Below are 63636 nucleotides of genomic sequence, written 5' to 3' on the forward strand. Positions count from 1 at the left end.
ATTATATAATAAATAATTATTATTTTGTGTTTGGTTTTATACCAAATACTTATCAAATAAAATTAATTAAATTTAATCTTTTATTAGATAGAATAATTATATTATTACTTTTTTCGTCTTACAAAGATAATTTATTTTCAATTTAGTTGATATAATAAAATTCTTATCATTAATTTTAATATATTTTTATTAGTTTTTCTATATGAGTTCTAATTTCAGAATTAAAAATATATACATTTAATTGATAGGATAGTATTTATGTTAATTAATGAAAATTATTTTTAACAATTATTTACTAAATTAATTGAAAAAGAAAGTGAATTATAATTTGAGATGGAACAAAAAGATAAAAATATATTCTCTTAAGACAGAAGGAGTAGCTAAATTTTAATTTCTAAAAAATTTAATAAAAAAACACAATTAAAATTAATTTTTTTTATTTTATTTTTATTCAACTTCGTCCATACATAAATATGAAGGGAAATGAAGAGTGAAGTGTGTGTTTGTGATCTCGACAATAACATGCAAAAGGAGATGCGTCTTCCTTCTATTATCAATATTCACTCTTTTTTTTTTATAGTTGATTGACTTGCAAATTAATGGCATTGTAGAAGTATGAATAATATTTAATTAAAACCCAATTCAGCCAATGAAATCATGACATGCTAATTCACGGTTAGTAGATTACATCAGATTTGCAATAAACTTTTTTATACTTTTTTTCTACACATTTTGCATGTATAGAATTCCTTCACTGCTTTTGTATATATATATAATAATTTCAGCAATGTACCAAAATTTCTACACTTGAGACAACTCATGGGTCATTTTCAACCTGCATGTGATCTTTCAGTTGGCACAAGCATAGGAATAGGAATAGGAATAGGAATAGGAATAGTCCAGTATCCCAAAAACACGCGTACCTGTCACACGCAAAGTGAAGTGACGAATGTAATGGCTTAAAATGGAAAACAGCCTCAAAATCCTGTCTGATTCTTTCCACTATCTCCTCCCTTTTACTACCCTCTGCCAACTGAATGAGTGCTCCGGATGCCAGCGGCAACAGAACCACTCGCACGCCCGTGTTAGCCTCCCTAGGCACGTCCTCCTTCCCATTCCACCTGAACAAATTTGAAGATTTTCTCTCCCCCTTTGAACCTCTGAGAGTTGAAGAGGATAGGGTAACTCATCCTACGCCATCATATATTCACCCATAGTTGAGCTCTGCAGGAAATAACTGATATCTTCTCGTTAACTACACACATTGGATATGGCAATTGAAGATCAGATTCTATCTAACAACCGCGTTTCTTTAACTTGACCGTCAATCTACTCTTTTACTCTCCAGGAGAAAGGGCACATTCCATGGTTATAGCTGCTATATCTGTTCCGGTAACAATCATATAATATATGCAGAACATAAAGAAATTCAAGATTACTCTGAGAAACATGTTTCTTTATTTACATAAACTTTAAAAGAATATCAAAGTTGCACAATTAAGCTTTGCATATTATCAAGTATACTTTGATAGGATTCTTTCAATTTGCAGCAAAATGTACTTAACATACTTCGTACTTACTTTCTGCTCTTTTTAGTGGGAAGATAGTCAAATATATCAGATCGTTACTGTTCCGAACCATATTAGTACTTCAACATTCTGCAGTTTACAGTAGTAAAAACTAAAACACCTCCACCAATATAAAATTGGGCAAACAAGGTACAAGTTTAAGTTTTAACTGCTGGTAAATTTATAGTACATATAAATTTATGTAGGAATTGAAACTCTGCAAATACACAAGGGTCCAAATTCTCATTCAGTAAGCATCATCTTTGTAACAATAAGAACATCGTAGTCTTCATAGTTTACAGTAGAATATCATAATCTTGGGACCTACAAGGAGAGAACCTTCAAATCCATAGCCAAAGGGTCTAAAGTTGGGAAAGGACTTCAACCATCTCTGGGCGTGGACAACATAGAACAACCAAAGGCTTAGCCTTGGAAAGAGACATTCCAAATCGTGGGTTCATGTCTACTTTCTCCAAACCATCCTTTTCCCATTCAAAGCTTTGAATAAGTGCACCCAGTGCCAAAGAAACCATGCGTGTGCCCATGCCAGCACCTGGACAAGCTCTCCTCCCCATTCCAAATGGCATAAACTTGAAGGCATGTTCTTCGCTTAAATCTCCTTCAAATCTTTCAGGCTTGAACTCAGTGGGCTCCTCCCAAACATTGGGATCCCTATGCATAGCCCAAAGATTCACCATCAATAGTGTACCCTTTTGTATCTCAAATCCTCCAACAGTGCAGATTTCAGATGACAAGTGAGGCAACATAAGTGGTCCTGGAGGATACAATCTAAGTGTCTCATTTACTACACACCTAAGATAGGGAAGCTTGACAAGATCCAAATCGTTCAGCAAGCGCCCATGTCCAACACAATTGTCAATCTCTGCTCTCAGTTTTTGCAATATTTCTGGATGAATCAAGAGGAGTGACATTGCCCACTCCAAAGCCACTGCTGAAGTTTCTACTCCCGCAATAAACATCATCTGAACCATAAATTCGGTTTTTCATTAATGTTAGGATAGAACAAAAACCTTGTCTACCGCTACTATTGCTAAATAGAACCCTTAAGTAAACATAATAAGATGTGGCAACATTACACCATGGACCTTTGCTGAAATTTAAATGTCGAAATATGGTAAGTAGAGGAAAAGAAAATACGTCGATACTTACTACCATAATACTCTTGATCACATCATCTGTGTAAATTGCAGGTTCTAATTCTTGCAGAGACAGGAGAGTTTCAGCCACCGACCTCTTCTCTTCATCATCTGATGTTTTAGAATGTTTTCTATTCAATCGAATTCCATCCAACAAATCTTGCAAGAACTCATCCCTTTTGTTCTGCATCTTTATCATGTTCTTCTCTATCCCCTTAAACCCAATCATCCTCAGAAAAGGGATAAAATCACAAACATTTAAGGTGAGGCTTGGAAAGAACTTATCCTTGAATCCTTGATACAACTGCTTCTCCACCTCTGTGCCCTCAATCTCCTCTTTTACACAAAGTTTTCCAACAGCTATTTTCATCATAACATTGCACATAAGAAGAGAAAGCAGAAACTTCAAATCTACCTTTTGCTTGCCACCAGCTGATACCTTAAACAGTCTACTAACTAGCCTATGAACTTCCTGCTTGCGGATGGCAGAATTGTTCTGGAGGCTCTTTGAAGAAAACAATTCAACAACTGTGAGACGGCGTAGGCTCCGCCAAAGTTCACCATATGGTGCCCATACGTATGTCGTATAGTTGTAGGTGAAATGATCCCCTGCCATGGACTTGGGTCGGTTTGCAAATATTATGTCATTCTTGGTGAAGCATTCTTCAACAGCAGATGGTGAAGAAACTACAAGAACGGACCTATAACCAAATTTGAGGGATAGGATTGGACCGTATTTTGATAAGAGTGTCTCTAATGCTAGGGGAAGTGGTTTCTTAAGCATGTGTAAGTGGCCAATAAGTGGAAGAGAAAATGGACCAGGAGGCAGATTTTGTTTCTGAGGGAACAGGATTTTGTAAACTAAGAAGAAGAATAACAAGAAAGCAAGATGAAAATACAAGCTTTCCATTGTAAAGTAGGGAATGCAAGAAAGAAACAAAAGATTCAAAGATGAAACAATAACTAATAACTGTTCTATCTAATTCTTACATTTCAGTTCCTGATACTCAAAATGATATTATGTGAATCCTTATCACAACATGTTCAATTATTCCACAGGTGGCCCACCAAGCATACCACTTGCTATTGTTTCTTGGCAACTTTGCTAGTTGACAACTGCAATCGAGAATGCAACTTTCAAGCATATTTTTCAAAGAACTTTCAACGGAGCCCACCCCAGGATAACCTTAGCGTTTAGAACAGGTCTTGTAGCAACTGTTTCTTTCCACACAAAAAAAGAGACTTGTAATTAATTTCCTATATTTATAAAAGCTCGAGGAGAAAACTCTATTAAGAAGATCTTGCCTTTTCAAATTAGATAAATGTAGCTTGAAACCATATAGAATCCACTATCCATAACTTTCAAAATTGTAAAAGAATTTGATAGCTAATCACTCTCTAACAAACTTGGTTACTGAATTAATTAAGAAATGTTGTTATGCTCTGCAGCTAAAATGCATAATCTGCTCCTGCATATTTGATTCGCCAATCTTATGATCGTAACATGCTGACACCTCGACAGCAATCAAAGTGGTAGTAATTGCGACAGCGATTCAAAGCTTTGAAAAATCAAAGTCTCCCATCGATTGCATTGATGACTTCACCGGAAATTCAAGACCCAGAACCAAATGGACATTCAGGTCAACCACTGATTGGTTGGCAGCTGATCTTTATGAGAACATCCCCACAAAGCAGTCTAGTAGGTGTTATAATAGCAAACAACCATGACCCGTTGTCTAGACAAAACATAGGGGAATTATTAAACACCGCAGGCTGCTAATTCCAGTGCATAGTAAGGAGAAAATTGCGTATTGTCTTCATTTATGAATGACGGACCAAGATTCGGGCGGTCTGCTTTCGATGTGGGATTTGGGTTTGTCTTATGGCTCAACTGGGCCTATCTAGTTTTCAACCCAGTAACTTTTCCAAAATCACGAGCAACTAAAGGGTTCAGAGCATTGTATATATTTTTGGGCCCTAAAAGAACTTCCCATAGCTAAAATAATGGGGTAAAAGGTCCCTCGCAGAAGCAGGAAAAAAGCGGCTTTTTGTAAAGCTGATTTCGTGTTCCACATTTTCGAACTGGCCTAGTAATGATAGCCTAAGAGCCAGCACCCACGTTTCCGAACGAGCCTATTAATAATGATACCATTACCTCTCTTTCTAGACTTAACTTTCTTAATAATCTAAAAGGAAAAGGAAAAAGAAAAGGAAAATATTAAGAATTCTAATTACTCGAGAATAATTTTGGGGGTACTACAGTTCATTATTATCAGCAAAACACATATTAGCTTTTCCTGGAGCTACTTATTAGTTAATTGGCGACAAAAGTTTCTTTATTGCTCTTTTTCTTCTTTTAACACAGCTAAGCTGTCGTTGCGTTTATGTCATGTAAACTTATTTTAGCCTCAGGATCCTTCCTTATTTTCCCCATGGAATTTTTCCAATGACATGTTCGTTAGTAACACAATTTTTATTTAGCAAGTTAATAAATATAGCTAATACAAATTGTATATTTTTCCTAATTGAACTCTTGCCTAGACCATAGTCGAGGGTGGCTCATTTCACAATTCATATGAGATGGGAGTCCAGGGCAGAATTTCCTCAAAAGTAGCATCCCCTGTCCTGACTTGTGAGACAAATGTATAAGTTAGAAGATTCACCTAAAAAAAAAGGCATGTAGCCTTAGCCATACAGATATTCTGGTACAATACACAAAAAGAAGCTGTTTTGAATCTGACATAAATTCAAGTGCGAGCTGAACAAATCTCATTATTTGCTACCAAATTATAGATTCTCTGCCACTACGAAATCCCTTGATTGTATATCTTGTTTGATTTATCAAATCCTTTTGGAATTAGGTTTCAAAAGAGACAATAAGTTAGCATACAGAACAAAAAGCGAAAACAAGGAGACAATTATATAAGCAAGCTTTTTGAAAAAGATGACCCAACAGAACATTCAACATGAAAAAGAAAGAAGCTTTTGCAATGGATTAAATTACTAAATATATATATCTGATAATTATGTTACATACAATTGGTATATAAAGAAATATACGGTTCTTATAAGTCTTAAAGAACCCGCAAAAGTTGAAAAACTTGGACGCATATTCGACCAAGCAGAAAATTGCAACCTCCATAAGATAACAAAACCATCACCATCATCATTTGACAAAATGCTGAACAACAGATCTGTTATAACCTTCATTATAAATTTGTTGATGAAATGAAAGTCTTCGTTTCGCACATGGAATCAGCTCTGAATCTTTTTCAAGAATCAGCAACAAAATTTATCATTGTCAAGTTACTAGCTACTGGTGGTATAGAAGAAAACTTAGCTTAACGGTTGTGGAGAGGGTCAGAAGCATTCGGGACTTTTCTTTTGCTTGAAAAGAAAACACCAAATGGGTGCTTTAGGAGTTGCTGTTTTTCTTGCTTTCTTGGTTGCTGGCTGTCTGTTTGATTAACGACCATATTCTCTTCTTTTTTCTCTCCTGAGACCAACAGCAAAAGAAATAGCATGAAAACTATCAGCTTCTGCAATATACCAACTTGCCTGAAGTGCATTTTACTTGGCTACAGAATAATATAGAGAAAGAAATTGAACTGTTTCAAAGTAGGGAGAGAAAAGAAAAGAATGATATATGGGACCGGGTAGCTACAAAGAGACACGAGCAAAGAAAGTTAAATGGCTTTGTATGGGCAAAGGGGAAGAGAAGAGAAGAGAAGAGAGGAAGAAAAAGGGGATTTAGTTGTAGAGTGGTGTTGTGTGTCATCTGAGTGCAGACCCTGCAAACAAGGGACACGACTTACGAAGAAATTTTAGGGTATTTTTAATTTACATATTTTCTTTGAATTTCACGAGAAACTTTTGCTTTTTATCTGCCCTTTCTTCTCGCTTTCAGTCTCTAAAATAAGGTTCACAAATCACACTTGCTCCAATCTATAGCAAAATAGCATACAGATCTTGGCGCTTGTGCTTTTCTTTCTTTATTTTATAGCTAACTTTTGTCGGCTTTGGAAGATAGTCAATCTACTCTTTATAGCACTACTTCCTCTTTAACCAGAAACGGTACTAGCTAGTTTTACACCTCAAAAAGAGAGACATTTCAGAAATGGCCAAATGGGTTTTTGATTATCTGAGCTCCTGAGCTACTAGCTTATTCTTTCAAGAACCTTTTTTCTTTTCTTCTCTTTCTTTCTTTTCTTTCTTTCTTCATGCAGAGTGATAGCCTAAGGAAAAAGAATATAAATATACACACACATGCCAGGCCAAGGGCCTTTTTTTTTTTTTTTTAAGGATGTAAAGTGGGTAGAATAATTTTTGCTTAAAGTACACGGTTTCAGTTGCTTGCTTGGTTAGGACAAAGAAATTAATAAAGATTAAAGGAACCGGATTTGAGTGGTCAAATCATTAGCAAACAAGGCTAAATTAAACCATTCACGGGTTCAGGCCAGTGACCATTGTGCATTTTGCATTACTATACAGAGAAGAACTAGTCTGCATTTGATTCCCTAATGTCATCCCTTGACTGGTGGCCTTTCTTGCTTTGCCATGAAGCTGACGAATGCTTGGACTGACTCAGAACGAAAGCTAGGTTGCTAACATGCAGCTTTATCTACTCGATGGATGGGCTTCCTGATTTAGGTTGTACACAATGGCTGAGAAGTTGAAAAAATAGGGTAGAATCTTTTGGAAAGAAAAAATATATATATATAATACCTTGTGTGTGTGTATATATACACATGCTTTAGAAAGGAAAAGAAAATTTTCAATTCACAAAAGAAAAGAAAATATTTTGCATGAATTTGAATGGATTGATTGCTTGGTGATGCTAAGCTGTGAATCTATGATGATCATCTTCTGAGAATATGTACCTTTTGACAGTTTGACATAGTCAAGCAATTACTTCACCTCAGAAGACTGAGGTTAAAATGAAAAGGACTGCAAGCAAAATTAGCATGCATTTAATCCTTAACCTACCTCTTAATATTTAAGCCATCGTTATAAGGTGATTCTATAATAGACTTAGATCAATTTCCATTATCGGAAAGAAGGAATTATTGGAAAGTATGTTTCTTTCTTTCCTTTTTTAAATTAAAATAAAAAGAATTTCTAATTCACTCCTAGTATTATTTTAGGATGAGAAAATTAAGTCCTCCTTCAAATAAAAGAGAACTAACCAGTTAAATGTATAGCATGAGGGAGAGGGAAGCAAACCTCTTCCCCATATTAGAGTTTCCCACTAGTCATCAATGTTTGAACTTAAGCCTAATAAGATTCAATTACTAATACATTCTGGCCATTTGCTGTTTTTAAAATTTAATAGTCCATTCTGCATCAACAAAGTCTGAACGCAGCAATTAAATTTTGTGCCAGCCCAAATCACTTGGCAGAATTCTCTATCCAATCTTAATCCCAATTCAATTACATTTCAAGTGCTGCTATGGGATATTGGATGTGTTGAGTCGTCAATGCTTAATGAAAGACACAACAGATTATTGACTGGCGATACGCCCTCCATTCTATTTTGCCAAAGCCCATCAAGGAGACCTGGTTTGTGCTCAATTACTCAACCTAAGCTCAATGTTGAAAACTTGGAATTGGGCTCATATTATTGTTTTCGGCCTCAAATAATTTAAGGATAGAAATACCCAGCAGGACAAAGCTCACGTGGATAAAAACTTGGGCAGCATGGCACTGCAGACAAAAAGATAATCCTCAATAATCTGTGCTACCTTGTTCATATTCTATAATATATGGGGGGATAACATTTCATTTCAGGATGGAAAAGTGAGTTAGAGAACCATCTCCCTTGTCTGAAAGTTGGTTCTCTTTTGGTGCATCACATCTAAGGAATATATGTATAATGCCGACCTCTGTCGACCCAATTCACCACTAAGTTAAAGATGCCCTTTTCGATTAGATTAAACAACTTTCTCTTTCAATCTACTGACTCATAAATCCACTAACGAGGTTATGCTGTCTCATACCATTATGAAAGCTTCAGTTGTCCGTATCTTACCAGCATTTAAGAACAGAAAGTTACTTGTGCCCATTACAGTTTCGGTCGTGAGGTGGAAAGTTCCGCATGATTACTTTTCAATGTCAAAATCGTATTAATCTAATCTGAAGATTGTCAAGCTAACTACGACATAACAAAAATGCTAGTAATTAAAGACATCCAATATCGTCATGTCAATCCTGTCTACCGCAAGTTCAACATTTGCTATTGAAGTGGTTTCAATAAGAAGCGCAAGAACTTCTAACTTGCTCAAATATCCTAATGATATAGGAATGTTTTTAATTGTTTGTTAAAAAAATAGATTAGTTTGTGCATACTGCGGATTGCCTCACAGATCCTGTAGCTTTCGCATCAAAGCTACTTTCGGAAACGACTGAAGTTCCAAGGTTATTAGCAAACATTTAGGGAAGTAACTGAAATCGTGGCAGGCAATTGGCATAATTTTGATTATGAAATGACAATGATGGCATGTTGCTGGGTTACAAAAATCTGAATCATAAGTTGCTTCAAATCAAATAAATGTGCCGAGAGGAATATGAACAACAGCAATTTGCAATGCTAAATAATAGTATTGGTAAATTGACATGGGAAGTGGGGCCACAAGGCAAGGATAAACATTGTTAAATCTTGAAATATCCATTACCATTTCAGTTTCCTTATAATACATCTCTGATTCCATTCCTCTTTTAATACAAATCTACTACTTAATCTTGCCTATGATCAACCATAAGCAAAACAGAGAAGCTCTAAAACCTGAAACTTCCTTGACAGCCTTAGGTGGGGAAGAATGATATTCGTTCATGAAAAAACAGATATCTCTTTCAATAACCAGAATACCAAGATATTTGAAGACAATTACTTTAGTAGCGGAGGAAGTTGTTCAAATGACTGGTTGAACTTGAGCATAGGGCGGAACAGCGAATTTATGGATACAGACCAGGCTGCTCTATCAAAATCCACTTCCAACAAGGTCTTCCCTTGCAACTTCTGCAAGAGAAAGTTCCATAGCTCTCAAGCACTCGGTGGCCACCAGAATGCCCACAAGAGGGAGAGAGGAGCGATCAAAAGGCATGAATATGAGAGGCAAATTGCAGCAAATGGTCTGTTTACCGGCAAAACAATGGCTCTGTTACTTGGTGTTCAGGCTCATTCACTTGTCCATAAACCAAACAGAGAACAAGATGCTATGATTGCAAGATTCAATAATAACATTGATCAGAGATTAGGGGCGCAAAGAGCAACAATTATGCCTGGAGATGCAATAATGGCAAAGTGGCCAGGAAGCTTTGGCATACCCTCAGACCAGCACAAACAGCCAACGGAATTGCTTAAAGTTGACTTGACACTGCGACTTTAGTACATCATGTTACATTAGTTTCTATATGATCAGCAAGTGATTTGTTTGGGACACTTCAAAGAAGCAGAACCCCTCAAGGAAAGGTTACTTAGCTGCTGAACGGTCTGTTTACTTGAAAGGTAACTTTGTAAAGTAGTTGCAAGTTCTCAAATGTAAATTAATCGAGTATCACATATGGCTTTTTAAGCAATCAATTTTGTCATAACATAAGTAATGATTTTGAAGCATTCTATTAGATTATCACCAAGCCATCTCATGGTGAAAATTCAGAGGGAACAGTCAAATTCATTGCTAGCAGGCGGGCGAACATCATCTTAAAGCACAAGGGCTTTATTACACGATTCATATGTTGAAATAAGAGAGGACATGTTGTCATTAAAAAATTTAGTGTTCAAGACCAGAAGCAACAGAGGAATAAAATCAAAATTTACGGCAAGAGATATTTACAATATTTCCCTGGTAAATTCAAAATTCGAACTGTAAAAGAAGATACCCAAAGCACAGTTAGCTGCTACTTGTATTACCAAACTCCATTCAAGCTGACAGCATCAAATCCCCAAGATTCAGATTGACAACCACCAGCATGAACAGAACCACAGAAGGTCACGGCAAAAAGTTAACTTCATGAATCTCCCTCCATTTCAATCAAAATCTTGTAAATCTAAAATGCTATGTCTCCAGTATTAGGATTCTTCCCTTATCAGGCACCTCCACATCGTGGTCAATTCTCATTCACTTGCAACCTCACCAAATCATAAAATGCCAAACTTTCATTCCACAACACCTTCAAAATAAGCAGCCGGTATCTCTGGAGGAGAAGGCATAGTTGCCACACATTTAAACTGTCCAAGACAGCAAATCAGTTTAAGCAAAAACCACGATTTTGGTTGCCACAATTCAAAGAATAAACTAAAATGACTGGATATGATGAGCTGAAACCATACCTTATGCTGCTTATATTTTTCTCTTACAGCCTGCAATCCACCTCCTCTTCTACTCAAATACAAGTCATGTATAATAAGAACACATTCCTTCAAGTCGGATGGCCTGTATCCAGAATGCTGCTGCAGGGTTGAACTCTATACAAAACAAAAATTAGTATATTTGCTTTCCACATGAATTGTAGCACAAACTAATGCCATCTGAAATTTGAACTTACCCAGGGATGCATCTTTGGTTTAATCATGAATCTTGCAAGAAATATGACAGATGAAGCCACCAATGAGGGCAAAAATTTAACACAATTATAATCCAATAAGCTTAATTCAGCAAGGTAGTATCCCAAGAATTCAAGCTGCAAATTCAAGTTCTGCACAAGGAAAGCACAAATTCTTAGTTAACGGCAGATAAATTAAAATGAAGTATAACCACAAAAAAAGGGATAAAAATGAAATCCCACCTTGTAACCCTCTTGTGCAATCCTGGTAAATCTCCTGTAACCCGACACAGCAGAAGGCACAAAAAAACAAAATTAAGTCCAACGAATTATTACAATTTAGAAATACAGGTGCTTTACATGTCAAAGATATAAACAGGTACCTTAGGAATGTCTTAATTGTAGGATTTCCCAGCTCAAAGTTCAATAGCTTCAGTATATCAGCCTCCATCTTAACCACCTTCACAAACACCAACAGATCACCATTAATTAAGACAACTAAAAAGAAAATAGGAAAACGAAATATATAAAAGATTAAGGATTAAAGAACATACATCATCCTTGGTGTATGTGTTATCGGTAATATAGCAAAAGTCTTCCACATTTGGGGGATTAATTTCTTCATATTTTCTATACATTACAATCGCACAAAAAGAGAAACATAAGTAAACTCTACAAAAACATCAATTCAACAAAATACCAAAAGAGAAAAAAGAACATCAAAGAAAAATTAAGATTCTTACGATGCAATTAGCATAGAAGAAACACCAAGTAACTGAAGTCTCTGCCGGTTAAGTGAGTTCTTAGACAAGTATCTATCAATGTAGTTGATTGTAAGATAGAGAGTATCAGAGACAAGCTTATACTCCTCTGCAACTTCCACTAACCAATCTACCAAAATCCCTCTCATATTGGGGCTAACATCCTTTTGAATTGTTTCAATGTAATCAGGTAACGGCCTTCTCTTTGGATTCACCTTTACAAAGTAAATAACAACATATATCAAAATTAACCCTAATCCGAATAACCTAAAATTGATTTTCTTAATGCAAGAAAGGAACGGAAAAGTACCTCCAATTGATGAAGATAATCATAAATATCAGAAGCATAAGGTCCACACATTTGAGGATCATCACATTCTGCATCAATCTCCACTTTTTTGGGAGCTTCGTCTTTCTTGACAATAAGAGCCTTCTTAGCCTTAGGTTGTTTAGCCTTGCTATTAAATTTCTGCTTCTGAGTGACATCCTTAACAGCACTTGCGTTTACCGAAATGACAACGTTTGAGAGATTATGCAACTCCCCCAAAACTACCCTTTTCTTGGACAATGGCTGGTCCTCGACGTTGGACAATGCTGCAGCAGCTCTCTTTCTGGCTGCGCGAGTGAGACGTACACAGTTCTCTCGATCTGCCATTTGAGTCGCACCCCTTCACTGAAATCTCTATACTCTTTGAACAGAGATTTCAGAGAAAGAAATAGAATGAGAGAGAGTGAGGGAGAGAGGAAATGGATGGGAAGAATAAGTAATGGTGTATTAGAGAGGGAAGGGGATTGTAAGAAATGAAAGTGAAAAAAGAGGGAGCGCCATCTTTTGGTTTTTAAAACCTGGTATTGGCGCTTTGTTTGGTTATTTTGTTTTATGGTTTTTTAAGTTTTGGTTACATTTTAATTTTAAAACCCAAATGTTTTTTGAGCTCGAGGCGGGGCCTTGTTAATTTGCCGATTCGGTTCGAGGCGGGTTCATGTTTTCTTCTCCTTTTTTTTGAGTTTGTGTTTGTGTGTGTCAGTCAGCTGTCATGTTCCTCTAAATTATGTGTCAGAGATCATCAAACTCGTTTACTTTGTTCAACACCGTTGGATGAAGACATAGGATTCAACTACGGGACCATTGATAGGTTATTCTTTTCCACAACCGTTGGATCATCAAACCTCCTTATAATTCAACCGCCAAAAATTTTTATTTCGCACGCCAAAATGCTCGAGCACATCTGCCTCAAGCACCCCGCCTTTCGCAGTTGGTTTTAGGGATTTCAAAATCTAAAATCCCTTCTCACTTTACATCATCTTTATTAAACAATAAATTTACAAACTTGTACATAAATAAACTTCTTTTTAGCTATTCTCTTGATAAGTCCGTAAATGAAGTTTTTTGTTTAGACTCCAAATTTATTACTCTGAATTTAATACCAATAAAACTATTTATTCTTTCAATTTTAGATTTTTCATTATATGGCCAAGTCATGGGTTAATATATTTATATTTGCTTAAATTTTTCAAACGCGTAAAAATTAATTAATTAAATAAGACACAATTAGTGTCATAATCATGATAGAGTAATGTAAAACATCGATTTATATAAAAATTTATTATTTTAAAATGAATAACCAACTAAAATAGATAGCTTACAATAATTATTTTTCAGTAATTTTACCTTTTATGCTATTTTTTTAAAAAAAATCGGTATAAATTACAAGAGATACCATTATGTTAAATTTATTGTAATGGTTTAATATTTTATAATAACTTATTAATTTTGGAATTGGTGAGGTAGATACGTGATAATTGATGTTTTTGTTTGCATTTTATTGCGGTTTTTTTTAGAGTTTTGATGATCCAATTATTGGTTAGTTTTGAAAAGTTTGAAAGTTTTTAGTAAATTACTATAGTATAATGGTTGAAAGTTTTGACTTTTTTTTTTTCAAATGATTATAATGGTAGTAAAAATTAAAGGTTTGTAGTAACTTTTATGGATGAAAATCAGATTCTTCCACATTAATTAGAATCTCTGGCTCTTAAGGATGCAACGCTTTGGGCACATTCCAACAATGCCAGAATGTGATTTTGGAAAAAAATAAAATTAAGATTCATTGGTTAGAAAAAGTAAAAGGAAAGTTGTGAGAAATACTTATGTTTTCTTTATTAAATTTATAGTATTTTATTATATTCATTGTGTTAAAATATTAAAATATAATTTTTAATTCTTTTAAATTATGAGTTTGATTAATTTTTTATTTTTATCTTTTATTATTTTAAAATAAAATAATTAGATTGTAAATTTTTAGAGGATAAAAATATAGTATCTTTACAATAAATTATACACTAAAAGTAATTCTTTTATAAGACATTTTTGAAAAGTTTCAGCAAAAAGTATATATCCATCGGACAAGTCCCTCCCTCCCATGAGGCTCCTGTGATTGATCGAGCACCTTCTCACAAAATTCTAGAGAATCGGCTTTCATCCTACAATAAAATTGATGTCTTTGCTTTTAATTTTCCATTTTAATTTTGGGATAATAAAAAACATAGAGTAATAAAATTAATAATTAAATTTTTAATAAAAATTATAGTTTTATATATAAAATTAAATTTTGTATACCTTTAAATGCGTAAAATCAATTATTATATAAAAAATCAAATAATTTTTTAAAATAATCTGTACATTTATTAAAATTTAATGATTAAGTTATGTATAAATAAAATCCAATGACAGTTAATCCACTAGGATTATTAGGTAGACTAAGATGAATAACATGAGGAAATTTTATTCAAAAGTATTTGCTTCCAATGGAGTCGTCATATACCACCAATATTATTTCTTTTTATCAAATTTCTAAAAGAAATTCACCTTTTATGAAGCAACATTGTATGTTTCACTACCAACTCCCACAAATATTTAAAACAAAAACAAAATCAATTCACTGTTGAGGATAATATCTTTTTTATAATTGTTACATATTTTTTGGTATGTATAATAGTTATTTATTTTTTATATATATTTTTATGCTATTTTGTATTTAGATGAAAAAACTATTTTTCTAAAACTATTTTCCAATGGGTTTTATTTGCTAAAATCAGTTTATTTTACACAGTGATATACATTTAAGTATTAATAATTTTTTATTTTATAAATTAGATTATAGCCTTTTAAGAGTTTATATACTTTATCATCAAATCAAAGATTATATATTCTTTTTTATAACTATTTTTAAGAAATTGATATAGACCACTTGTAATCTGCTATAAATATGTTATAACAATCATAAATATTTTAGTAAGTTTATATATTTAAATTATAATTTTTAATAAATTTAATAAATATAATCATCAAATTTTAATAAATTTATATACAATTCTTATAATTGTTCCTTATCTGCCTTGCTTATACAAATTTATAATTTTATGTCTACAATATATATATACAGAGACAGAATAAGACTTCTTTATAGTCATACATTTGAGACCAAATAAAATTTATGGCTATGAAGATGTTATAACTTAATGGAGATTTAAGTACTAAAATTTAGATTTAGATTTTGATAAATAAAATTGATAAGACAAGACAATATTACAATAAGATAAAACATAATATAACATATATCTTTTAAAATTATATATACAAATATTATTATATAGAAAAATATTTTCTTAAGGCGTAACACTTATTATAATAGATAATTTATTTCTATTTATAATTGGCCCAATTTAAAATCATAATTTTTTTTATAACTATGTAAAAATTATTCTATAGAGTATAACTATAAAGAAATTAGTTATTAAATAAATAATTTAAGAATTAAAAGTCTATCTTACAATATATACTAGATTTCTTTTATTTTATAAGTCAGAATAATTTAGAGTATGTTAGATAAAATTTTATAAATAATAAAATATATATCCAAAAATTTTAATGCAGCTATATATCAAAAATTTAAATAAAAAATATGAATCTTCACGTAATATGCCCACTTTGGTCTTCAATGTTTTTTGCGATGATTTGCAGTAATCATAATGCACATACAACAGAACACCGGAGATGAGAATTAAAGAATGCACTGCTAACTTAAAATAAAAGATGAATTCATAAGTGCTCGCTTAATAAAAATAGGTTATTTCACAATAATCAACTAGAAAGATAATTGAACCAAAACAATTTATATGCATCGGAGCTTTCCAAAATTTGCCAGGGATTGTAAAAAAAAAAAAAAAAGGTAAATTGAAAACTAAAGCATCAACTGGGTAGCTATATAAGGAGCATTGATTAATGGGTATCATATTAAATGGTTGATGAAGGTGTAATTTGAGACAAATACAGTTCAAGAAGAGCTCGTTCTCTGGGCTGCGAAGAAGAAATGGAGCTGTTACCTGCCAAAATATTCCCAATCATATAAAATTAAATGGCCACTCAGGATTCATAAATTTAACTGAAGATACATAAAGACAATCCCCGCACGCCTAATGAAAGAGAAAGAAGGAAAAGGAGACCAATAATTTGTATGCATTAGGGTTCAGCTTCAGTGTATAGTTATTGATATTTTTCTTTTGAGTGGTCGAATGTACATACATGACATGACATGATGAGTTATTTAAGTCTTCTTCCCTCATTCTTCAACACCCTTATTTCACTCCATATTACTTCCCTACTCTATATCCAGAAAAAGTCTCCATCGCGTATGCATTAATCTCTTTCTCACAGGGAGAATGAAGAAATTTCGCATTTTGTCATTGAACTTATTAGTACAGTAGATTTTTTTTAATGGATTATTAAATTAAATAATTTAATTTATCATATTTGTTTACGAATGAAATGATAAACTAAATGTATATAGAATTTTATATAAAATAACTATTAAATATTAGATTTGTTAAATTTATCAAGAATGAAAATTACAAAATAATGCCAAACTAATGTATCAAAATAAATTACTTACATAAATTTAAAATTAAATAATTGCTGTATCAAATAAAAAATTGTTATAAAAATTACAAGTTAAATACTTAACTTCAAACTAATATGTGATTATCATAAAAAGAAGTCATGCTTTAAAATAATCTAAAGATAATTATACTTTCTTTTAATAAAAATACCTTAGCTTGTTTAAGCTCTCTTATGTTCTCCCTCTCTCTTTATATCCATATTATGTATATATATTTTCACATATGTATAAAAGAATAATTCTATTGTTCTTAATAATTTTAAATTTTTTTCTGTTTGATGATTTTAAAAATGCAAACTTGTAATAAATTATAAGTATTAAAATAACAAATGCAAAGAAAATTGTGGACAAATAATATATTTTTAAAATTTTTCTTTTATGATTAATAATTACAAAAACTTGTATTAATTATTGAATAATGAAATTATTAATAATTCAATAAGATATAAATTTGATTTCTTAAAAATAAATAAATAAATTTACTTTATTACATATTAAATATAAAAAGGGAGAGTTTGCTACTGGTAGAAAATAAAAAGTCTTAATAAAAGGGATATATCATATGCCAAATTAATACCTGTAGGGTAAAATTCAGTCCAAGGAGACAAGTTCACATCAATAACTTGTCCAAACTCAGGACGCTGCACATTATTGTTGTCCTCCAAACCATTTCTTGGGCTTATGTGATGATCATCAAGATTCATGTTTTGTCCATGAACAAGATTTGAAGTTGACGGTAAGATTTCAACTGCACTCTGCACCTGATTTCTGGATATTGCAGAAAACATTTAGTACTCCTTTTAAGAGTAATAGAAAATTATATCTGATAAATATTGTTGAATTTTTTTTTTTTTTTTTGGCTAAAATGAAAAGTGGTGGTTAAGTGCCAATATTAATTAATTATCACCTCAGACGAAGAAGGCCATTGGAACCCAAGAAATTCAAGATCTCAACTTGCGGGTCTCTTTGACGAATCCAATCCAAGACATTGTTTGGACTTTCAGTGTCAAAACCATTTACATCTGCATTCTTTATGGGAATATGTGCCTCATCACACTGGCAAGCCAAATTACAGCATTACAAACAAATTACTTTGCATGTGTAATATGTGTCGAATGAACACGTCTTTTTGGCAGCGTATCCATTTTTAAATGAAATGAATATATACAACACACCTGTGAATTAGCTGCTGGTGGACGACCGGAAGTATTATTGCAGCTGTCCTCCAAAACTTGCTGTTGCATTGTGTATATACCACTTGTTATATACAAGTTCAACAGGTCTATTTAGCTGACCAAAGACGATACTGGCTAGCTAGTTACTTCAAAAATATTACCTTGCGTACTTGCACACGTTTCAGTGCCTCTTCAAGGATCTGCTCCTGGTATTCAGCTTCACATAATGTTGTAATATGGGAAAGATTTCCCTCCAATATCCTGAAAGAAAGTTTATTCGGATGGTTATACACTACTCATCTTCTTTAAAGAACTTGCAGACAATAGGGTTTTGTTTGTATATTTCAGATGAAAACAAAAGGATACATACCTTAGTTGTTTCTCCATTTCCTCTACCTGGGATTTAAATCTAGTAATTTCTTGCTGTAGCTCCTGAAATTTAAAGTAATACGATCCTTTCATTTGAATGGATCGAGACATTCGATCATGATTTTTCTCAATGAAAATTAAGCATTTACCTCGAGTTGACCATCGGCGATCGGAGGGCTGGTTGCTCGATGACTTTGGTCGCCTTCAGCTTTTAACTTACCGAGAGCCCTTTGTAAGAACTGCAAAATCATTTAAAATTACATAAGTGCTGAAGATGTTACCAGGGTAGTGTACTATAGCGGGCAGTAGAGACTAGAGAGCGCTTACTTCTTGATTATGCAGCCTTTTATATGGTGGCGAGGTAATAAAGATCCATTACCCATAAGAAAGAAGGGAACTGTCAACATCCATATATATATATATATATACAAGAATTGTTCAACTCCAAGAATTTATAAGGATCTGCTTACCGTCCTCGTTCATGCTCGGGAAGATTTACATATCGCATCAGAATTTCCTCAATGCTATTAAGGAACAAATACAAATCAAATTTCAGTAGTAACAATATAAATGGGTACGAATTTAGGGTTTTAATTGAGCAGACCTTTTGATTCCAGAGAAAAGACTAAGTCTGCCGGATGGAGAAAACATGATGAGAGCTACATCAACATCACAGAGAACAGAAAGTTCATAAGCTTTCTTGATAAGCCCATTTCTCCTTTTAGAGAAGGTGACTTGCCTGTTTGTTGTATTCTCAATTCTCTTGATCTGAAGCTTTACTCTTCCCATGATCCCTGTCTTCTCTTTATCTGTTTCCTCTCTTTTTTTTAAAAAAAAAAAAACCTTCCTTTAGTATGAAGCAAAGAACTCAAGTATATGTGAGAAGGAGAATCAAATATGTCGCTCTCGTATGCATTTAACAGATAACCCACATAAATATACGGTAGCTGTTGGAAGCTAAATATGTGAATGGGAAGAAAAAGGGAGATTTAGAAATAAGGACAATTAATTTTGTCACTGTTAGGCCATTCGCAAAGATGAGGGAAGAAAGAGAGAGCATAGCTGTGGATTATTGTTAGGTTTAAATCGGTCCTGTAATTTGCATATGATTATTTTGATTCATGTATTATATAGAATTATTTGTGGGCACTTACATTATGTATATCCTGCTAATGATATACACTTGCACATAAAAGAGAAACATATCTGATGTATGCTATATAGTCAGTCATAGAGTTTGTTGAATTAAAAATGAAAACCAGAATGGGTTATAAAATTGACAAAGACTTTGTTGGGATCGAGGTTAGAAGAGAGAGTGTGTGCTTGGGGGTCCCAGGTAGCACATGGTGTTGTATTTTCGGTTGTGGTTTTAGCCTTATATTCTGCCACCGAAACCTTCCTTCTTCGATACGTGTCCTTTTTCATATTGTTTTCTTCGAACCCGAACTTCATCTCTTCTAGCTCTCCTCACCCCCGCACGTGTGGCCCACCTCCGTCTTTTCCTCTGCTCCCTTTCTTTGTTACTGCTGCTCTTCACGTATGGCTATGGGCTCCACCATTTCCCCTTTCTGCCTTTGGAGCCTTTTGGATAATTGCAATTGAGACCTCCTCCCCGAGTATTTGAAGGGTTTGGATAGCTATTTATTGGGTTTGGGTTATCATTCGAATCCGAATTCAAATATCTGGATTGATTTAATTTGGGCTTTAAATATCTGGCGTATGCTGAAATGGAGAAAATAATGATCTAATTCGCAGTCCTCAGGTTTCTCATGCATGTAGGGAGGCTTTGAGTTGGATTAAGAGTTTAAACCTTAATTAGCAGTGTGGTGTAGGAGACCCACTGCTTAGTGTTACAAAGGAGAGATCTCATTTTGATTTAATTGTATTACCTTTTCTAAAGACTTTGTCAATTGCAATTTTAATTTTGTTACCTGCTCACTTCCTTGCAAGGATTGCTCGGTCGCAGACTGATTTTGGAGAGTGGGGTCTGTCCCACCTTCATTTATTTCTGATGTATTTCCTGTTGTTGATGCAATGAATTAATTTCTTTTCTTTTTGTCTTTAAAAAAAGAAATAAAAAATTATAGATATAGTGTCAAAATTTATTAAAATATGATAATTTAGTATTTAAAATTTTAAAAATAACTATTTGATATATAAACTTAATAAATATGTACGGTTTAGTGTATATAGAGGTGACAACAAATCATAGATTATTCACATCAATTTTTTTAAAAGAATTATAAAATAGTGTGTAAATTTGTTAAAATTTAATAATCAGGTATTTAAATTTTAAAAAATTATAATTTAATGTGTAAAATTAATAATTATTAATATTTGAGGTACGAAACTAGTCAGTATATAAAAAAGTTTTATTATAAATAAATCAAACTCTATTATAATTTCATCATAAAACATAATATTTACATATAGGAGGATAAATTTTTTATTTAAATAATAAAGATTGTAAAGATATATAAATAAATACTATACATATCATAAGCAGAAATATTAGTAATCAATATTATAGTCTACACTGTCATCATCAATAATGACTTATTTTGTTTTAGATTTTTGTAGCGATAAATTGAAAGATAATGTGTTACACAAATTGGATAAAGTCTTTTTAAAAAAATTGATGAAAATGTAATCAGAACAATATATTGATAGTGGTAGTAAAAATTGTGTATTATTCTATTAAAAACTAGATACTTTTTAAAAAATTTCTCAATATTTTTTTTTTTATAATATAGTAAACTGATAATATGTGTTTTAAGATTAGAAATTAATAATTATTATTGACCTACTATGCATATTTAATTATAAATATTTACTAGATTTACAGACTAAATTGTAGCATTTAAAAATTTAAGCACTTGATTATCAAATTTTAATAAATTTATATACCACTTTTGTAATTATTTTATTTTTTTATATAGATTAACAGTTTCATACACTTAAATGTTAATAATTTTCTATTTGAAACATTAAATTATAACCTTTACAAATTTTAATACTTACAAATCTATACGCTATTTTTATAATTATTTTCAAAAAAAAAAAAAAAACCATATTGCTGAGCACCATATATAAATATCTTGAGTTGGCCCAATTTTATATTTATATATTTTGTGATTTAGATTAAGATACTTTTTAATATTAGATAAACTATACTCGTATAATTTTGACTATTAGATTTTAATTAATAATTAAAATTTATCAATAAATAATTATGTATCTTTAATAAAAATTAGGATAAAGCTACAACATTCCAACATCAATAGTATCTTCATAATCCAGTTTAATTTCAAATATCATAAATTAAAATAAAAAGTCATAACAATGAACAAAAGAGAACCAAACAAATACATCAAAAGTAAAATAAAACATACCTAAAGCTAAAAAAACAAAAAATTCTTTCTATTACAAAATTAGGAATAAACTAGAGAACCACAAAAATCTGGGTAATAATTATTTATTTTATTAACTTTAAAGTTAAAAATAATGTTTTAGCCAATATTTAGATTTAATTTTTTTATGAGATATTAAAATTTAAATTAACTCAACTAATTCTTTTTTTATATAAATGGATCGATGGTTCAGATTGAGAACCGATTTAAGTTTAACAGATAATTGAACCTTAACAAGCAGCTCCCTCTTATAGTTATGGGGTCACTTCAGGAACCAGAAATATTACTGTTCAAGTTTACGGTTCAAACCGGGCCTTTAGCCAAGTTTAGTTCCAGAAGCTGCTTGGGCAAAAAAATAACTAATACCTAACATTCAAAAACCAAAGAGATTGCCATTCAATTACCCGCCCAAAGCAGTACAGCAGTTAGTTGAAACCAAGCCAAAGCCACTAACAAACACTCACCAGCCAGCCAATGCCACTAACACACACTCATCAACCTACTAGTCTCCACTTTCCAATCTTCTCCTGCACCAAAAAAACCAACTCAATACCTCAATTTCTTTCGGCTCTCTCTCCATTCAATCTGCTTAACTGGAACAGTAATGTACAGGCCGGTGATGCCCCCACCTCCAAGCCATTCTCTGCGGTGGCATGAATCTTGGGGCCGGTTACTTGCACCCTTGACTCTATGGATATGTGGCATGTAATCTACCATTTCTTTTTCCAAAATTTTCTTTTTTTATTTTACCCTTCAATCTGAATCGAGCTTTTCTTCTTTTTGGTTTGTTTTTCTTGCAGTTTCAGTTAGTCTACGATATGGTTATTTTAGCGATCGTCATATGGTACTTGGGCCTAGCTCATCGCGATTGATGAAGGCTAGTTCTGTATTTGTAGAGCAGGTTGAAGTTAGAGATGATGATAAGAAAGGGGTTCTTCTTTATGGATTCTCTGAGAAGCCTGAACTGAGTTTCGAAACGAATTGGAGTGTATCGGATTATATGATTGTCGCTCCTTATAGCAGAAAGGTCACATCAAGTTGTTTGAATTTTACAAGTACCGTTTTATTTAGCTAATATTTTCCAAATAATTGAATGGTGCTTTTTTTTTTTTTTTTTTCTTGTGGTTCTTTCAGGGATTTTCTTTATGGCTGAATAAGGATTCAAGGATTCGTATGAGCTGGGAAACTCAAACTAGTATTTTAAATCAACTTCAACTTGTTCTAATTAAAGGTAACATGCTGGACTGTTGAATATATCGAGCAGAATTTGACCTATCTAATAACCATCGCTACTTCGACACAACACATTCTATATGTTTGCTCCTGCAGGAGAAAGGAAGCATGATACATTGATACCAACACTGACTACTTCCCCTGATGCCCCTAATCTAAGTGCACCCTTCAACGGTAACATCTCTTTTATTTCACAATCCTTTCTGTTTGAAAGATTTTTCCTGTTGTTACAGTTTTGATGCAAGTTACAAAATGGGAACTCCCAATCTGCATATGTAAACTATTATTTGCTAAATTCTGTCAATTACTAGTCTCGCTTTAATTATGATTCGCTTTAATGGAGAGTGAGAACAAGCCTGAGATATTATCATGAACAGTTTTTCGGGAAGGCCTAAAATAATCTTTGTTTGTTCAGGTAAGGAAGCTGAGTACAAGATTGAGGAAGATGACAAGTACTATCTTAGTTTGGTAAACACAAATCCCAAAAGTATTCTGGTAAGAGTAGCTGTAAATGTTACATCTAAACTGTATGATCTATCGAAGGCAAGGAATATGTGCTCAGCCATAAAGGGGTCGTGTCGGCTCACGATTCTATTTCCAAAGACTCAATATGTCGTAGTGGCTACACCTGATACTGTAAGTCCACGTACATCTATGTGTCCCTTTCTCACATGTCTCAATTTCCCATCATATAACAATTCTCCCAAAAGCTAAACCTTGATCAATTAATTGACTGCAGGGTGACATACGCGGATGGTACATTGAGCTCTCTTTTGTGGCTCGTGTGATCACTTACATTGCAATTTTAGGTATGAAGTAAGCTGCAATCTCTAATTTTAGGCTCCAGCTGGATTTCAAACTTGTAATTTCACAAATCGACGAGGGAGTTTTATCTTTTTCTTTAGATTGTCCTTAAATATATCTAAAAGCTGGTCCTAACGTGATTTTTGGTCATCAGGATTTATTATTGTGATCATTTTCCTGATATTGAAATATCTTGGAGCTTGTTCTGAAAATACCGTAGTGGAGATGGCAGCAGGACCAATTCAGATTTCCGAAACACAACCCATTCTGCCGGAGAAGTCAATTCGTTACACATACGGAACCAATGACGAAGACAATGATGAAGATGGATCAAGTAGTTCCTCTGAGGATCTATATGATGCTAAATTGTGTGTGATCTGTTATGATGAGCAAAGAAACTGCTTTTTTGTTCCTTGTGGACACTGTGCCACCTGCTTTGACTGTGCTCAGAGGTACTATATGCAGTTCTATACATATTCCACAAAATTTTACATTTAAAGATTTAACGGTTTCTGATTAAGAATGGTGTTTTCTGCAGAATTATTGAAGGGGAAGGTAAGATGTGTCCGATATGTCGAAGGCTAATTCACAGAGTAAGAAAGTTGTTTACCCCGTAGAGACGACAACTTGAGCTTGAACATCTGTGTGATTGTACGTTTTTGGGGAAATTTCTGATTAGTGAGAGCATGTGTGTCCTTTTTCTTTCTACTTCAATACACTTTCTGGCTGCTTTATTTGCCAGTTGCCACATGAAAACCTTTTTGTTCTTGTATCAAGCAATGAGAATGTTTGAGTTTCAGGAATTCAAACTTATATAAGATGCGATTAAACCTCGTGCCAAAGCAATTGATATATTGTAATAATTAAAAGCTTATATAAGAGAAGGATAATTGTTACAAATAATTAGACATATTATTCATTAATTTTAATTTTAAATGATGAAGTCTGTAAAAATCATTCAATACTAAAGTGTAAAACACTTATACACATATATCATTTTACTATTAATTATAGTGTATATAACAAGTCCAGATAAAAAAATCTCATAATAGAAAGACTTATCTTGAACTTGAACAATCTCACCCTAATCAATTTCCTATTTCAAGATGGACTAATTCACGAAGTTTAAAACTATTGATTAAGAATATTTTTAATTGTGCTCTTTATTCTAGAAAATATAATTTATATTATAAATAGTATATTAATGAATATTTAAATATAGAGAGTAAAATATTTTATTTAAGTTCAATAAATTTTTTATATTTTATTTTATATCTTATTTTATTTTTGTAAATATTTATAGTTATAATTTCTTTTACATTTTCTTTTTAGTTTGAGTTGAATATTATTTTACCCCCGTGGTTTGGCCTAATAGATGGGTCAGTTCCTGCATTTTTTCTATTATATTATAATTCTTTTGAGTTATAATAAAATTAACTAGTACCCTTACAATGTTAGTCGAATGACTAAATTAATAATTTAATATTATAATTTGATTCTTAAGTTTATTATCAAATTTTAAACTCGTTCAAAATTAATTTATTATTAAATTAAAGTAAAATTTTATTTTTAGCACAAATTAATTTTATTTTCTAATTAAAATAATAATTTTTTTCTTACTCTAATTTTTATCTCTAATACAATTTAATTCAAGAAATTTAAATATTCTAAAAATATTTTTAATAATATTATTAAATTACTATATAATTTAATTTTAGTTATTAATATAAAATAAATATTTCTAGTAAAAAATATATCATTCTATTCTTATTTTTATTATATATTATAGTTAAACTATATAACAAGTAAAAATTAAATTGAACAATCATTTCTTAATCTAGTGAAATAATTTAGACACTAAGTTGACAAATTAACTATTAATGAAGAGATCATGTTAATCTTGTATGTTAAAAATGAAATTGTTTATCAACTATCTAAATGAGATTAATACAAGTAAATTTCTTTTAATATATTTTAATTTTAGTGCATAGTAAAAATAATAACTTGTAACTATTTATGTTATTTAAAATTTAAAATTAAACTACATAATAATTTAATAATATTGAATAAAAAATAAATATTTTTAATAAGTATAAATCTTCTTAGAATTAGATTATACTAAAAAAAATAAAAGATATAAACAAGTAAAATTTATTATTTTAAGTAGACATTAAAATTAACTTGTGTTAAAAATAAGATTTTACTCTAATTTGATAATAAAATTAATTTTGAACGATTTTGATACTTGATAATAAGTTTATTGATCAAATTATAAACTTAAATTATCAATTTAGTCCTTTGACTAACATGAAAATAGATAGTAGTTAGTTTTATTAAAACTCAAGGAGATTTTAATATAATAGAAAAAATACAGGTGTTGAATCATGTATTAAGCTAAATTACAGGGGGAAATAGTATTTAATCCTTTTAATTTTTACTAATGAAAAAATAAAAATTGTAAATATTAATTAAGTTAAATATGTAGAAATTTATAGTACATTTATTAAATATAAAATAGAAAATAAAGTTTTGACTTTTCAGACGTGAAGAGTTAAATTAATTTTTTATTTTATATTTAAAAAATAAAGAGTAAATTAAAATATTATTTTATAATAAGATTTTTGACATATATAAAAACAGTTATATGCAGAGCCACGAAAAAAGAAAAATAAGCCAATAAATTAGCAATTGTTGAAACATGTTTCTTAGTTGTTTTTATTTATCCTATATGTTTTTTGCCATAATGATACAAAAAGATTCCATTATGTTATCAATGACCCAGTCTTAGACGAAAGAGAGGAACATGGGTATGTCCATTTTTTTGGTTAGAATTTTCCTGCAAAATCCAAACCCCTATTTGGTCAAATTTGTGCTACAGAAGCAAAAAAAGAAAAATAGTGATAGAACTTCTCAAAAAAATAAATTTGTTGCCTTCAGTTATGAGAAAGGTAATGAGCACAAATCTAATAATTATCGCTAATTAAAACCCATCTAGTCAACGGTGGCTAATTCACAGGATATTGAACTTTACAAATACAAGCTAACAAATAGCGTTACATAGTTGATCACACATCTCTATCCATATATGAACGCAAGTTTATATCTATTCGGCTTGGCTATTACATATCTGACTTATATATTTGGGATAATTGTTTTTCCATCACAGATTTCTCTACATGGAAACGTCATTCTACTACTGCTTCTTGCTCTTCTTTTTCCTCTTTTTCCTCTCTAAACGTCTTCTTGGAATCAACAAGAACCTCCCACCAAGTCCTGGTGTATCCTTACCGATTATCGGTCATCTCCACCTTTTGAAGAAGCCCCTGCATAGAACCTTTGCTGATCTTTCTAAAAAGTATGGTCCAATCCTATACCTTAAATTTGGCTCTCGTCCTGCTGTTCTCGTGTCATCCCCTGCTGCTGTAGAGGAATGTTTCACCAAGAATGACATAATTCTCGCCAATCGTCCTAAGCTTCTTGCTGGAAAACACCTCGGTTATGACTACACTACCCTTGTCTGGGCCTCCTACGGTAACCACTGGCGCAACTTAAGACGCATAGCTTCTATTGAACTCTTGTCGTCCAATCGCATACAAACGTTTTCTAATGTCCGAGTGGAAGAGGTCAGATCTTTAGCTCGTAGGCTTTTTAGAGGCTCGATGGATGGTGAATTCATGACTGTTGATATGAAGTCGATGCTTTTCGAGCTTACGCTTAACGTCCTCATGAGGATGATTGCTGGAAAGCGATATTATGGGGAGAATACAGCAGAATTGGATGATGCAAAAAAGTTCAAAGAAATTGTAACAGAGACTTTTCAATTGAGCGGAGCTTCAAATATAGGAGATTTTGTGCCAGCTTTGAAGTGGGTTGGATTAACTAATATCGAGAAGAGGCTAGAAATATTGCAAAGAAAGAGAGATAGATTTATGCAAGAATTGGTTGAAGAGCACAAGAGAGCAAATTCGGATGATTCTGCTTCAGGAAAGAGGTGCAAGACTATGATTGATGTTCTGCTAGATCTGCAAAAAGATGAACCTGAATACTATACAGATGAAATCATCAGAGGCATGATGCTGGTAAGTTCTATTCTATCTTTTACAAAGTCAAAATCTTGAATTAGACAAACAAAATTTAATATTGCGATTTGCTTGTGAAAATGAGAACCTATTATTCAACCTCATCAGCCATCCTTATACAGTTGTACTAGACTTCTTAGTTGCGTAATTGATGATTTAATACTGAAAATTTGTTGGAGGACTAAATGGTGATCCATTCGACTGAAAATAAGACCTTTCGGAGACAGTTGCCTCATTGATGATGTAATTTGCTATGTCTTGTTTGACTACTAATTTAGCGATTGGCAGTCTATCTCACAGAGCATTCAATTCTAGATGAATCCTTTAAAATTTCCTGCTATGGTCAATTCAATTAGTGGGAGTGATCTCTTCATAATTTGACAATATTTCTTGATTTCGTGCACAGGTTATGTTAACAGCTGGGAGCGACACTTCTGCAGGTACGTTGGAGTGGGCACTCACACTTTTACTAAACAATCCAGAAGCCCTTTTAAAAGCAAGAGAAGAAATTGACACAAACGTAGGACAAAGCAAGCTGATTGAAGAATCAGACATAGCCAATCTTCCATATCTTCAGGGCATCATTAATGAGACCTTCAGAATGCAGCCTGCTGCCCCATTGCTACCTGCCCACGAGTCATCAGAAGAGTGCATTCTAGGAGGATTCAAAATCCCACGTGGCACTATGTTACTGGTAAACATGTTTGCCATACAAAATGATCCCAAGTTATGGGAAGAGCCAACAAAGTTTAAGCCAGAGAGGTTCCTTAGCACAGAGGGCAAAGGAGAGGGATTAGGATACATGTTGTTGCCATTTGGGGCAGGGAGAAGAAGGTGTCCCGGAGAAGGGTTGGCCATAAGGAATATTGGGTTGGGATTGGGGACTCTCATTCAGTGCTTTGAGTGGGAAAGAATTGGTGAAGAAATGGTTGATATGGTTGAAGGGAGTGGACTTTCAATGCCAAAGGCTCATCCTTTGGTTGCTAAATGTAGACCACGCCCGACAATGGTCCACCTCCTTTCTAACGCCTAACAACACTTGTATCTGGATTTGGTTGCTTTTCTTTATTTTTATTCTCTAAATGCCTCTCATTCTTGACTCTTCTGCCATTAGAACGTTCAAGTTATAATTAAATAAATCAAACTTGTCGTGCACAAAAATGTTTGAAATATCTTGAATATATGATAATTCTCTTTAATGTTGTTTTTCTGTAGTTCTTCTAGACTATATACCGAAGTGAATATTTATTTTTCGATTGTTTTTATTTAGAATATCAATTTTTTTATGATTTTAATATTTTTTTTTATATCTACTATCTTTTTAAATGATATGTAATTTACTATCTTATTTTTAGCATTAATTTAAATAAAATATATGAACATTTGTGCTAAGATTTTTATAAATTTAAAATAATAAATTAAATTCAAAAAATCAAAATAGATAGCTAAATTGAAATGTAATTTTTATTGTAAGATATCTCTATAATAGTGCTATATAAAAATAATTTTTATATAATTATAAAAGATTCTGATTTTAATTTAAGTTAGTTATAAATAATTATAATAAATTTTTTATTTTTTAATTTTCTCGTTTTTAATAAATAGAATTAAATATTAAGTCAAGAATAATTTAATATTTATATTTTTATTAAATTATAATATATATATATATATATATATATATATTTATAATATTATTATTTTATTTAGTTTTCAATTTGTACTTAAATTATTTCTTGGAAATTGAGATTCAATTTTAATGTTAGATTGATTTTAGTGAATAGGAAGAAGAAAATGTGAGAAGATCTCAATTAAGCGCTTAGTAATAAATGATGTAATAAATGACCTAGACAATCACTTTAGTAGATGTATGACTTATTTATGTCTAGTCCTGTAGAAAAATTTAACTAAATCACTTTTCTAAATATATTAATTTAAGAGGTTAAGCATTAAATTAAATACAAAAATAAAAATATGTATTAATTAATTAATTATTTATTTAATATATTTATTAAAATATTTATAAAATTATATATTTAAAATAAAAATAAAATTTAGAACTATAAAAATATTATATTTAATAAAATTTAAATACTAATTTAATATTTAGTTTTAATGATGAACCCATATTTATAAAATCTCACATTTTCAATATTTAAATTAAATATAATGATAAAAACTATAATAAATATTTAAAATTTTAATGTTCTATAATTAATTATATTAAATTTTTTAAATAAATATAATATATATATATATATATATATATATATATATATATATATATATATATATATATATATATAAACTGTTATTTTAGAAATTTTAGTACAGTATAATATATATTTTTTCAAAAATTAAATATAAGTATTATTATTATTTTTTATTTGCAGTTAGTCTAAACTGAAATTGTAATTTTTTTATAAGTATATAGGTTAGAAAAGTCTTACTATATTTAAGCCAATTAAAAAATATTTTAAATTTATAATAGCAACCTCAAAACCAAAACTCATCTAGCAATATCTTAGATGCGCACCCAACCTCAAATTTCCCATGTGCTCGGGCACCAAACCGGTCACGTGACGTGACAAACCATTTTGGATTTATTTATTTTCTTTTACCAATTGAACTTCACTTCTATTAAAATCAGCAGGAAAAAGGTGCAAAGTCTTCTGGTAGAACAGTAACCCGTGCCACTGGAAGCCTATTCGCAATAAGATTCTTTTCTGCTTGGCTGATAGAAAATAAATAAGAGAAATCAAAGACTCAGTAATTTTAATGAATGATAAGTTGATTTCCAATTATTACTGTTAATCTATAAATTTTATGCTCAATTTAAATGATAAATATTTTAAAATATATTATTAGATCTACAAGCTATAAATTCTAAAGCATATGTTTTACAATTATCCATCATTTTATAAACCTTTTAATTTATATAGATTTCCACGCGTTTACATTATGATTTTCTTTTGAAGCAGTGATTTATGGTGTTCAGTAGCTTTTTGTTTTTCCAATAGTACACACACAACGAAATTACCAGCAGTTGGACCTCACTTACTTTGTCAAATTGCCAACTACATCTTCTCCCAACCAATTCTTGATAACAAAAGGCGCTATATTATTTGCTCATCTTTCATTTCAAAACTCCCCTGCTGCCTGACCGAGCCACCAACATCCATTAACGATGATCTTACTGCACTTCCTTCTCTTCTTTGTTCTCTATATCCTCACCAATCATTTCTTCAACAAGATCAGAAATCACCCACCAAGCCCGTTTCCAACTCTCCCACTGCTAGGTCATCTCCACCTTCTTAAAAAACCTCTCCATCGCTCCCTTTCCACCTTATCCAACCGCTACGGCCCCGTCCTTCTCCTCCAATTCGGTTACCGCCGCGTTCTTGTAGTCTCCTCCCCGTCCGCCGCCGAAGAGTGTCTCACAAAATGCGACACGGTTTTCGCCAACCGTCCCCGCCTTCTTGCCGGAAAACACATAGGTTACAACTACACCAGTCTCGCTTGGGCACCCTATGGTGACCTCTGGCGTAACCTACGTAAAGTGTCGGCTCTTGAAATCCTATCATCTCATCGTCTACAGCTGTTGTCTAGCATTCGTCGTGATGAGGTTAAGTTGCTGATTCAGCGTTTGTTTAGAAATAATAAAGATTGTCGCGAGAAGGTTGATATGAAATCAGCTTTCTTCGAGCTTATGTTAAACGTGATGATGAGGATGATAGCTGGGAAGAGGTATTATGGTGAGAATGTGGAACAAGTGGAGGAGGCAAAAAGGTTTCGGGAGATTGTGAGAGAGACGTTCTTAGCGGCGGGGACATCTAATATGGGGGACTTTCTGCCGTTGGTTGCGGTGGTCGGAGGTCAAGAGAAGAGGCTTAAGGAATTGGGCAAAAGGAGAGATGGCTTTATTCAAGATCTGATCGATGAACACAGAAAAAGAATGGCTGCTTGTTCGTCTGAAGAGAGAAACAAGACAATGATTGAGGTGTTGCTGTCGCTTCAAGAATCGGAACCTGAGTACTACACGGATGAAACTATCAAAAGTCTTATGCTGGTAACGTACTCTTTTAACTTTCTTATTCCCTGATTATTGGTGCTATTGCCATGGAAATTAGGAAAACGACAAGACGGAACAAAGAATTTACCAATTTTCTTTGTTATTTCTTTATAAGAAAAAAAGGCAGAGAGACAATTTTCGACGCTCTAAGTCTAACCTGTGTTTCAATACGGGTGTGGAAAAATCTTAAAGCAGAGACAAAACTTTTGACTAATACATTTAGCTGTCGTGTAGAGTTTCATGTTTGACCGCTATAGAAAAAACAGACAAGATTAAAAAGTAGTCAACAAAGTGTTCATTAAAACATAAAATTCCTATGGTTTTGTAATCATCATTCTTTATTTGAAAGAATTAATAAGAAATTGTTAAATTATTTTAAATATTAAAATATTTTTATAAATAAATAGTCATTAAAACAAAGTAAATTAATAATACTACAACCACTTAAAAAGATATTATGCTAGTGAACAATCTCTTCTAAATCAGATGTAAGCCTTTTGGACTCTGTTTCGTTTTATTCATATGACTTTCTGCTTTGTTGTGATAATAAGCCATTGTTAATGAATCAAAACTTAACTTCGGAACAAAGCGTACACTAATGTTTACTTCATATCTACACAGGTCCTACTGGCAGCAGGAACTGATACTTCAGCAGCAACCATGGAATGGGCAATGTCACTTCTAGTAAACAATCCTGAAGCTTTAAAGAAAGCACAGACTGAAATCGATAGTGTCATTGGACATGATCGCCTAATCAACGAATCCGATACATCGAAGCTTCCCTATCTTAACTGCATCATAAATGAAGTAATGAGAATGTACCCAGCAGGTCCATTGCTGGTTCCTCACGAGTCATCGGAGGAGTGTTTTATAGGAGGCTATCGCGTACCTGCCGGAACAATGTTGCTAGTGAACCTGTGGAGCATACAGAATGATCCTCGAGTTTGGGAGGAACCAAGAAACTTTAAGCCGGAAAGGTTTGAAGGGTGTGAAGGAGTGAGAGATGGGTTCAGGTTGATGCCTTTTGGGTCAGGAAGGAGGAGCTGTCCTGGAGAAGGCTTGGCCTTGCGCATGGTTGGTTTGGGGATAGGTACATTACTTCAGTGCTTTGACTGGGAGAGGGTTGGCAAGGAAATGATAGACATGACTGAAGGTGTTGGACTCACCATGCCCAAGGCTCAACCCTTGGTTGTTCAGTGTAGCCCACGTCCATCTATGGTGAACCTGCTTTCTCAACTATGAATTAATTTGTTACACCAGTGCAGTATTATGGCCTACAAACATTCCTATATATATATATACATCTCTAATATCAATATGAAAAACAACAAAAAAATCTTCCCTAATGCACGCCCTTCTTATGTCATTTTCATTTTCCTCTTCAAAAGTACATAAAATATTTTAAAACAGCCGTGGCTTGTGAAGATCCACATTAGACCTTATTATTTATACATCCGAGTGTATATTAGCCAAATAGAAAAAAATTTAGATGGATTTAGTCCACTACGTCGTACTAGAATTAAGACATATTTTAATAAATTTTTAAAAGACATCGGATATATTAAGCATGGCTTATTTTAAAACATTTTCATACTATAATACATATTATAAATATAGCCATTTCTTAAATGTGAACAAAATATTTTTCCCTATTTGAATTTAGGAGGTACCTCCAAATATTGATTTGTTAATTTTCTCAAAATATCAAAATATCTTTAACAAGCTTTTAAATTATGTTTTTTCTTATTATTATAAAGAGTATAAAAGTAAGAGATTAGACTTTTAAAAGACTTTTTTGTTCATTCTCGTTTTCAAATTTAAGAGTCACTTTTTTCTTTTGTAATTTAAAGAGAAAAAAGTAGTTTTTAAAAATATTTAATTATTTTAATTATTTTAAGAGTTACATTTTCTTTTACTCATTTTTAAAATTTTATTAATAAAAAATTAACTAAAGAATAAAATAGAAAGCATTATTAGCATTCATAGCTCTTTCAAAAAAGTTAAAATAAATAAATAATTATTTATAATTTAACAGGATTTACCGTTCCAATATAATTGGGATGGTCATTGTTTGGAATGGGTACTTTCACTTTTGCTTAACTACCCAAAAGTTCTTAACAAGGCGCGAGAAGAAACTGACAACTTGTAGTACGGAATCGTTTGATCAATGAGTCTGATTTGGGCCATCTTCGTTATGTTCGTTGGATCATAAGCGAGACTTTGCGAGCGTACCTCCAGGACCATTGCTATTGCCTCGTGCATCATCGCGGACTGTAATGTAGGAGGTTATCATGTTCCAAGAGGCACTATAGGCTATTAGGGGACTTCTGGGCAATACAAAATGATTCCAAAATCTGAGCTGATCCTAGAGAATCCAAGCCAGAGAGATTGAAAGTTGTGGACAAATGAGAGATGCTAAATGCAGGCTACATCCAAGCATGGCTAAGGTCTCCTTCTCAAATTTGAAGAACTAGAAATAAAATAAAATCCATTAGTTGCCAAGAGAATTAATTTCTTGTACAGCCTAGAAAACGTAAATTGTAAATATCCTGTCTTCTGTAAACTTCAAATTAGCATATCAGTCCAGCCTTTATATTGTGTCGAAGTCAATACAAATTTTTGTTTCGAGTCCCATTAATTTACCTGAAATATTAGAGTTGTTAAAGTTTCTATAAAAGATGAAGCTAAGTTTGCACAGAGAGAGAGAGAGAGAGAGGTTGTTGCAAAAGCAAACAATAAGAGCTGTATTTGTTGCAATGAATTTTACAGGTGGTCTCTTGAGACTTGCATAAAAAACTTGGGATACTAGTAGCTACTAGCTATTTGGCTGTTACTTTCTCTCTCCCAATTCTGCTACAACCACTTTTACCAAACTAACAAACAAACAATACAATTTATCACTACTACCCACATGATTATTAGCTAATTCTAGCTTGATCCAAACTACTCGTCATGTATTACTAATGTTCTGCTGCTCCACTGTACTCAATTGCTGCTATTGCATTTTAACTCTTAATCAGCACCCTAATCCCATTGCAAGGCTAAGTCCAAGCATGCTCAAGGTCTTTCTCAAATTTGAACGAAATAACAATGAAAACACCATTTCAAAGATATCTTTTATCTTTTCGTGCATGTAATTTAGCCTAAAAGAAAAAGAAAAAAAACGCGTTCTAAATGATATTTGATTATGGGTTCATGCCAAGCCAATCCTCTTATGGGCCATGAGACATAGATTATGGCTGCAAAGTCATAATGCATAGTTGATACTAGCAGTCCAGCATTAGAGAACCATCGCTTGAAGTGCGGTGGTAAGGATAATCTGCATCATTGAGCTTATTGTACTTATCTGTGGAGTTTGGTTGGTGACCTGGAGTTTACTGTATTTCCTGTTCCATTGAACATTAAAAAGAAGAAAAAAAGAAAGTTGACTAGAAAAGCAACTTCCAACTTTTCATGATTTGTTGAAAAGAAGTATATGAACTGCTGCTACGCTATGTTCTTCCCTTGTTCGCATTTTCTTTTATCCAGTTTATAGGTATCTTCCAAGACTGAAAATTGTGGTTTGAAGCAAAAGTAAGCCTAAGCCATTGGAATCAGAAACCACTTTAGAATAAAAGCCAGAAAATTGAGACAAAAGTGAATGCATTGGCAAATGCCTTCCACCCATTTCATCTTTTACTTTGTTCTTTGGTCGTGGCGTACTTCAGATGCAGCCACTAATTGAATGGCATCTCTACAAATACTGCTGGTATACACATTATTTCTGTTCAATTGAAAAAAAAAAACAGAGATCGAGAATTTGAATCTGTTCTTTTCATCCTTAACCAAAAAAAGAAAAAAGAAAGAATGGTGCTGATAAAATTCTTGTCATCCAACTTTAATTCTTTGGATTTTTGTTGATGCACTTTAGCTTTTCTCCACCAACTACAGTTGTTATGCCACTAATTGACAATGCAGCATTGCTCCAAAAGAAAAGTGCATTGGTTATATCCATTAATCAAATTATAGCAGTAAATGCACTTGCTCATTCATTCACACATCAACTGACAAACAAATGTATTTTTGTGGGCCTTTTACAGGATAATTGTAAATCCTAATAGACAAATGTATTTATGAATTTATCATTTTATTAAAAGATGAAACCAAATCTATAGATTATTTGTAATTTTTTATCCATCTAAAACTCTCAAATGAGAGTTTCTGAGAACATACGTAATTTTTCCTCAACAAAAAAAAAAAAAAAAAAAATTCCTACATAACTGGTAACTTTGTAAGCAAATAATTTTGTTTCATAATTATCTTTAAAATCTATTATTTTCATGTGCATACCAAACAAAAGAATTTGAATAAATTCATAAAGTTTAAAATTTATAATATTTTTCCCTTAAAGAATTATAATTTTTAAATTTTACAATCATTGATTTTAATTAAATTAATAAATTTTAAAGATTTTATTTTTAAACGAGGTATTGAATTTATTCATTTTAAGGCTAAACTGTTTTTCATTTACGGACTTTCATCAATGAAATTAATTTTATTTTTTCTTTTAAGAAAAAACATAAATTTCAATCACTTTTGCTTTTAATCCTACATTGTATAAAGATAACCATTTATAAAAATATAAAATTTACAAAATTGTAAAAAGAATTAAAGGCAAGGAAACAATTAAAAAACATATCTTTGGCTTTCAAATTCCAAATCAACTAAAGTTTAAGATTATCCTGTTCAATCCCAATTCAATCTCCTGAATAGTCCCATTTAATGATAAATATAATTATTTGAAACCTATGCGTTTGAATGTTATTTTAGATTGAAATTGATTAACTAATTTATTTTATTTAAACATATGAAATAAAGTAAAATTAAAAACAAAATCATAAAATATTAATAAAAATTTATTATAAAATTATATATATTTTATTAAAATTTAATTTATTCACAATTAATTTCGCACAAATTTAATTATAAAAATCTAAAATAATTTTTATTTTATTTAAATCACATAGATTTTATAAATTTAAATAGAAATAGTATAAAGTATCAAATATCAAATAAATAATAAATATTTTAATTATTCAATAAATAGATATTATTTTAATTATTTGCTAATTGAGTCTATTAATAACACATTCTAAAATTCATAAGCATTCTTTTATTGTGAAGTAAGGTCAAACACGATAAATTAACAAAGAGCCGACGTGTCATTATTTTTCCTTTTCTTCCTTTTTTTTTTTCTTTCTTTTTTTTCTTTTCTATTCAGTTCTTCATCCTGCTATCTTTTGTTTGTTGTTTTCTGAATATTTTTCCTGACATGAACACTCAGCTGAGAACATAGAACTTGAAACAAAGGGAAGTTAATAATGAATTTATATTTATTTGAGATTTAAAATGTTACCAAAATATTTATTACAAGGATCACTTTTAAGTATAAAATTTTAATATTTTAAATAATATTCTTAGTATAACTAAATACAGAACTAATTTTATTAATAAATATGCTAAATAGATAAATAGAATGTTTATTGAATTAACTTATTCATTTAAAATTTATTAATTTAACTCATCAAACAATAAAATCCATCAACCAAAATCACTTTATTCACCAATATTAAAATTTTCATAAAAATCTAGAAAATTCTAATAATATTTGTTTTTTTTTCTGTAATTATACTTATATTTATGTATTAAATTTAAATTTTAAAACATCTATTTTATTTCTAAGAATATAAAGAGCCCGACCAGTTGGAGAAAAATCCACCGATTTTCTACGTGGCAAAATGTGAATGGCAGTAACACCTCCGGTTGCAACGAGATCAACTAGGAAAGAAATTTAATAACAAAATCCAAGAGTTAATAGAGAAAATATATAAGTCACCACCTGGCACCGGCGGACACTCTCAATAGCCCATCATCGTCTGGCCAGGCCAGCTATAGAAACCAAAGAGGCCCTGCCTTACCGCCGCCTCCTCCTCTTACGTCACCCACAAACAACCTTCTCCCGCCACAATTGACAAAGTCCGTCACCAAAAGTAACAACAATGAACTCCCAATCTGGAGAAGAAGGTCCCGGAGAAGGTGATAACAGAAAAGATGAATCAACCCGGCTATTATCGACATCAGCTGAATCTCCGATAAACCCGACATTAGACGACGAAGTAGCTTTCGAAGCGCGAGATAAAATCCTGATTGTGGATTTGGACAGCCAGGATGGTATTGACGCCGACGATTACACACCGCCATTCTCGTGGAAGAAACTGTGGTTGTTTACAGGACCAGGTTTTTTAATGAGCATAGCTTTTTTAGATCCAGGTAATTTAGAAGGAGATCTTCAAGCTGGAGCAATTGCTGGATATTCGTTATTGTGGTTGCTGATGTGGGCCACGGTTATGGGGTTGCTGATCCAGATGCTATCGGCGCGTGTAGGTGTGGCCACGGGAAGGCATTTAGCGGAGTTGTGTAGAGAGGAGTATCCCAATTGGGCTAGGTTAATTTTGTGGTTTATGGCCGAGGTGGCACTTATTGGTGCTGATATTCAAGAAGTTATTGGGAGTGCTATTGCTATTCATATTTTGAGCAATGGCTTTTTGCCTCTTTGGGCTGGTGTTGTTATTACAGCCTTGGATTGGTACGTGTACAGTAGACTTCTATCATTTTTCATTTTACTTGAAATCAAATGAATTATTGATAAATTCCTTTTTTAGTTTTATGTTTTTATTTCTAGAGAATTATGGAGTGAGGAAACTAGAAGCTGCTTTTGCAATTCTTATTGCAACTATGGCAATTTCATTTGCTTGGATGTTTGGTGACACTAAGCCAAGTGGAAAAGAACTTTTAATGGGTAAGAATAAGAAGTTTATTTTCCGCGCAATCGATAGTTGCTCTAAGGTTATGGTGATTAATTGCGATGCTTGTTGCAGGTATATTGATTCCAAGGCTTAGTTCAAAAACTATTCGTCAAGCTGTGGGGGTTGTAGGTTGCGTCATAATGCCTCACAATGTGTTCTTGCATTCAGCTTTGGTACAGTCAAGAAAGATTGAAACACAGAAGAAAGGTCGCGTCCAGGAGGCCCTAAATTACTACTTGATCGAGTCGTCTGTTGCTCTTTTGATATCATTCATGATTAATCTATTTGTGACGAGTGTTTTTGCCAAGGGATTCCATGGTAGTAACCAAGCAAATAGCATAGGACTAGTCAATGCTGGGCAGTACCTTCAGGAAAAATATGGAGGGGGGCTCTTTCCTATTCTTTATATCTGGGGCATTGGCTTGTTAGCAGCAGGGCAGAGTAGTACAATAACTGGTACATATGCTGGGCAGTTTATCATGGGAGGTTTTCTCAACCTTCGCTTGAAGAAATGGTTGAGGGCATTAATAACTCGAAGTTTTGCTATTGTGCCAACTATGATAGTAGCTCTTGTGTTTAACAAATCTGAAGCTTCTTTGGACATTTTGAATGAATGGCTAAATGTGCTTCAGTCCATACAGATCCCCTTTGCACTTATTCCCCTTCTTACCTTGGTGTCTAAGGAGCAAGTCATGGGGTCCTTTAGAATTGGGCCTATTCTTGAGGTAAACTGTTAACTTATAAAGCAATAATCCTTACATCGTGCGAGTAGTATGTAGTATTTCTGAATTTTATATTGTTGACAAACCGATTTAACAAACTCCTTCATGTGTAATCATTATCAATCTTCACTTCGTACTTGTTTGGACTGTTAAACTGTACCAGTAGCTGCAGCCACTTGATTAATTTCCTTGCGAGTTCCTTTTAGTTACTCTTACATAGTACTTCTTTTTTCTAGCTTGTTCTATCTAGATACACACTCAATACAAAAGACAAAAACAAACAGAAAGAAGAACAAATTGTAATAGAAAAGTTTGTTAACCAATTTAGTGTAGGTTACAAGAATTTCCTTCTCCTTGGGCACTTCACTTCCTTTGAATAGTTGTTGAAATCAGTGGGCTCTTGTGCTTTGGTCTTTTGATGACTGACTAGGCCTCTTATCCCACAAATGAATTTGTCTTATGATGACTAATTAAGGATTAATCAATGAATTTTTGTTCTTCATAATGATCTTGTGAAATTAAAATTTCAGATTGTCAGATGTGTAGGACGTAGGTATCCTTACCTTCTGAAATAGTTTGGACTGTTACTCAAAATATTTGTGCAACCTTAAATGACCTTTACATGCCTTCATTTAAGCAAATTTGTTAAGTAGTTGATTCTGTTGAGATTCATTATTTTGAAGTAGAATTAGGGTCAATTATGCAAAGCTAGAGATTGATAAAGAAGAAGGAAGCTATTGTTAGAAACAAAGGTTTGTATAAAGAGATAGACGTCCTCACTTTTTTGAAATAATTTTAGACTTTTCTTTGAAAAACTCGATCAACCTCAAATGATCTCTACAAACTTCACATTTTATGCAAATTTCTTGAGGAAGCAGTTGATTCTGTTGAGATTCCGTACTTTAAATAGAATTGAGGTCATTTATGCGTAGGTGAATTTCAGAGCAGTTTCAAATCTGTGAGGAAACAAGAATAGATCAGTGATTATAGGAAATGGCTTTCCTTCCCTGCCTCCCTTCTCTTTCCGTGGAAGGAGATTTCTCCAACTTATTCCCTGTAGTTTAAGAAGCTGAAGTAATATACAGTGACTGACAGAACGAACTCTCTGAACAATTGTGTTTATCAGCTCTTTGTTTAGCTAATAAGCTTTGAAATAAAAATTCAACTGCTTCTGAAGTTTTCTTTTTTGTTAAATTATGCACATTTCATGCTGCCCAATATGGTAATTCAAGGCACTTCATTTTGTTCTTCTTTTGGATAAGCAACATGTTGCATGCATACGGTGCTAGTGGATTGGAATTGGCTGTGGTTTCTACAGTAAATTTGAAGAATGGTGAAATAAATTTTTGCCCATTTTTCTGTCTCTGACCTTCTTGTCCATTTATTTTGTAGAGGTTGGCATGGACAGTAGCGATCCTGGTTATCCTGATAAATGGTTATCTGTTGCTTGATTTCTTCGTATCTGAAGTTAAAGGACTGCTGTTTGGTTTTCTTGCCTGCACTGGCACAGTTGCATATATAGCATTTATTATTTATCTGGTTTCACGAGGCAGCACTCTATCTTCGACTTGGCTAAGTTTAGAACTATCGAAGAGGAATGCTTATGCTGGAAATTGAGTTTGTTCAAGTTCAAAGAAATTTCAGAATATTGGAATAACAACAGTGTGTCGCCAAGCCTGCCATAGAGCGCAAAAGTGGTTGAGACGCTCTCAACATCACAACATTCTTTCATTGTCATAATCCCTAACCATGGCGCACACGAAAAGTGAGTATACAATCTTACTACTTTTGGCACAGAGGAGCTATATGGTCATGATGTTTTATTACTTGATCATTTGAGGACAATATCTCTTGTTGATTTGGTGAGAGGCTTTTTTAACGGAAGGGTGATGACAACTTCCTTGCAATAGTAGTTTTAGTTTATAAAAAGTAGGAAGAGTTTATTATTATTAAATATTATTATTCTTTGTGGCTATAGTTGATCTTGTACCATAGTCAAAATGTTATTGTAATTTACTTGAAGAGACTATACAACAGAATGAAATGACTTTTTTCTATCTTTCTTCTGCTGCTTGGTTGGTTTTATAAAGACTTTAAGGAGTGTTAGACAAAATGAAAATACGTGTAAAATAGTTTTCTTAATCATATGTTTAAACTGATTAATATTCGAAGACGTGAAGGGCACTCGTGTTCCAGTCAATTTTCTTCTGTTGACTTTCTCATGCGCTTTCCAATTATGAATAATTTTATAAACCTGATCCTGATGGAAAAGAAAAATGATTCGGTACATCAATCGCTCGAGAACTTAGCACAAAACAAGCCCAATTGCCTCAGATTTTTTTATTTTTCTTTTTTGCTGCTTTTGTAACCCACTCCTTCTCCTCAAAATGACTATACTGAATCTGGATTGCCAAAAATTTTACTGTTAAAAATAGTTGAATATTTGATTGGTTTTTCATGAGCCCATTGATTTTTTTTCTTTTTCATTCAATCTTTTTATTGTTCATAGCTATTATTATCATTATACCTTATATATTATTACTTTTCACCGTTAATTGTATATTAATAATGTTCAAAATCTTAATTATAAAGTTATAATGAATTATAACAACCTACAGAGAGTCAAACGAAATATTAATTTACTTAAATATTTTGGCTTTTCTATTAGTTGTTTAAGCACTAATTTCATGATAAAAATTATAATAGAATTGCCCAGTTTAATTAATTATATAGTTCAGTTTCATCAATTTATATATATATATATATTTCATCAATTAATTAATATTCTTAAGATATTTTTTATATTATTGTGCTAATAAAATCTTAAAAAATTAAAAAAAGTTAATTTATTAGTATTTTTTAAAATATTATAATTAATGTTAAATATTAAATTTTTTATCAAATTATATTTATTAATTTAAATTTATAATTAAAATAATAATAATAATAACTTTGCAATAGACGGATAAATAAATAATTTTAATTTAACTATAGATTTGATATCGAAACATATGTGTTGATGGCTTTCCTTGCACCTTCTCTAACGCATTATCTAAACCAAAATAGGAAGCTAAACATTTTACGTTTGACTTAGCTTTCCTATTTAAGAATGAATTAGCTTACTTTCTTTTTCTTGTTTTGTTTTGAGAATTTAGCATATTTTCTTATTCGTCGAAATTTACTTTGTGATTAAGGAATTAAGTTAACTTCTTTTTGCTGATTTATTAAAAAAGAAAAAACTTTTTGTTCGCTGATTGTAAACCGGAGTAACATTACAAAAGAACCAGAATTATATAATAAATGGACTAAATAATTTTAAGAAATACCAGAAAAAGGTTCAGAATCCAACGTTTACTTGCCAAATTTACATTGACTAACTCAATTAAATGCGATTGAATTAAATGAATGTGAGAAAATATATATCCAACTCAATGAAATTATACGTCCATCCCAATTTGTACATAAAACTGCAAAAATAGAAAACTAATACTACTCAAATGTTTGCTAACTTCATTGTCGTGTGAAACACTGGAAAATTATCAATAATTCATGGGACATGGAATATTCACAATAAAATGATGGAGAAAGAGCAATAAAACTTTGGTAATATTTGGTGAGAAATTTTATAAAAATTCATTATTTGTGTCAAAAGAAAAAGAAAAAAAAATCTGTGATTTGTTTTTTTATGGAAAATTGATTACTTTTTTTGATGCACAATTAAATTCATATTCTTTATTGAAAGTAATTCACAGATTTCATCTTTTTTTCTTCCTTTGTGATTTCACTTTACTTATTTTTATGACTTTCTAAATATGTTGTTTATGATTAGTTTTTAGTGTTCATATGGTTGTTGTTTTGTATGGATATCCTGAATCTTTTTTATATGAGTTTGAGATGAAAAATTATTGTTGACATTTAAAAAATCTCTTTTAAAAACTATAGAATCAATTTGTGGCACAATTTATTCACTGTATACTATAAATTCCCATTGCTTTCCTAACCCAATCTTTTGAATAGCCTCCATAATAAATCTTTTACCTCTGCACTTCCTCAATCAAATATTTATGTTTAGAGTTTTATATTTCTTCAAACATGGATGATTTGTTAAGAATGCAAACTAACTATTGAGAGATTTTATCTTGTAAATTAATCGTTTATCCATGTGTTGCACTACCGTTATTACTATTTTAATTATAAAATTAAGTTTATAAATATAATTTAATCAATTATTTAATATTTAATATTAATTTATAATAATTTTAAATATAATAGCAAACTAACTATTTCTAAATATTTTAATTTTTCAAAATTTTATTTATAATATTCATTAATAAAATATTTATTTATTAATATTATTTTTAAATTACTATTTTTAAAATTAAAGATTATTATATAATTAAAAAATAATTTATTATTAAATATAATATTTAAAAATATCATTTTTTATAATTAGAATCATTATCTAATTATAAAATTAATTTATAAATTATATGTTATCTCTTAGAATTATAACGAGTGTTTAATTAGGAATGTAACTTATCAATTAATAAATTAATAAAAAAATATAAAATTACGTATAAATTTAAATTCTATATTTCAAAAACAATACATATATCAAAATAAAAATTCTACATGTTAAAATTAAGCACACAGATCAAATAAAAAAATTTAGATATTAGAAATTATATATATATATATATATCACAATTTAAACTTTATTAAATGAAAAAACTTAAAATTCTAATATCTTTGGAACGTCATCTTCTTTTTAAAAAAGAAAAAAAAAATAGATATCTTGATAGTTTTAGTCAGACGGTCAAAGGAAAAAAAGAAAAAAAAAAAAAGAAAAAGGAAAAAAATGGAGGCCACGCTGTCGCTGAGTTGAAAGGATGAAGTCTAAGGGTCCACTGGATCAAAGTGGTCCCTATATTGACACGAGAGATAAAATAATTAGAAAAAGAATAAAATAAAAACATAATACAAAACAATGTAGTACCCTATTGGTCAATCATAAGGAAAGCACTTTCCTAGGTGACAGACATACGCCGCGTAAAACCACTCGCTCGCATGAAATCTTGCCAAAAATGCATGCAAAAGGTTTTATAGGCCATAGCCAGCAGCAGCAGCAAACCATCAAGTAGCCTCTATCTTCCTTCTCTTGTTTATTTGTTCTTCTTCATATTATGTAATCCAAGTCTATGATTCTCTCTCAGTCAATTCTGTTTCTATTTTTATCCAAATACAAATTACTTTTTATTCGTTGATTAAAATTATATCTCTTCCACCAGATCTTCCGTTTATTATCCCGATTTTTTCTCTTATAACTCTCTTCCTATCTTAATCTGCTTTTAAACCCCTTCGTATTTACACTACTAAAACCCCTTTGAAACTCTTTCTCTCCCCTTCTCGTTTTTCATTTTCCTTTTTGTTCTCATCTCTCTCTCTTTTCTTCTCCTAGTTTCTTCAGTTATGGCTCGAGAAAACGGAAACTTTTCTTTTCCATCACAGGCGCCGCCGCTCGATTCATATATTTATAATCCAAGAAACTCATCTTTCCTCCACCTTAATCAACGCCGTCTTTTGCCTCAAATTTCCACTCCGGACAGCCCTTACCATGACAGCGTTGAAACTTTATTTTCCCGCCTTAGTATATCTCGACAGAATTCCCAACATACTTTTCACGGCGATGGTGAGGCCTTTCTTGGCTCAGTTCTAGATCGTTCCTATGTGAGTAGTCAGGATTTAGCTTTCCTTGATCAAGATATGGGACAAAATCTCTATAACAACAATGGTGTAAATTCTTGTGCGTCCCTTGGGTTACAAGATTATGGCTCTACTACTACTAATATTTGGGATAATTTTATATCCGATTCTGTTCTATCATCAAACGTTAATGGACTCTTTAGAGCCGATTCGAGAAGGGGAGGATTCTCCAATGGTTTGATGTTAAAAACCACCCAAGATTCTCTTAGTCCTGGCTTGCATAGTAGGAGGCCTTATTGGCTACAACAAGAGCCTTCTAATAACAATTATTACTCATCTTTGAGGAGTGGCGGTGGCGGTTCTAATGTGGACGATATTATCCCTTTGCCTTTGGAGAATTTGATGGGTAGGATTGCGAGGTACGCTAAAGATCAATTTGGCTGTAAATTAGTACGAAAGGCTCTTGAGAATGTAACACATGAGAAAATCGATATGGTTCTCTTAGAAATAATTGATTCTGTAGCTGAATTGATGCCACACCCATTCGGGAATTATGTTGTACAAAAGCTTGTTGAGGTGTGTAGCGAGGAACAGAGGACTAGGATTCTGTTAGCAGTTACTAAAAATGAAGTACAACTGGTTAGCATCTGTCTTAACATGCACGGGTATGTTCCTGTTTTGTTTTAAATTATCTAGTTTGCTTGGAGATGTGCAAAATGAAAAATTTGGGTGTAATTTGATTTGTGATTTATATACTGTTTTATTGCTTTGTTTGTCGTTGTTTGGTAGAACTCGTGCTGTACAAAAGCTGTTGGAAGGTATTGCCTCTACGCAGCAAGTCTCTATTACTGCTAGACAGCAAGTCTCCTTAATTATGTCAGCTCTAAGCTCTGGTGCTGTTGAATTGGCTAAGGACATGAACGGACATCATGTCATCAAGTATTGCTTGGAACATTTTTTACCTGAAGACAATAAGGTGACGATCTTCAATTTCATACCCTTCAAAAAGTGACTTTATATGCTTAATCCAGTTCGTTTGGTGTTCTGTCCTCGTTCTTATGACATACTGCCATGTGAAGTAAGGTATATGTCATCACATGATGGGATCCGACTTTGTCACTTATAATCCTGATTGCACTTAAAATAATGATTAATTAAAAAAAATTAAAGGATTGAGATGAGAGATTTGTTTATTATGGTGAGTTTAGATATGAACATTTTATTATATTTCTATTAGTTAATGTTTACATATTACATGAAGTCAAGTTCTCTTTCTTTGCCACTGTTTTCTAACTTAACCACTTGTCTTGACTAATTGCAATTGCTTGACTGAATGGAGCAGAGCTTTGAATTTTGTTGCTTCGATTTTTAAGCACATGTCGTCAAGTCTTTTGACTGACTTATTGCTACATTTGCCAGAACTTTTGCTGCTTCTTATTCTAGCGAGCTATGCTCTCTAATAGTTTTGTTGTTGCAGGTGGTTCTTTCGGCAGTAGGGTAGTTATCCATCTGCAATATGCATGACTAATGAGGGAGATATATAAGACATTCTTCTTTTGTATGAAGGGGATGTGAAACAAGTATATGTACTGTTCTTGATCATTTTAAGATGGCTAACTTGTAAAATTTAGCTTCCATAAGAATTGACAAATTTTAGATGTTTGTGTAGCCCCGGATACCAGGTAGGGTCCACAGTGATACGCTAAAACTATAACATTTATAATAGGAAGGCAGTACGATAGGCTGAGGCACGACTGTGATTGTTGATATAGTATTTTAGGTGACTCTGCGCTTTGTGTCTATAATGTGAAGTACAATAAGCAAAAGAACTTACATCTAATCTGAGGCTGCTATATAAACTCGAGCATCACCTTCACAGCACCTCTTTTCCCCTTTTACTTTTTCCTGAAATTATGGAACCTTTATTGCCATCCAAGGGAGGGTAGCCTGGGTAGGTAAAGACATATTTTCTAGAATTTCATAGTAGCTTGGTTGTTGTTCTTAAAGGAAATACTTTCTTTCTAGTTTATATGATGAAATTTAAGCTAATATTTTCAATTGCCCTTTCATCTTGTCATGTGGTATCTATCTTATGTGGCATCAATATTACAAAAAATGGCATCTCTATAGGCATCTTAGCCAGCTAATTGTGGCAGCTTATCTTGATAAGAGCGCATAGAATACACTTCATAATTTTGATGTTTTTCTTTCTCTACATACTTTGCTCTCTTCTCTCTTCATCACTTACGATGTGGGGATTGCACATGTTATGATTCCCTGATTATGTAGTCAGTTAATTGGAAAACAAATAGTAAAAAGCATTGTAAGGGTTTTGGGATTGAAAACGTTAGATATATGGAATTCCAAGTTGTTTAGTCAGATCAACTCAACCTAAACCTTAGTCCCAAACAAGTCAAAGTGTCAGAAGTGGGATTTGAACCCACGCCCTCTCACGAGGACCAGAACTTGAGTCTGGCGCCTTAGACCACTCGGCCATCCTGACCTTGTTGAGAAAAGTGGGTTATGAAAATAATTGATAGCATACTTCCCTTTTAGACCTTCTGATCTGATTTTGATATAGAAAAATATCTTGAACCTGAGTCCTTGGTTGCAATTTGAAGTTTGACTTAAAAGATTACTACAGTTCCATTAAAACATAAATCTGTCTACTGCATTTCTGGTTTCTTTTATAACTACATTTTCTTTTCTATGGCATTGCTATAGAATGAACTTGAATATTATTTGATAAACAGAGGGATCACATACTCCCTTGCATTACAGTCGCAGAAGTTTTGCTGACCACACCATGCATTCAGCATTCATCCTCTTTCTTGATATCACAGTTGTTTTTACATGTTTTCAACTAGTTCTCACAGCTGGTTTTATAACGCACGTCCTGAAGTTGCTGATGGTGGATTGTCTTGGCAGTATCTTCTGAAAGTGGTGGCAGATAACTGCTTTGATATTGCAACAGATAAAAGTGGATGTTGTGTACTTCAGCAATGTGTTGATCACTCAATGGGAGAACCAAGAGATCGTCTGGTGGCTAGCATTACTAATATTGCTCTGCGTCTGGCACAAGATAGATATGGGTTTGTTTAACTATAACCTAATCCATTTTTTGCGTCATGGCTGATGGAATTTATAGTCAATAAAGGTTTCTGTGCATCTTCTTTTCCTTGTGTCCAGCAACTATGTGATACAGCATTTATTGGGGTTGAGGAACCCCCTGATAACAGCAAATCTTCTCAGACAACTTGAAGGTTACTTTGCAGTTCTTTCCTGCGATAAATTTGGCAGTAATGTTGTGGAGAAGTGCCTGCTCGAGTCAAGAGCCGAGCAATGTACTCAAATTATATCGGAGTTGCTTAGAAGTCCGTGTTCTTCAATGCTACTAGTGGATCCTTATGGAAACTTTGTTATACAGTCGGCCCTAAAAGTATCTAAGGTCAGATGACTGGAACTCTCATCGTATATTCCCTTCTAGGACTTGTGAAGACTTCGCTAATAAAAGTTCATCCTGATGTGTTGTGACATGTTTCCATTACCAGGGACTAGTCCAAGGAGCTATGCTAGAACTGATTCGGCAAAATATTCCAGCAATGCGCAGCAGCATTTATGGAAGGAAGCTCCTCGCTTGGCTCCACAAAGAGAGGCTGCTACCTATGTAGACTGTATATTCTTGAGGCAGTACATTCAATCCTCGAACTGTAATTGCTGGGCATATATAGTTTTGTTGTTTGCACTTGAAAAGGTTGTTGTTGTGACTTGTGGCTGCATGCTTTGGCATGGAGGCGTTCGGTGTATTTGTAGCCTTGTCGCTTAGTATGGAAAAGTGTGTACCATTGAAACCAAGGGGAGCAGTGGGGGGGTAGGAACTAACTTTTGAGTTTTTGTGTACTATTTTATTTTTTGTCGGGATTATACAAAATGGTTTGGAACTGTATATTGTGATATTAACCCATTGTTCATTGTGACACGTTGTTCACTTAACAATGATTATTTCATTTGCCAAAGGTCTTATTTTTTACTCTCTATTGAATCTTAATGGACTACTGGCTCGTTCATAACTGGGAATCTTCTCTTATATGAACCGATCCCTGGATTGCTGATAACCCAAGCATCTGTCCAGTGTTGGTGGCAGAGCTCATCAATGATAGCGGAAAGTTGGATGAGACCAACATCCCTGAGGCATTCAATGGACAGGGCTGCACTGCAATCTTGGCTATGCCTCTTGGTTCCTCAGTGGATGCTACTTTACCGGCTATATTGATGAATCGAACCGTTTTCATTGGATTATACACCCTCCCTTAATCTATTTGATTCTTTTTTAGATTGGCTGATCAATTTTGCTAAAGAGGAGGAGAAGGAGCTCTAAATCCCTGGCTTATTTATGCTGGTCCATATGGAACAGAAGGAATGCCATCATTTCTAGAGCGTATTAGGATGAACTTTTCTCTAGACGACTGTGACTGTTGGAACACGTACATAGAACAAGCAAAAGAAGCATGAAGACTGCGACTAAATATAGTTACATGAATGTGCAATAGAATTCAAGATTTATTCTTAATTCTAATCGGATATTTTCACTTCATTTAAAAAGCGTGAATGATTTTCAATATTTTTTTAATTTATTACTTCTATATCTACTGTTTAAATAATCTGCTTTTAATAATTATTTAACGTATAACTAGGTTTAATTGATTTTAACGTAAATCATAGATTAACATATTTTATGCCCAATCATGAGTACAATTGTTCCCTATCATCTTGAATCTGGGAAATAATAAACTAGGGATTATTTAATAAAAAATGTTCCTGAATGACTTTACATCATATAGGATTATTTAATTTTAATTGCATATTTATGTACAACGCGACGTCACATGGATTAAATAAATTTTGAACATATATTTTTATACATGAAATTTGATTATTTATAATAATGTATATAATATTACTTATTTAGACCGAATGTGTTTTAAAATAATAGGATAGATAAAGTTTATAAACAAATTTCTCAGAACGAGAAATTACAGTAGTATCTTTATTTAGAAAATTGAACAATTTATACTTATAATTGCTAATTTTATTTTTATTTTTTTGATAGAAAGCACCAAAATAACTTAGAAACAAGAAAGCACCAAAATAACTTAGAAACAATTAAATCATTCTTCTTAAAAAGATAAAATAACAAAATTAAGGCATAAAATTAGAATAATACGGTGGATTCATAGAAATGGATAATACAGTCTACTAGTCAGTGCATAAGTGCTATTATTATTTTGCATATAATTATAATATATAAAATTTAGAGATTTTTTAATATTTTATAATTACTTATCATATTTAAATATAAAAATGTTAAAATACTATTTTCATGAATTAGAATCTTTATTTAATTAAAAATAATATTCTAATTACTATTTATTTCATAGTATCTAAAATAATTTTATATTAAAAATAATATCTATACGTAAAAATAAATATATATAAAAACACATATTTAAAAATTATTATATTTATATCTATTATCTAGTCATTATTAATATTAAAGATAACCAATATTTTTTTTTTATCAAAATTCAGTACATTATTAACAAAGTTAATCTATCAATTAATATAATATTAAAATATAACTAAAATATTATTTTTCAAATAAAAATTATCATTTAAATAAAAAATTTATGTATTTTATTTATAAAAGTTTCAGATCAATATATATATTGCCCCATTTATAAAAGAAAAAGGAAATGGACTAATTTATTGGTTCAGCTATGACGCTATGTGGTCCTTTCCGATTAGTTAGTTAGTCTAACAAGCAATAGCTCCTTGCAGCAAAGTGACTTCTTTAGTGGAAAATTAACAATGGACTAATTTTATAGTTTACTTCTTTCCTCCTCTGTCCCATACTTCCCACCCTCATCCTCGGTTGACCGTCGTCATCTCCGCCATGTATCCGCCGTCGCGTTCTCTCATCGTTATTTATTATCCTTTAATCTTATTTTTCCTCGATACCGTCGTCGTTTTGTCTGCTACCGATATCCCTAATCATAACCATCGTCCTATGATAATTCCTCTCCATCTTTCTACCTCTAACATCTCTTCTCATCGTAAACCCTTCACCAGCAACTATCACCGCCGACAACTCCATAATTCCGACCTCCCTAACGCTCACATGCGCCTCTACGACGATCTCCTCTCCAACGGGTTAATTCTCTCTTCTGCTTCACCCTAAAAATATTTTATCATTTCTTATTTTTATTATTAGAGCTGTGCTTATAGTTTCTGATTTTTTTTTTTGTTAGAATTATGTTTTGTTACTTCTAATTATTATTTCTGATATTCTTTTTCAGATACTATACGACGCGGTTATTTATTGGCACTCCACCGCAGGAATTCGCTCTTATTGTGGACACTGGCAGTACAGTAACATATGTTCCGTGCTCTACATGTGAACAGTGCGGCAAGCATCAGGTCTAATTCGTTCTTTCAAATGTTACAATATCTAGTTCAATTGGTTTCGAATTGAATTAAACTAGGATTGTTTGTTGTTTACAGGATCCTAGGTTCCAACCGGAGTCATCTAGCACTTACAAACCGATGCAATGTAACCCTAGTTGTAACTGTGATGATGAAGGGAAGCAATGTACTTATGAGAGGCGGTATGCTGAGATGAGTTCTAGTAGTGGTTTGCTTGCTGAGGATGTTCTCTCTTTTGGAAATGAAAGTGAGCTTACACCTCAGCGTGCTATTTTCGGTTGTGAAACTGTTGAGACTGGTGAACTTTTCAGCCAACGTGCTGATGGAATTATGGGGTTGGGTCGTGGTCCGCTCAGTGTTGTGGATCAACTTGTTATAAAGGAGGTTGTTGGTAATTCTTTCTCTTTATGTTATGGTGGAATGGATGTGGTTGGGGGTGCTATGGTTCTCGGTAATATTCCTCCGCCCCCTGATATGGTTTTCGCTCATTCGGATCCTTACCGTAGGTATGATGCTTTCATAACATCATGGTCATTGATCAATTTCTTTCTTAGGCATCCATTTTAGTGCATCTCACACATGTACAGTAGTTTTTGGATTACACCAGTGCCTATTACAATATTGAGCTGAAGGAACTGCATGTGGCTGGAAAACGATTAAAGCTAAATCCAAGAGTCTTTGACGGAAAGCATGGAACAGTTTTGGACAGTGGAACTACATACGCATATCTTCCAGAAGAAGCTTTTGTTGCATTTAAGGATGCTGTAAGATGTTGTAGCTCTTTAGTTTAATCATTTTACTTTGGCTGGTTCAAGAGCCAAGTTTGCCCTCTTGTTAAGTTGTGCATTTGATTATTATGCTCGGATTTTGTCTAGTTTTATTTGTATCCTTATTTTGGAATCCCTTTTAATTATGAACTGATGTGACTACTAGAAAACTTCATGAATAGTCACTATGCTGGGGATTATTTTTGTTAATGCTGATGTTTATAAATTGCTGCAGATTTCAAAAGTAATTAGTTTTAGCATTAGATAAAGCTCGGGGCTTCTGTTCTGTTGTACTCTCTGCTGTATAAGTACTTATTTCAGTGTCCACGCCTTAGACCAGCTTTTATGGTTTCTATTACTAGAGATCTTGTTAGATGTTGTCTTTATGTTTTGTTATTGCACTCAATGCAGATTATTAAGGAAATCAAGTTTCTCAAACAGATCCATGGCCCTGATCCAAGTTACAATGATATTTGCTTTTCTGGTGCTGGAAGGTGTTGCCTGTGCCCTATGATAAGAATACATATCTTTAGCATTGCATATGTAACATTTTCCTTTGATACAGATTTGATGAATGTTTTCATTTTTTTTTTTTTCCTTCTTCACTAAATTGAACTCAGGGATGTTTCGCAACTATCAAAGATTTTTCCGGAGGTAAATATGGTATTTGGCAACGGTCAAAAATTGTCCCTATCTCCAGAGAACTACCTCTTCCGGGTAATATGACCAGTTATAATTATTATATTTATTTTTGACACCTCCTATTCCCCTCAAGAGGCAGGGCAGGGATCGTTTGTTCATTTTAACTTATAGTTCTTCATTTTCACTTTTAACATGTGTCCTTTTGCTGTTTGTTATTATCTCCTCTTCTGTTTACATGGCATGCTTTAAAGCATACAAAGGTTAGTGGTGCATATTGCTTGGGAATTTTCCAGAATGGAAAGGATCCAACTACTCTTTTAGGAGGTATAAGATCATTCATCATGCCTCTCTCTCTCTCTCTCTCTCTCTAAGTCCTACTTATCTGTGCCAATATTAAGGTCTATAATACTCCTAAGCTCTTCTCCTCCAGCAAAATGCAGGAGCTGACAAGGGACCTCTCTGACCTTTTTTCCTCTTGTTGTTGTTTGAGACAGGAATTGTAGTACGGAACACTCTTGTTACTTATGATCGGGATAATGATAAGATTGGGTTTTGGAAAACTAATTGCTCTGAACTATGGAAGAGACTGCAATCTCAATCTCCTGGTATTCCTGCTCCCCCACCTGTAGTTTTCTCTAGTGGTAATAAAAGTGAAAGCATTGCTCCTACACAAGCCCCAAGTGGATTGCCTCCAGATTTCATCCCAGGTAGAATGAGTTTAATCATGCCCATTGTGTTAGCGCTATGCTGCAAAATAATGTGACTAAATAAGTTCTTAGCCTATTTTGCCGATTATATCTCTTATAATGTTCAGTCAACTGATAATTTCATTTGGAAATTTCTCTTCCATTCCACTTCATCCAAGCATACTGGTTTTCTACTTGGACTGAAGGTAGGATCTCACATCCATGTTCACTCCATATGGCTAATGCAATAGGAGGTTTGCAGGATTTTAGCTAAAAACTCATAGTGCTATCTATCTTCTCTGAGATTTCAAGTTCTGAATGGGTGTTTAAATTTTTTTTCCCTCTCCAAGAGTTGGTAGTTGTACCTATATATAATGAATTCTGGCATCACTTGGTCATCTCTCATGATCCAAGCTTCCTTTCTTAGTTCTGAACTTTCTTTATGTCTGTTGATCTTGAATCTCTATATTTCAAAACCGTCAAGAGCAAAACTCATGTTGATTTTTCTCTTCCAGTCTTCTGCTTTCATCTGAGACTTCTTATTATTGCATGTTATGATGCTGCCATTGTAATTTATCAAGTTAGGTAGTTTTGTCAATTATTATCTTGTAATGTCACTTAAAATACTTAAAACTCTCTGGCGTAGGATTGATGCTTAGTTGATACAAGTGAGTAGAGTCTATTATTAGCATGCCTTGATATATATATAATTTTTCAGGGCTTATATTATTGAATTTCTAATGATGTTGCCTCCCTGCATGTATTATCAGGTGAATTTCGAATTGGAGTTATAACATTTGATATGTTGATGAACATCAACAACTCTGCCGCGAAGCCTAACTTAACAGAAGTAGCAGAGTTCATTGCCCATGAGTTGCAAGTTGATAATTTACAGGTACATTGAGTTGTTCTGCCATGTGCTTTGTTGTTTTAAGCCCTCCAGATCAAGAGGTCGCTAATCTTATTACTAGCTGGTAACTTGGCCTCTTGTAATAACCAGTTGATAACCATAATAGTTTCTCAATCTAAACCAGCAAAATCAACACAGTGCCTTTTGGTGTCTCTAATTTTGTAGGTGTTGTGTAACCATATAATGTGCCAGAAATTGGCTGATTCTGAATAAACATTATTTGATCTGATAGTGCGTGATTACATAATTTTCAGGTTCATATGTTGAATTTTACTTCACAAGGAAATAATTACCTTGTTAAATGGGGCATCTTCCCTGCTGAGTCTGCTGACTACATCTCTAATACCACAGCAATGGTAATCATGCCATATTAAAACCACAGTAACAGTTCATGCAGCTACCTTCCCCATTAGTAGACTTTAGGGTTGAAACTAACTCTTGTGTATTTGTTCTATACAGAACATAATTCTGCAGTTGAGAGATCATCGTTTGCAATTTCCTGAGAGATTTGGTAGCTATCAATTGGTTGAATGGAGGATTCAGCCTCAAAGAAGGCCGTATGTTTGTGTTCCTTTTTAACTATTATTATTTTTTGTTAACTTACAACTCTGGAGGCAAAGTTCTGTTGGGAAAATTTTTAATGTCTAGGCATATTGCGTGGGAGTTAAATTGACAATCTTAACAAGTGACTTGTGTTTTTTTTTTCTTGGTTGTGATAACTGTTCCGCACATTTATGCAGCATACGAGTATGATGGTCTGCTATACACGATTTTAAGATAGTGATTTGTCTTGGAGCCTTTTCCAAATACTGCAATACTTTTGCTAATTTCACATTTTTCGCATTGGTGTGTTGCAGGACATGGTGGCATGAACATTTTTTGGCAGTGGTTGCTGGAGTAGTGACTATTTTGCTTGTTAGTTTATTAAGTATTGGGATATGGACGGTTTGGAGGCATAGACAACGAGCACTTGGTACATATGAACCTGTCGGTGGCATTGTTCCTGAGCAAGAGCTCCAGCCATTATGATCGTAACATTCTCCTTCTGGGTGTAGATGACAATAGCATGGACTTAAAAATACCGATTAAATTGATGACATGATTTCTGAGACTGATCAATCTGTTGTAAAATGAATAGAATTGAGAAAGGAACATAGAAAGAAAAATAGAGTGATTAGATGCATATTATTTTGGATATTCTGTATGAGGAATAGTGCTATGTATCATTATTTGTTGGCACAATAATGAAACTCTTACTGTAACTAAAGAAATACAAAAATGAATCTCTTTTTCATCGATTTTTTGAGACTTGAGTCATTCAGCCTGTTTATCACTAAAATTCAGCGGCGTTAATATTTCTTAGTTTGCAAGGGATCATTAGTGTTTGTCCCCTTTAAATTAAAGGGCATCTGGCATTTGTGGTGGTGAAAAAGTATTTATTTAATTTTTAAAAAAAATATTATGTCTTTTATTTATATTTTTTCAGAAAAATAAAAAAAAGAACAATTAGTTAATTAATTTTTTAATAAAAAAAACGCTAACTCTACAGGCTTTAAATGTTGGTTGAGTAAGCAGGAAATAGTACCAAAATCTTTGGATCTGGAGGTGCAAGTGCGTGGGAAATTCATGGTGCTTGCCCTTTCCATGTCGTTGGTTGCTGCCTCTTTCCAAATGATGTACAGGAAGGGTGCGTTATTATATCTCTGACAACTCGATTGTGCCTTTACGGAAGAACCCTCCTTGAAGAAGTGATCCCACTCACAACCCAAATCATGATCTTCTGGGGCCCAAACATATTACCAATCTTGAACCGTCCGCCATACTCAACATATATGCACATATTGATAAAAATAAATTAAAACAACTCGAGAAATATATAATTTCTAAAAGCTATGAATTTATATGTACTAGTAAATTTATAAATAAAATTAAACAAAAATATTTAATATTTATTTATTAATATTATAAAAAATAGCAATAAATTTAAATATTCTTATTTTAATGTTTTATAATTTTATTAGTATAATAATATAAAAATTATATACTAATTTATTTTAATATTAGAGAAATTTAAAAATAATATAAATATCGGTTAGAATAAAAATTATTATTTATCTAAAAATTACTAATATTATTTAATATATTATTTTTTTAAATCAGAAATAATTATCTTTAAAAGTTAATTTATTAATTACTATAATATTTAAATACATTTAATATTTTTATAATAAAATTAGAATTATTATTTAATTAAAAAATTAATTTTTATAATTAGAATTTTTATAATAGAGTTAAAATCATTATTTCCTTACTAATTTTCCAATAAAATATTTTTCAACAACTAAATACAATTCTAAGATTTTATTGCTAAAACTGCTAACATATAATGAAATTTGCTAGTAATTTGAAATAAAACTATTATCCGTTCTTTTTGAAATAAAACTTAGAATTAAAAAGGAAAAAAAAAAGAACAGAAGAGAGACCCGTGCATATTTTTGTATTTTTCTCAAATAAATAGATAAAGGGTGGTACTTTCTACAGTGACTTTATTTAAGATAAAGTTATTTTTATTTATTCTTCAACATTGTTGATATTTAATTTAATTAAATCTTATTTATCAAATTTTATAAATAAATATGACTAATAACCTATTGAGCTGTTATATTCTATTTTCAGTGTATCAAGTATTACTAGTTGTGAATAAATAAATAATATTATAAAAAATTATTTTTTTGAAATTTAATATTTTATAAAAAATTGAAAAATATACAAAAAGTACTAAGTTTTTTTGTAATTACAAATATATTACTAAACTACAAAAAATAATAATTCTTTTTATTTTTTTATAAAATTTTATTAATTTGTTTGTAAATTTTACTAGTTGTAAAATAATATTATAAAAAAATAATTATTTCTAAAATACTTAATGACTTGTGAAAAGACTAACAAATTTATGAAAGATACTAAATTTTTTATAATTATTAAATTATGAAAAATGAAAATTATCTTCATATTTTTCATAAATTATATTAATTCTCATAAATATTACTAATTGTAAAAAAATAATTACTTTTTATGAAATTCAATGATTTACGAAAGAATTGATAAATTTATAAAAATATTAATTTTTTCGTAAGAGTAAAATTATATTACTAAATTATAAAAAAGACAATCATCATTATATTTTTTTATAAATCGTACTAATTTTTTTAAGTGAAAATAATTGTATAAGATATTACAAAAAATGATAATTTTTTTTATTTATAAATAATTAAAAAATCATAAATAATATTAAATTTTTTCATAATTACAATACTTATTATTATATTATAAGAAATAACAATCATTTTTATATTTTTTATAAATTAAATTAATTTTTATACATATTAAAAATAAATAAGATTTTTTATCTTATATTATTCTAGCAAATCTTATATTAATTAATAATATTTATTAAATTTTAAAAAAAATAATACAAATAGAGATTAGTTATTATTATTTTGATGGATTAAAACAAAAATAAGCATAGCATTTACCATAAAGAGATTATAAGTTGGGCAATTCTCATCGCATGGTCCTAGTTATTTAAAAATAAAGTGAGATATTCTATTGATTTCTGATACAGTGGGCCAGTACCCAATTGTAGGAAATAGTGGTTGGAAGTCACGTGGCACGAATCAGATGGATATCATAAAGGAAGTTGGGACACAAAATTGCAAAAGAAGGCTGTTTTGGATGGTACACTTCACATGAATTTGCCTCAGAAAATGCGTCCACCTAAGTCCTCACAAAATCTACCACTTCAAAAACGCGTCAAGTCTTCTTCTTCCTTTTTTTTCTTTTTTCTTTCTTTTCAATTATCAGCTATTTTTTTAATATCTTAATAAATTTTAGAATGTTGTAATTGTAATAATTTTTTAATATTTTTATATATTTATCTTAAATTATATATAATTTAAATTAAATATATATAAAATATTTTAATATGTAATCTTTGCATAAAATTACATAATAAAATGTTTTTATATAAATTTCTTAAATTAATCTAAAATTTATATAAAAAATTTATAAAATCACTGTAACTATAACACTCTAAAATTAAATTTTTTAAAATAGTATTTTACTGTTGGCATGAGTAACCAACACATTTTAAATTACTGCATAAAAAAATTAAGTTGTAAAGAGTTCTCTCGTAAAATTAATTTTTGTTATTTTGTTTATATATATATATATATATATTTGGAGATATAATCGTGTTGTTTTGCTAATTATATATGTCCCTAATATGAAGACCAACATAAGCTGAAAATTTGATTTAATTAAACGAACTGAATTGGCAATTTTGTAATGATGCAGTTAGCCCTTGAATTTATCATATTTATTTATTAAGTGATGATCTCTGAGCATGTACTTGAAAGTGACAGAATAAGGGTAGAAATGAATTTCCCCAATTTTATAACAAAAGGATCTCATGCAAACCCAGGAGGAGGCAGTCATTTTATACTTGGCTGCCGGCAAAACCATTTTCTAGTTTGTCAAGCTTTGTACAGGATCCTTCAACATATATGACATTCACATTAAAGACAGATCTTTTAAAATAGTCCAATTTATTATTGTTTTCTATATAATATAGGCATTACAGTAGTACACTATAGTAGATAGAATCCAATAACCATTACAAACCAAGTGACAAACTGTCCACTGCCGTAAACAAAAGGAAGTTCACCCCTGATTCTTATTCCACCTTCTATGGCCTAATAAACCATGTAATTACCTATATAATTAAAGATTTTTATGTATTCTTTACAGGTCAATTATTCCACATAATCGACCATGCAAACATCATGATTATTTATTAATTTTAAGGGCACTTGGGCTTGCCCTTGGAGTTCTTCATGTCTCTGTAACAAGGGCACTCATGCTTGTTACCATAAGTACCAGAAGGCACGCACTTGCACTTTTCACAGCAAATTCCACAGTACTTCAAGCACCTATCTTTCACTCCTGCTTTTTCACACCTCTTCTCACACTTTGAATCGCAGAATCCTGCACGCAAAACAAACAAATTAAGTTAAACTAATCAATACAAAAGAACCCATAAAAAGAAAAAAAAGAAAAAAAAAAACAGAAAAGCTTTCTTTCTTTTTTTTAATGATTTTGTACCTGAGCCAGCCACTGTAACTTCAAACAAAGAGGAAGTGAGAACAAAGCACACCAGGAAAAGAGCTACAAAACTTGGCTTCATCTTTTCTTTTCCTCCTCAGTCTTCTTTATTATACGACACTCTACTTGAGCTGATTTGATTTGATGATATTTCTTGAAAGAACTGTAATGTGAGAGTATGGTGGAGATAGAAGGAAGGGGGGGAATTTATAGTGCGAAAAAGGGTAGGTGAAAGGTTAGGAATGTGCACTCTCTGAAGCCTACGAAATAAATAAATAAATAAATATCAAACAAAAGATTACAGACTGTCATGTGGTTTTAATTAGTTGAGAAAAGGTTCATGTTTTCTAGTCTGTGAGCTTATCAAAAGTAACAATGACCCTCCCATCGATTTCCAATAAGGACTTGGAGTAATTACATAAATTGTGCTCTAACTCTTTTAGATTTTTTTGCTAGTTGAATGTATTTTTAAACTACTACTCCGCTTCGACGAATACATAACCAGCTAAGCTACTAGTCTATTGATAACTCACATACACTAATAGGAGAAAGGGTTCTTTCTTCTAACAATCTCAATTCGTGGGTCTTTCTTATTCGAAATCATCAATTATGGTTTGCCTATTCCCAAGGCCATTACGTTGTCTTTCTATTACACCAAATGCTACTGGTTACGTGAAGCTTCCTGCCATCTCTTATGCTTTTTCCCTACGACTGATCTTCGTTTCCCCTGTACTTCTTTTAAGCACGCAGATCAACGCCGCTGTCTTTTGTTTAAAACGCAGATCTCTTTTAACATTGGATTGTTATCTAAATTACAGACACGATTTGAAATTAATTACATTATTAATTTAATCCTCATATGATTATGTATATGTGTACAGTTCAGTTGAGTACTTTGGTAAATTTGGAGGGTACTTGTACTGTATCAATTGAGTTTTTGTTGTTAAAAGCTTAAGAAGTCTCTCGAAGGTAAGAAAGATAAAGCTTCGGATCTTTGCTAACTTGAAAAGGATGTTGCAAGAATGGGAATGGTCGGCCAGATCTCTTGCCACCTAAAGCATGACGTGTCACGTGACCTGTTGGCTGCAATATATATATATATAATTCCACACCGTCCTCTAATCACTACTCAGTACCGGCCAGTGGCCACCACCAGGAATTATTACGATTCCATTACCATCTTTCCCCATAAGAAAAGATTTCAACATATTATTAAAACCAGTGTTCTTTTTTCACTACACTTAGACCTCTTACTGTCGTTTTGTAGTATTTATACTTAAATGCGCATGTGATCCTGACAATAGAAATTTAATCCAATTCAAGTCCTTCCATTAAATTTATCATCCACTTTGTGACCAAGAAACAGGATAAAAGAATTGCATCAGCCAATAAGCATATTGATGCATAGTTTTATTGACTGCTCATTTACACAGATCTTGCAAAATTACAGCGATGGTGAAGTGGTGATTGTAACCATTGTTAATGATCGACCACATACCATATATATATAAGTGCAAACCCAATAATTGATACTTATATTTATATTTATATACTAGACTCATATATAAAGTGATTTGTAATTATTAATATTAAATATGATAATCACTTGATATTAAAATTTAAAACATTGAGACTACCAATTCCTCACATATCTATTCATGCATGTACAAGGGAAATAGTTAAATTTCTTTAATCACTCTTCTTCCCTTTTCCAAGGATTTTAAATCGAAATGCTAGCACACTAAGAGACCATTCCATTGCACTATCCGAATCCACAGCAGGCTTAACCTCGGTGCAGCATATGTATTAATTATTCGTGAAAAATGTTTTTTTTTTTTTTTTCTGTTTGACAAGAAAAAAAAGAGTGATTAGTGGCAGTAATTTCTACTGAATATGTTATTATAGATTTCCTTTCCGCTGTAAAATGTTCGTAGAGTTACAAATAGTTTGAATTAAATTTAAATTTTTTATTATAATACTACTTTCGAAATTATACAAGAAGCTCAAACCGAAATAAAAAGGAAGAAGAGGAGAAGATGTTCACCTAATCCAACCTAAAACGAATTGCAGTGCAGCTGTAAAGCTTAAAAGGTGTGATATTGTGTGTTTGTCATTCTATCTTATAGTTTGTCATTTGCCATTTCCCATGTTAAGTGAATGGTTTACCCAATCCTTAAAACCAAATCACTGCTGCTGATGCTTCAAATTGAAAGATCAGCAAATCTTGAAACGGTCCCATCGAATCCTTGAGGTTGAATGAACTACACTGCACACTATACTATCAGTTAGATACTAATCATATGTAAAAGCCCATCATTTCAGTTTATTGCCAAGTCATGGAACATTATGATTAAGGAGAACATTCTTGAATTTTAGTTATTGTTCAGTCTTGATTTTTCTTCCTTTTACTTGGATTTTTCTTTTTTCTGCTCAAATTAAAGAGGTTGATCTAAATGGTATATTTGCAACTATTTTCTTTAGTCCATTTATTTTTCAGGAAATTCTCCGGTAAGTTACTTATTTATAAGGTAAACTTGACTCTGTAAAGTTATTAATACCCACCATAAGTTGATAGAAACAAAGTGAGAATTATGAAAAGAAAAATTCACCATGAAATCACTTCATTTTTCTTCATCTTGTGGACATCCTAACTGTGAAAAAATCAGTTTTTTTATTCTCCTCTGAAAAATCAATTTGTTATTTATTCATTTATTTTTATCCTCTGGGGTAATATTTGAAGAAAGCCCCGTGGCAAAGCTCGCGATATTTCACTTATGTTCAAGACGAGTCGAGACTATATATCTTATGGGCCACCACACAAGCTGAAACAGCCCAAAACTGATAGAATAAGCTGGACCAAGCTGGCCCAATTAAAGATAGATTATGGCCCATATTTCTTCTTGAGCCTTGAAAATGTATATGGAGGTGAGGTCAATCAAGCTTTGCGTGGTCATCATATAAATATAAAATTTCAAGGAATTTGCAAAATAATCTTAAACTTCTTACTATGTATCTTTCCTTATTTAATTTAGATATAAAAGTGTTCATTAACATCATATTATTATAAGCATTTTTAACTAGTTGATTATTGATTATATATTCTTTTCTTATTTGTAATTTTACATGTTAAGAATTTCAATTTCAGCTTTAGTTTTAATGAAGGTCTTTTATAATTCGTAAGCTGATTTAAACTCAAATTTAATTATGGTATAACTAAAACTAGAATTATAATTATAGTTTTTCTATCTAAACTAACCCTAAAATTAAGAAAATATTCCAATGACTTATATTTATATGATAACAAGCTGAGAAAATTGTAGCCAATCATAGAAAAGGAAAAAAAAAGAAGCTGGGTGTAAGATAAGGAGGAAGGAAAGACATGGCAAGACACCTAAATTGGGTTTGATAAGTCTAAAGTTAACAAAAGTGAGATGTAAAGTTATCAAAAGTCAGATTGTAAGGGTAATGTTGTTACATGAGTTAAGTCAATCTTAGAATCGTAGAGTTTGAGCTGGTTTAGTCCAAAGTCACTCGACAATGATGGTTCGGACTAGCAATTGTTTTTTATTATGTCTAATGTAATGGCTCCAT

At 32.0% G+C, this 63636-nt stretch overlaps 11 protein-coding genes and 1 non-coding gene across 16 annotated transcripts; 7 read left to right on the forward strand and 5 right to left on the reverse strand.

Moving 5' to 3' along the window:
- Nucleotides 1-1705: 1705 nt before the first annotated feature.
- LOC8288531 (cytochrome P450 81C13) lies at nucleotides 1706-3761 on the reverse strand. The gene is made up of 2 exons (XM_002510090.4): nucleotides 2739-3761; nucleotides 1706-2551 (listed from the first exon to the last, which is right to left on the reverse strand). The coding sequence occupies exons 1-2, from the start codon at nucleotides 3633-3635 to the stop codon at nucleotides 1931-1933; spliced, it is 1518 nt and encodes a 505-aa protein (XP_002510136.2). The 5' UTR covers nucleotides 3636-3761; the 3' UTR covers nucleotides 1706-1930.
- Nucleotides 3762-9347: 5586 nt separating this feature from the next.
- On the forward strand, nucleotides 9348-10478 carry LOC8288530 (zinc finger protein 1). 2 transcript variants are annotated; one of them, XR_007214612.1, is made up of 2 exons: nucleotides 9348-10229; nucleotides 10347-10478. XR_007214612.1 is itself a non-coding variant. In XM_048370535.1 (1 exon), exon 1 carries the CDS (start codon nucleotides 9541-9543, stop codon nucleotides 10108-10110), a length of 570 nt encoding a protein of 189 aa, XP_048226492.1. In that variant the 5' UTR covers nucleotides 9348-9540; the 3' UTR covers nucleotides 10111-10296. The 2 variants fall into 2 exon arrangements, 1 of the variants encoding a protein (XP_048226492.1); XM_048370535.1 differs by lacking the exon at nucleotides 10347-10478 and having other exon boundaries at nucleotides 9348-10296.
- Nucleotides 10479-10521: 43 nt separating this feature from the next.
- On the reverse strand, nucleotides 10522-13138 carry LOC8288529 (putative cyclin-A3-1). Its single transcript, XM_002510088.4, has 8 exons — nucleotides 12338-13138; nucleotides 12010-12242; nucleotides 11821-11896; nucleotides 11650-11726; nucleotides 11510-11543; nucleotides 11270-11419; nucleotides 11055-11189; nucleotides 10522-10952 (listed from the first exon to the last, which is right to left on the reverse strand). The coding sequence occupies exons 1-8, from the start codon at nucleotides 12680-12682 to the stop codon at nucleotides 10881-10883; spliced, it is 1122 nt and encodes a 373-aa protein (XP_002510134.1). The 5' UTR covers nucleotides 12683-13138; the 3' UTR covers nucleotides 10522-10880.
- Nucleotides 13139-16108: 2970 nt separating this feature from the next.
- Nucleotides 16109-19617, reverse strand: LOC8288528 (agamous-like MADS-box protein AGL66). Of its 2 annotated transcripts, XM_015717021.2 has the most exons (11): nucleotides 19266-19617; nucleotides 19131-19185; nucleotides 18997-19050; nucleotides 18854-18869; nucleotides 18676-18765; nucleotides 18528-18589; nucleotides 18319-18418; nucleotides 18158-18217; nucleotides 17890-18038; nucleotides 17560-17750; nucleotides 16109-16410 (listed from the first exon to the last, which is right to left on the reverse strand). In XM_015717021.2, the coding sequence occupies exons 2-11, from the start codon at nucleotides 19175-19177 to the stop codon at nucleotides 16322-16324; spliced, it is 858 nt and encodes a 285-aa protein (XP_015572507.2). In that variant the 5' UTR covers nucleotides 19178-19185; nucleotides 19266-19617; the 3' UTR covers nucleotides 16109-16321. The 2 variants fall into 2 exon arrangements, with proteins under 2 accessions (XP_015572507.2, XP_015572503.2); XM_015717017.2 differs by having other exon boundaries at nucleotides 19131-19617.
- Nucleotides 19618-22352: 2735 nt separating this feature from the next.
- On the forward strand, nucleotides 22353-24806 carry LOC8288527 (E3 ubiquitin-protein ligase APD2). 3 transcript variants are annotated; one of them, XM_048370557.1, is made up of 9 exons: nucleotides 22353-22637; nucleotides 22737-22963; nucleotides 23071-23167; nucleotides 23266-23343; nucleotides 23585-23637; nucleotides 23713-23805; nucleotides 23909-23978; nucleotides 24128-24425; nucleotides 24512-24806. In XM_048370557.1, the coding sequence occupies exons 1-9, from the start codon at nucleotides 22541-22543 to the stop codon at nucleotides 24588-24590; spliced, it is 1092 nt and encodes a 363-aa protein (XP_048226514.1). In that variant the 5' UTR covers nucleotides 22353-22540; the 3' UTR covers nucleotides 24591-24806. The 3 variants fall into 3 exon arrangements, with proteins under 3 accessions (XP_048226514.1, XP_048226515.1, XP_048226513.1); XM_048370558.1 differs by having other exon boundaries at nucleotides 22357-22641; nucleotides 23585-23805; XM_048370556.1 differs by having other exon boundaries at nucleotides 22358-22637; nucleotides 23585-23805.
- A 2247-nt stretch (nucleotides 24807-27053) lies between these two features.
- On the forward strand, nucleotides 27054-29251 carry LOC8288526 (cytochrome P450 81Q32). The gene is made up of 2 exons (XM_002510085.4): nucleotides 27054-28052; nucleotides 28459-29251. The coding sequence occupies exons 1-2, from the start codon at nucleotides 27150-27152 to the stop codon at nucleotides 29083-29085; spliced, it is 1530 nt and encodes a 509-aa protein (XP_002510131.1). The 5' UTR covers nucleotides 27054-27149; the 3' UTR covers nucleotides 29086-29251.
- Nucleotides 29252-31003: 1752 nt separating this feature from the next.
- Nucleotides 31004-33490, forward strand: LOC8288525 (cytochrome P450 81Q32). The gene is made up of 2 exons (XM_025157851.2): nucleotides 31004-32121; nucleotides 32746-33490. The coding sequence occupies exons 1-2, from the start codon at nucleotides 31240-31242 to the stop codon at nucleotides 33364-33366; spliced, it is 1503 nt and encodes a 500-aa protein (XP_025013619.1). The 5' UTR covers nucleotides 31004-31239; the 3' UTR covers nucleotides 33367-33490.
- Nucleotides 33491-37897: 4407 nt separating this feature from the next.
- On the forward strand, nucleotides 37898-41748 carry LOC8270000 (metal transporter Nramp2). Its single transcript, XM_002510083.4, has 4 exons — nucleotides 37898-38749; nucleotides 38826-38962; nucleotides 39042-39694; nucleotides 41084-41748. The coding sequence occupies exons 1-4, from the start codon at nucleotides 38163-38165 to the stop codon at nucleotides 41306-41308; spliced, it is 1602 nt and encodes a 533-aa protein (XP_002510129.3). The 5' UTR covers nucleotides 37898-38162; the 3' UTR covers nucleotides 41309-41748.
- A 2612-nt stretch (nucleotides 41749-44360) lies between these two features.
- LOC8288523 (pumilio homolog 12) lies at nucleotides 44361-49424 on the forward strand. Its single transcript, XM_002510082.3, has 5 exons — nucleotides 44361-46059; nucleotides 46184-46370; nucleotides 48323-48486; nucleotides 48584-48842; nucleotides 48946-49424. Exons 1-5 carry the CDS (start codon nucleotides 45161-45163, stop codon nucleotides 49063-49065), a joined length of 1629 nt encoding a protein of 542 aa, XP_002510128.2. The 5' UTR covers nucleotides 44361-45160; the 3' UTR covers nucleotides 49066-49424.
- Nucleotides 47814-47897, reverse strand: TRNAL-CAA. The gene has a single exon. It is a non-coding gene; the product is annotated as a tRNA-Leu (tRNA).
- Nucleotides 49425-51205: 1781 nt separating the features above from the next.
- LOC8288522 (aspartic proteinase 36) lies at nucleotides 51206-56180 on the forward strand. The gene is made up of 12 exons (XM_002510081.4): nucleotides 51206-51604; nucleotides 51751-51871; nucleotides 51956-52383; nucleotides 52485-52641; nucleotides 53056-53138; nucleotides 53265-53361; nucleotides 53538-53610; nucleotides 53781-53993; nucleotides 54743-54867; nucleotides 55137-55238; nucleotides 55342-55439; nucleotides 55740-56180. The coding sequence occupies exons 1-12, from the start codon at nucleotides 51348-51350 to the stop codon at nucleotides 55909-55911; spliced, it is 1926 nt and encodes a 641-aa protein (XP_002510127.2). The 5' UTR covers nucleotides 51206-51347; the 3' UTR covers nucleotides 55912-56180.
- Nucleotides 56181-59472: 3292 nt separating this feature from the next.
- LOC8288521 (peamaclein) lies at nucleotides 59473-60247 on the reverse strand. Its single transcript, XM_002510080.4, has 2 exons — nucleotides 60046-60247; nucleotides 59473-59928 (listed from the first exon to the last, which is right to left on the reverse strand). The coding sequence occupies exons 1-2, from the start codon at nucleotides 60125-60127 to the stop codon at nucleotides 59744-59746; spliced, it is 267 nt and encodes an 88-aa protein (XP_002510126.1). The 5' UTR covers nucleotides 60128-60247; the 3' UTR covers nucleotides 59473-59743.
- Nucleotides 60248-63636: the final 3389 nt, after the last annotated feature.

Source organism: Ricinus communis, chromosome 2 (genome assembly GCF_019578655.1).
Source record: "Ricinus communis isolate WT05 ecotype wild-type chromosome 2, ASM1957865v1, whole genome shotgun sequence".
In the NCBI taxonomy this organism is placed as follows: Eukaryota; Viridiplantae; Streptophyta; class Magnoliopsida; order Malpighiales; family Euphorbiaceae; genus Ricinus; species Ricinus communis.

What these genes read in the sequence shown, in the direction of transcription:
- LOC8288531 (XM_002510090.4), bottom strand. Translation starts at nt 3,635, where the DNA reads ATGGAAAGCTTGTATTTTCATCTTGCTTTCTTGTTATTCTTCTTCTTA. An exon ending in TGATCAAGAGTATTATGGTA is followed by an intron (nt 2,552 to 2,738) that starts GTAAGTATCGAC and finishes TTTATGGTTCAG; the next exon opens with ATGATGTTTATTGCGGGAGT.
- LOC8288530 (XM_048370535.1), top strand. Translation starts at nt 9,541, where the DNA reads ATGATATTCGTTCATGAAAAAACAGATATCTCTTTCAATAACCAGAAT.
- LOC8288529 (XM_002510088.4), bottom strand. Translation starts at nt 12,682, where the DNA reads ATGGCAGATCGAGAGAACTGTGTACGTCTCACTCGCGCAGCCAGAAAG. An exon ending in TCTTCTATGCTAATTGCATC is followed by an intron (nt 11,897 to 12,009) that starts GTAAGAATCTTA and finishes TGTAATGTATAG; the next exon opens with AAAATATGAAGAAATTAATC. An exon ending in AACCAAAGATGCATCCCTGG is followed by an intron (nt 11,190 to 11,269) that starts GTAAGTTCAAAT and finishes TGTTTTGTATAG; the next exon opens with AGTTCAACCCTGCAGCAGCA.
- LOC8288528 (XM_015717017.2), bottom strand. Translation starts at nt 19,315, where the DNA reads ATGGGAAGAGTAAAGCTTCAGATCAAGAGAATTGAGAATACAACAAAC. An exon ending in GAAATGGAGAAACAACTAAG is followed by an intron (nt 18,419 to 18,527) that starts GTATGTATCCTT and finishes ACTTTCTTTCAG; the next exon opens with GATATTGGAGGGAAATCTTT. An exon ending in CACCAGCAGCTAATTCACAG is followed by an intron (nt 18,039 to 18,157) that starts GTGTGTTGTATA and finishes TTGGCTTGCCAG; the next exon opens with TGTGATGAGGCACATATTCC.
- LOC8288527 (XM_048370556.1), top strand. Translation starts at nt 22,541, where the DNA reads ATGTACAGGCCGGTGATGCCCCCACCTCCAAGCCATTCTCTGCGGTGG. An exon ending in TAGTGGCTACACCTGATACT is followed by an intron (nt 23,806 to 23,908) that starts GTAAGTCCACGT and finishes AATTGACTGCAG; the next exon opens with GGTGACATACGCGGATGGTA. An exon ending in CACTTACATTGCAATTTTAG is followed by an intron (nt 23,979 to 24,127) that starts GTATGAAGTAAG and finishes TTTGGTCATCAG; the next exon opens with GATTTATTATTGTGATCATT.
- LOC8288526 (XM_002510085.4), top strand. Translation starts at nt 27,150, where the DNA reads ATGGAAACGTCATTCTACTACTGCTTCTTGCTCTTCTTTTTCCTCTTT. An exon ending in TCATCAGAGGCATGATGCTG is followed by an intron (nt 28,053 to 28,458) that starts GTAAGTTCTATT and finishes TTTCGTGCACAG; the next exon opens with GTTATGTTAACAGCTGGGAG.
- LOC8288525 (XM_025157851.2), top strand. Translation starts at nt 31,240, where the DNA reads ATGATCTTACTGCACTTCCTTCTCTTCTTTGTTCTCTATATCCTCACC. An exon ending in CTATCAAAAGTCTTATGCTG is followed by an intron (nt 32,122 to 32,745) that starts GTAACGTACTCT and finishes ATATCTACACAG; the next exon opens with GTCCTACTGGCAGCAGGAAC.
- LOC8270000 (XM_002510083.4), top strand. Translation starts at nt 38,163, where the DNA reads ATGAACTCCCAATCTGGAGAAGAAGGTCCCGGAGAAGGTGATAACAGA. An exon ending in GTTATTACAGCCTTGGATTG is followed by an intron (nt 38,750 to 38,825) that starts GTACGTGTACAG and finishes TTCCTTTTTTAG; the next exon opens with TTTTATGTTTTTATTTCTAG. An exon ending in GAATTGGGCCTATTCTTGAG is followed by an intron (nt 39,695 to 41,083) that starts GTAAACTGTTAA and finishes TTTATTTTGTAG; the next exon opens with AGGTTGGCATGGACAGTAGC.
- LOC8288523 (XM_002510082.3), top strand. Translation starts at nt 45,161, where the DNA reads ATGGCTCGAGAAAACGGAAACTTTTCTTTTCCATCACAGGCGCCGCCG. An exon ending in ATCTGTCTTAACATGCACGG is followed by an intron (nt 46,060 to 46,183) that starts GTATGTTCCTGT and finishes GTTGTTTGGTAG; the next exon opens with AACTCGTGCTGTACAAAAGC. An exon ending in CTGGCACAAGATAGATATGG is followed by an intron (nt 48,487 to 48,583) that starts GTTTGTTTAACT and finishes CCTTGTGTCCAG; the next exon opens with CAACTATGTGATACAGCATT.
- LOC8288522 (XM_002510081.4), top strand. Translation starts at nt 51,348, where the DNA reads ATGTATCCGCCGTCGCGTTCTCTCATCGTTATTTATTATCCTTTAATC. An exon ending in TTGTTGCATTTAAGGATGCT is followed by an intron (nt 52,642 to 53,055) that starts GTAAGATGTTGT and finishes CACTCAATGCAG; the next exon opens with ATTATTAAGGAAATCAAGTT. An exon ending in TGCTTTTCTGGTGCTGGAAG is followed by an intron (nt 53,139 to 53,264) that starts GTGTTGCCTGTG and finishes AATTGAACTCAG; the next exon opens with GGATGTTTCGCAACTATCAA.
- LOC8288521 (XM_002510080.4), bottom strand. Translation starts at nt 60,127, where the DNA reads ATGAAGCCAAGTTTTGTAGCTCTTTTCCTGGTGTGCTTTGTTCTCACT. An exon ending in AGTTACAGTGGCTGGCTCAG is followed by an intron (nt 59,929 to 60,045) that starts GTACAAAATCAT and finishes TTTTGCGTGCAG; the next exon opens with GATTCTGCGATTCAAAGTGT.